The sequence below is a fragment of the Cnephaeus nilssonii genome (assembly GCF_951640355.1).
Source record: "Cnephaeus nilssonii genome assembly, chromosome: 18".
In the NCBI taxonomy this organism is placed as follows: Eukaryota; Metazoa; Chordata; class Mammalia; order Chiroptera; family Vespertilionidae; genus Cnephaeus; species Cnephaeus nilssonii.
Window position 1 is genome coordinate 43,641,552 of NC_137089.1, and position 72,089 is coordinate 43,713,640.

At 37.9% G+C, this 72,089-nt stretch overlaps 1 long non-coding RNA gene across 1 annotated transcript; it reads left to right on the forward strand.

The window, feature by feature from the left end:
• The first annotated feature begins 33,152 nt into the window (after positions 1 to 33,152).
• On the forward strand, positions 33,153 to 40,800 carry LOC307114249. The gene is made up of 3 exons (XR_013814962.1): positions 33,153 to 33,249; positions 39,718 to 39,808; positions 40,672 to 40,800. It is a non-coding gene; the product is annotated as an uncharacterized lncRNA (long non-coding RNA).
• Positions 40,801 to 72,089: the final 31,289 nt, after the last annotated feature.

A 72,089-nucleotide genomic window follows, 5' to 3' on the forward strand; every position in this document is an offset into this window, starting at 1 on the left:
CCTTTAATTTCTCAAACCAGGTGTCCCATGAATATAGGTTACTGGATTTGATTGGGCAGTAATTCAGCTCTCTAGTGAATGTCTTGCTCACCAAAATGGGTGAATTATCTCTTCCCGAAATACGAAGTTTCCAGTGCACTAATGTGCTGACAGTGATTATTTACCAAATGTCATTCTGATCCTTTGAAGTTAATCCTATTCACATGGTTAAAACGTGTATCTCTTGTGACTATTTACCTTGGCTAATACCATCTTTTCATGTTAAATTTATATTTAAAATATTTATGTTAGTGGATTTGTGTAGCTGCTGTTTTACAACCACTGGCTATATGCATAGTAAAAAATGAAAAATGTTAATTATCAGGTAGGCTTTTTCTCTTAATACTCCTGAAAATATATTTTACACAAGACTTTAAAAGTTAACAATTGATACACTGGCAGAAAGAAAAGAAATAAAAACAACTTAAAAAAAATGAAAACAGATCTTCCCCAGAAAATATCTGGTTACTTGTTCCCCTATAAACTTTGCTCCTTGGGAGTGTCGATCGTGTTAATGGAGGGAGCAATTTTAAGCTGTAATCAGAATTAAGCCTCTATAAGACTCTTCATTTTTCTTTTCCATTTGATGACAATTTTCTGTAATTAATATCAGGTTGTGGGTTGTTTTTTTTTTTTTTTTTACATCAGCCAACTGCCCTGATATTACAAATAGAACATTGTGCTCTAGCTTTAGGTAAGGAGTAAATTAAGAACAGGTGATTTCTTAATGCCAGTCTTCGCTCACAAAATGTTTGAGATTATGAAACAATATGAGCACAAAATTAATGAGGATGCGGAAACACATAGGAGAAAACCCATCTTAACAATGTTTGGTGATTTCTCTGAAATTCCAGTGATTTAAGTTTATGTGGGCCTATGCATTGGCATGAGCATGCCTAAGAAACTAAAAAATGCATTGCAATATATAAGAATCAAGTACATGCCCATTTTCAGATGAATATATATCTATTTTACTATTAAAATAAGATTTTATAAAGCACAGTAAAAATCAACCAAATTTTTAATTTTGAAATGAGGTTATTAGTCATGAACATGTATTATTACTTCTAGTTTATACAAGTACAATACATTACACAACACAAAGAAAATTTTGAATTTGGGGTTTTTGCTGCTATAGGAAACAAATAAATAAAAACTTTTATATCAAAATATTTTCAATGGTTACATTTCATCAGGAGATAAGAAAAACATGTATATTTACTCATATTTCTTGTTTTCACTTATCAATATGTCTATGTTATTGTTATATAACACAAATGTTTTTGTGATATGTAAAGACAATAAATGTATTCAAATAAAGGTTTTGTGATCATTCATATTTTGAGAACTTTGATTTGACAACTTTTAGAAACACAAAATAATAGAAATATGAATTTAAAATTAGATAATATTTTTACTTTTGTCTGAAATCAAATAGTTAAGTGTTTAAATGGATCTAAGTGAAAATGTAAGTCTAGCTTTTAATAAATAAATACAATTAATGGATTGACCAATGAAGTATAACTAAGCTAAAACAAAGCAATAGAAATCGAGGAATGTTGTGATACAAAGATAAAAAATGCCATTTATTTTTAATTAACAGCCAGAACATGATCATCCTGTGTCTGGGTTTTCTTTCAGTAAAATGGGGATAATAACCCTAATCATCCTCTCAGTCAATATCATACACATCACTAAAAAATCTTTATTGTGTGTTAATAGGAAATGAAGGTGTTTCTTTTAAACAGGAAGCAAAATCCATCACTTTTTCTTCTTAAAAGAAGCCTTCCTTTGAAAACAAACACTTTCTACTACTTAGAGAGAATAACGTCACCACTTAAAACTTAATAATCTCGAAACAGGAATTATTACAGTCATTAAATAAAAATGACCAATATAGAGACAAAGGTGTGAATGGGTTATTTTGTTATAATAGCCAAATAAACATTACTTTCTCCTATAACAACTTTTTAGAAAATGACATTCATAGAAGCACAAGTAAATCTTTTATTAACTTAATTTAGACAATCCTATTGGAAGTGACATTATGATTCATTAGCAAAAATATATATTTTTTTAAATTTGTTTTATGTTATGTTGTCATTTGGCCTTGAACAAAACTTGCTCAGACTGTATTATAAAATTTATTTTTACCAACATTTTGAAAACCTTGCCAAGCTTTTTGTTTAAAGCATAAAATGATTCTAAGTTTGGGGTTTTTAGAATTCCTGAGAGGCCACAAAAGGAAAAAAAAATCTGAACATTTTAGGCTTATAAAAAGTTGAAAGTTATGCAGTACTTAAATTCGGAGCAGACTCAGTTGAACAGGCTCAGGTTACTGCCTGAGTGTACTGGAAAAACAAAATATTGCTACTGCAGAAATAAGTTACTCAGTCACTAGGGAACGCCAGGAGAATTTACTTACATTTGAAAGAATATCAAAGAAATCAAACTCAAGAGTTGAAGCGAAACCCGAACAAAGAAATAAATTGCTTCGTGAAAAATAAATAAACAGGTGAGAGGAAATAACTATGTGTTTTATTTATTTTGTATAATAAATATATACACAATATAAAATATTTCTATAAAGTGAACAAAATGTTTTTGTGTTTCTTTTTTCCAGTTCAACTAAAGCCTATTTTAGGCAGAGAAACACATTGTGTGGAATGAGCTAAATATTGGAATTGAATTCCAACACCTCTTTTTATTTATTTAGGTGGTATTCAGTAAGCCTTTAAAAGCATCAGTGTAGTAATGATTATATGCAAAACTTTGTTGAATAACTGTTAAAGCTGCTGTTTAAATCAAGTATGAATAAAATGTCTGTCCATTCAGTTATACATTATCCTTTAAAAATAATTTCAAAGCCCAACATTTAAATTTTAAGGCTTTACATTTAAAGGTCTGAAGTAGAACTAAAGATCAAAATGGTCACATGGCTAATTTACCAATTTCTCCATTTTTAAGAATCAAAGTCATTTCCATTGACCATGAGCTTTATTACTGAGTATTCCAGTTTTGTATGTGGGATTACTCATGCTTATGAAAAAGAAGTTCACATTTCTATGTTCACATACTTATGGAGGAAGACTTCTGAGTTAAGGGCAGACATTTCAAAGGAAATTGACTTTGACAAAGGTATTTGACTTATCATTCACATGCGTGCCCATTGTGTCATACATTATTAACATTTGGACATTCGCATTCTGTCTTGTAACTATATTTGAAATAATCATTTAGAGATTATTGCCATGTTTAACTGGGTTCAATATTTTTAATTAGTCCTTTTATGTGATGGGCCTTCCATTCGTTAGTTCTTTACTTTTTTGCTATCCCAATAGAGGAAGTATTTTGGTTTGCTAGGGCTGCTGTAACGAGATACCACTTCCTGGGTGTCTTCAAGAGACATTTGTTGCCTTACGGGTCTAGAGACTAAGAGCTGGAGACCAAGGTGTTGGCAGGGCTGGCTCCTTCTGAGATGGATGACGGATCTGGTCCACGTCTCTCTCACCTTCTGGTTATTTGCTGGCAATCAGTTGTCTTCTTTAGCCTCTGGTGCATCACTCCAATCTCTGCCCCTTAATTTTCCATGGTGTTGTTCTTATGTTTGTGTCTGTGTTCAAATTTCCCTTTTATAAGAATACCAGTCATATCAGATTAGGGGCCCACACTACTCCTCTCAAATAACTATATATTTAATGATCCAATTTCCAAATAAAGTCACTTTCTGAGGTGCCAGAGGTTAGGACTTCCACGTATGAATTTGAGGGGTGACACAATTCATAGTCACATAACAGTAAGTATATATTTAATTTTTAAAAGCCTATTGGAGGAGTAATGTAGATAATGTATTTTCTAGTCCTATCCCAGCTGAGAATATTTTTTAGTTCCTTTCATATATAAAATAACAGTTTTGCTGGTTATAAAGTTTTTCAATCATCTTTTTGACAAAAGTAGTTGAAGAAGGTACACTCCGCAATCATTTGATTCTGAAGCCAGAGAGTTTGTACTTCCTTTGTGGACATTTTTTTTTTTCTTGCCTATCTATCTAAAGACTTTGTTTTCCTTATCATAGATAATTATTTTTAAATAATTTACCTGCTACATAGTAAACCAATTTCTGCAAAATCTGGTGGTAATAATTAGAATATTGGTTTGAGAAGAAGTAAAACTGTCATTATTTGCAGATGACATAATATTGTACATAGAAAACTCTAAAGAATCCATAAAAAAATCTAGACTTAATAAATGAATTCAGCAATGTAGCAGGATACAAAATTAACAACCAGAAATCTATGGCTTTTTTATACACCAATAATGAATTCACAGAAAGAGAAACAAACAAACAAACAAAAAAACAATCCCATATTCCATTGCAGCAAAAAAAATTAAGATACCTAGGAATAAACTTAACTAAGGAGGTAAAAGACCTGTACTCGGAAAAGTACAGGACATTGAAAAAAGAGATAGAGAAAGACATACTAGTAAACAAATGGAAGATTATACTGTGTTCATGGGTTGGTAGAATCATCATTATTAAAATGTCCATATACCCAAAGCAATCTATAGATTTAATACAATCCCTACTAAAATACCAATGGCATATTTCACAGACCTAGAAAAAACTCTCCAAAAATTCATATGGAACAAAAAAAGACCCTGAATAGCCGCAGCAATATTGAGAAAGAAGAACAAAGTTGGAGGGATTACAATACCAGATATCAAGCTATATTACAAAGCCACTGTTCTCAAAACTGCCTGGTACTGGCACAAGAACAGACATATAGACCCATGGAACAGAAGAGAGAACCCAGAAATCGACCCAAACCACTGTGCTCAATTAATATTTGACAAGGAGGCAAGAGCATACAATGGAGTCAAGACAGTCTCTTCAATAAATGGTGCTGGGAAAATTGGAGAGATACATGCAAAAGAATGAAACTAGACCACCAATTTATACCATACACTAAAATAAACTCAAAATGGATAAAAGACTTAAACATAAGACAGGAAACCAAAAAAATCTTAGAGAAATCCACAGGCAGCAAAATCTCAGGCATATGTTGTAGCAATATCTTCACTGATACAGCTCCTAGGGCAATGGAAACTAAAGAGAAAATAAACAAATGGAACTACATCAAAATAAAAAGCTTCTGCACAGCAAAAGAAACCATCAACAAAACAACAAGAAAGCCCACTGCATGGGAGAACATATTTGCCAATGCTATCTCAGATAAGGGTTTAATCTCCAAAATGTATAGGGAACTCATACAACTTAACAAAAGAAAGATAATAAAAAATGGGCAAAGGACCTAAATAGACAGTTTTTGAAAGAGGACATACAGAAGGCCAAGAGGCACATGAAAACATGCTCACAGTCACTAATCATCCGAGAGATGCAAATGAAAACGACAATGCGGTACCATCTCACACTTGTCAGAATGGCATCAACAAATCAACAAAGGACAAGATTGCGAGGATGCGGAGAAAAAGGAACCATGGTGCACTGCTGGTGGGGATGCAGACTGGTGCAGCCACTGTGGAGAACAGTATGGAATTTCCTCAGAAAGTTAAAAATGGAACTTCCATTCGACCCAGTAATCCCAATTCTAGGAATATATCCCAAGAAATCAGAAACATCAATCAGAAAGGACATATGCACCCCTATGTTCATAGCAGCACAATTTACAATAGGTAATTTTTGGGAACAGCCTAAGGGTCCATCAGCAGATGAGTGGATTAAAAAATGGTGGTACATCTGCACATCTATGCCGCTATAAAAAAGAAGGAACTTTTACCATTTGCAACAGCATGGATGGACCGGGAGAATATTATGCTAAGTGAAATAAGCCAGTCAGAGAAAGAGATAAATATCACATGATCTCACTCATTTGTGGAATATAATAAACAACATAAACTGATGAACATAAATAGATCCTGTGACAGAGAAGCATCGAACAGACCATCAAACCTCAGAGGGAAGGTGGCGTGGAGAGGTGGGTAAGAGATCAACCAAAGGACTTGTATGCATGCATGTAAGCATAACCAGTGGACACAGACACTTGCAGGGTGAGGATGTGTACTGGGGGTTGGGAGTGGCCGGGGAGAGGCCAATGGGGGAAAAAGAAGACATATGTAATACTCTATGTAATACTTTAAACAATAAAGAATTTTTTAAAATAGCCTTACTTTACAAGAGCTTAATCTTTATAAAAGTTCTTTATTTATTCCCTCTTATGCCTGAGTTCTTGTGTTATCAAGGCTTTGCTCCATGCAGGCATAGGGGCCCAGATACAACCACCTTGTTGCTAGTCACCCTTAATATCTACCTTCCATTTCCTGGTCTGAAACGTTTATTCCAGTTGCTGCCATTTCAGCCCCATTCCAGCTACAGATAGAAGAAAGAGGAATGTGGTTATTCAGGATAAGGCACTGCCTAGAAATTGTACACGTAACTTCCTTTCTTTGCAATGGAGCAGAAGTGAAGACATATGACCACATTTAGCTGCAGGTAATCTTGAGAAATGTAGTCTTTCACTGGGGAGCCATGTGTCCATCTAAAATTTGTATTGATATAAAAGAAAAATAATAGATATTAGGGGAGAAATAGCAGACTCAGCTACACTTTGCACTTTTCTTCTTTTAAATATTCTCTTGTAACCTTTTTCTCATGTATTGAGTATACTTCCCCTGCTCCTTCTCAGCTGTGGTGTGGATGGTTCAGAAGTAGGACATGATGGTCAGAAAATTCTCAAAGTTGACTGTAGGTCAGGCTGCTGGGCCCTTTGCACAGGTTCCTGTTGTGCAAGAAGGTAATCTTATAACAGCTTCAAGCAAACCCACAACAATTATAACCCAATGGCTGACATCAGTGGACATTGATTTGAGAAACTCCAAGACAGTTTGATCTGCATGAGCTTCTTGGACTACACAGAGAGAATTGGTCAAATTTCACAAGTTATTATCTACATTTTAAAAAACCACATTTTCTTCTCCTTGGCTATAGACACTTACATAAAATGGGTTCCTTTATTTTTTTTTTTAACTCATGTGTTCAACTACTACTCTTTGGCTGTCAGTCAAAAGTGTTTGCCATTTAAGACCATCTGCTGATCAAACTTACTTTAATTAATTCATTTATTAATTTTAGACTGCCATATATTTTAAGTTATCTTGATATACTCATTATTTCCTACACATTTTTAAAAGTGTGCTGATTTGATATTGATGTAAATAATGTGTATATGTTGAGGGGTGGTGTTTATTTTGATACATTTTCCCTTATTCTAAAACATGTTAATAAAAAACTTCACTCATTTATTTGTGAACTTTTACTAACCTTTGGGGTTTTACATATAACATTTATGGAGGGTTTGCTATTTGTTAGAAATGTTTTCAGCATTTTAACATGTTACTGCATTTTATTTTCATGAGACTTTTATCATGTAAAATATTATTACACTTTTTTACATAGAGTGTGGGAAGTGAGGCCCAAGGCCATACATTTGTAAAACAGAGACCATGCTCCCTCAGATATTTCAAAAGACAGTGAGGAATTTTATGACCTCTGACCTTGTAGAAATGCTATAAATCATAGAGATAAGACTAGAATGGGACAGTAGGTAAACAAGAGAATACATAGTCCAGTTTTATTATCCTATCTAATAAAAGAGCAATATGCAAATTGACCATCACTCCAACACACAAGATGGCTGCCCCCATGTGGACACAAGATGTCTGGCCACAAGATGGCCAGCAGGGGAGGGCAGTTGTGGGCGATCAGGCTGGCAAGGGAGGGAAGTTAGGGGTGAATGGGCCAACAGGGGAGGACAGTTGGGGGTGACCAAGCCTGCAGGGGAGGGCAATTGGGAGTGACCGGGCCAGCAAGGGAGGACAATTAGGGATGACCAGGTCGGCAGGAGAGGGCAGTTAGGGGCAATCGGGCCAACAGGGGAACAGTTAGGCATCAATCAGGTTGGCAGGGGAGTGGTTAGGTGGTGATCAGGCTGGCAGACATAAGTGGTTAGGGGCAATCAGGAAGGCAGGCAGGCAATCAGTTGGAGCCAGCAGTCCTGGATTGTGAGAGGGATGTCCGACTGCCCGTTTAGGCCCGATCCCACTGGGCAGTCGGACATCCCTCAAGGGGTCCCAGATTGAGGAGGGTGCAGGCTGGGCTGAGGGACACCCCTCCCCCCCCCCCCCGTGCATGAATTTCGTGCACTGGGCCTCTAGTATATATATATATAAAGGTAGACATCAAACAAAATAATATATTTGAAATCATGTATTAAGTATTATAAATACTACTCATATCTATCTCACTCACTTTTCATTCTTAGTGCCTACAAGGAATGCTTTCTCTTTCCTAGAACTTAGTTTATGGCAAAAGGGATGTCAACAGAAATGACTGCTGTCAATTCCGGACTGATGCACTGAGTTCCTGCAGCAGGAACTCGGCTCCCCTCCCTGCAGAGTGGCCCCCGAACCATTGTGTGGCGAGGAAGGTGCCACAAGGTCCAAGCAGCCTGGGATCTGAGCTGCCAGAGGAGCAGCTGCTGTGGGGAGAAGCCCAGGCTGCAGAGCACTCTGAGCTAGAAGTAAGCTTTGTTGTGACAAGTCACTGAAATGTTGTTCTTTTTTACTGCAGTGCAACCTAGTCTGTTCTGATTGACACAAAATAAGCAGTGGTTGGGACATAAGGAGAAGAGGAAGTCAATAGAGCCTGTCCAATGATTTGGATAACTAAGTACACTGCTAGAAATAATGGCTATAAAGAAAACTAGAAGAAGATGTATAAACATTCCAGATAATCAGGAGAGAACACAATCATACATAAAAGAAAACAAACATTGTTTATTGAATGAAAGATTAAAAGGAAGCAGTGGGGAAAAATAAATGACAACTAACCAAGCATATGTATTATTTAAATAAATGTAAATGGGCTTAACTCAACCATTTAAAGTAAAAGATTTTCTATTAGATTCCAGAACAAAACCTAATAATACATTGTATACAAAAATACAGGCAATACAAAATATCTCAGAAAAGCCAGATATAGAAAAAAATGGATAGAGACATCTTAGGAATAGGCAAATAAAAACAAAAGTGCATTTTAGCAATGGAAATCCAAAATAATAATAATAAAAATTATACAATTTATGATGAAGGTAAAGGGAATATATATTCATTAAATAATAGTCATAGAACTAAATCATCAGGAAAATCTAGGAGAAATGGACAGAAACACATTTTTAACAGACTTTATTTCTTCTTTTCTATTTTATGCTAAATTAAATTAAAACAAGAGTGAATATGTAAAATGTCTAATGCTATTAATATATAGTAGTGATTTTTCAAATTCTGAACACTTATGATAGGAAATATTCTTTTTTTAAATGCTATGAACTTTCCAAAAATTGGCACATGTACTGTCACAAAAATACTTTAATCAGTTTTGAAAAGTCAAGCTAATATAAACTACATCCTATGATTTGATATGAGACAGCACAAAATTATGTAGGGAAATATGAAAAACAATAGTGTATACATTTAAAAACTATATGTGTGTGAACATATTTATGTAATGATTTTATTGAGATATATTTTAAATATCTTAAAATTAACCTATTTCAACTGTGCAACTTTATCAACAGGTGCAACAACCACCATAAATTAGTTTTAGAACATTTTTATCTCCTAGAAGGATTTCTTATGCCCATTTACAGTTCAGCTCTATTTAATCTATCCCCACTTCCCACCTCCAGCCCCAGGCATCCATTAGTTTACTGTTACTATAAAATTGCCTTTGTTGGGAATTTTATTTTATTTTTTAATTATTTCCATGGTGTTTTTTAAAAATATTTTTATTGATTTCACAAAGAAAGGGAGAGAAAGAGAGAGATAGAAACATTAATGATGACAGAGAATCATTGATCAGCTGCCTCCTGCATGCCCCCTACTGGGGATTGAGCCTGCAACCTGGGCATGTGCCATTGACTAGAATCGAACCCAGGACCCTTCAGTCCCCAGGCCAATGCTCTTTCCATTGAGCCAAACCAGGTAGGGCTTTGTTGGGTATGTTATATGAATGGGACCATCTAACATGTGTAGTCTCCTGTGTCTAGCTTCTGATATTTAGTAAAATGTTTTCTAAAGTTAATTCATGTCTTAGCATGCCCAGAAATTCCTTGCTTTTTATTACTGAACTAGAGGCCTGGTGCATGAAATTCGTGCATGGGGGGGGAGGTGGAGACCCCTCAGCCTGGCCTGTGCCTTCACATACTCTGGGAGCACCATGATCCATTGCCCCGCAGCGGGAGGCCCAGCCCACCCACTTCAGTGCCACCTGCCAGGTAGCCTGGGCCTCCCTCTCCGGGGAAATCAATTGTGGGGCTCCGTGATCAATTGCCCCAAAGAGGTAGGCCCTGCCCACCTGGTCGGGGCTCCGTGATGGGTCACCTCCACAGAGGGAGGCCCCACCCACCAACTGCAGCCCGCTGGTCGGTGGCCTGGGCCTCCCTCTGCAGGGTGATCATGGGGCACATCGCACCCTCCTTGGCTGGCCTGGCGTCAGTGGGTATCACAGCATGGTAGTCCGATGGTTGTTCTACTGTTCGGCCATTTGGTCGATTTGCATATTATGCTTTTATTATTATGAATAGTATTCTAATTTGTGGATATACAACTCTTAGTCTATTCATTCATCACTTGATGATATTTTGGTTGTTTCCACTTTTTGATTATGTAAAGCAAAATTAATTTTACACCACAATAAAGAATAAAAAGCATTTACTTGAGAAAAAAAGACGCTGCAGCTCAGGACACAGGTTCAAGCAGCAATCCAAATGGTGTTCCACTGAGACCAAGGAGAGGCTGCCTTTTACAATGAAAGTTCCTACCTAGGTTCTCAACTAGGTTCATTTTATGTAAATGAGGTATCCAAATTGTGCGATTCGGATTGGACAAGGCAGGTCTTAGTCCTTTGGCAGAAAGATGGAAACCAGGGCTTTCCTGCAGTGGTTGACCCAGAAGGCGTAAACAAAGTGAGGCATAGTGCAGGAAGGTGGGAGTTCACTTTGAGGTTCTTCCTTGTACACAGAGCACCCAAGGAGCCATTCCTGCAAAATGGCCATTAGGCTCTTATTATTCATAAAATTTGGTTCCTTGGTTGACATGGGGAGTCATCTCAGCAGACAAAAATCTTCTCAGGGTTCACATCAAATGAATATTCTTGAGGTTCACAGCTATAATGAATAAGGCTGCATTGAGCATTCATGGGCAAGACTTTGAGTGGCCATATGTTTTCATACATCTTGGATATATATATACACCTTGGAGTTCTGTATCCTATGATAGTTTATGTCTAACTTTTTGAGAAACTGCCAAACTGTTTTCCAATGTGGTTGTATGAAATGTTCTATTTCTTCACGTTGTCACCAGTGTTTGTTGTTGTTGGTCTTATTTCCTATAGCTGATCTAGTAGTTATGCGATGGTCTCTCACTTTAGATTTAATTTGTATTTATCCAATGACCATGTCGTCATGTACTTACTAGCTCAGATATGTGTGTGTGTGTGTGTGTGTGTGTGTGTGTGTGTGTTTCCAACACCAGGAAGCAATTAACTCAGTTCTGACACTGCCTACCTATAGATAGCATCAGATGACACAATTTAAGGCTCAGTCATAGGAGACCTTTCCCCACCCCACCACCCCACTTCAGAGGCCAAATCAAGTCCAGGTTGTCATCCGTGCTTCTGACCAAGGGCTACACACAGAAATTTCTGGAAAACCTTTTCTTGAGTTCCTTTAACTTGCTAGAGCAGCTCACAATACTCAGAGAAACATTTTACTTACTATCTTACTGGTTTATTATAAAAAAACTATAACTCAGGAACAGCCATGTGAAAGAGGTGCATATGGCAAGGCATGTGGGAAGGGGTGTGGGGCTTATTCTCTGGTTGCACCAATCTCTCTACATCCCCAAACCGGAAGCTCTCAGTACCCCATTATTTTGACATTTTTTACATAGGTGTGATTGATTAAATCATTGCCCTTTGGTGATTGAACTCCAACTCAACTGAAGGTTCCAACCCACTAATCATGTGATGGGGACCCTTGGCAACCAATCCCCATTCTTAGGTGCCTGGCAGCTTTCCCAAAGTCACATAATTAACATAAAAGACACCTTTTGGTTCTGTTCACTTAGGAAATTCCAGAATGTGGAGGAAGACCAAATATATAGCTCATGAATCACAACATAGCCATTTTTATGTTTTTGTTAGTGAAATGTCTGTTAATATCTTTTGCTCATTTTAAGATTTTATATATATATATATATGTATGTATATATATATATATATATATATATATATATATATGTATGTATATATACACATGTATATATAGTATCCTATATAATAAAAGCCTAATATGCTAAGTGTCCAGTCAGCCAGTCGGCCATTCAACCAATCAAAACGTAATATGCTAATGATATGCTAAGGCCACTCAACCGCTCACTATGATGTACACGAACCACCAAGGTGCAGACATTCAACTGGTTGATCGGCTGCTATGACATGCACTGGCCACCAGGGGGCAGACACTCCGATCAGTAGATTAACTTGCTGCTGGGGTCCTGCAGATCAGGACTGAACAAGACAGGCCAGACAAGCCCTGAAGCCCTCCTGCAGTCCCTCCCCAGCTGGCCAACCTTCCACGTCCTTCCCGGCCCCAATCGTGCACCAGAGGGGTCCCTTGGCCTGGCCTGTGCCCTCTCACAATCCGGGCTGAGGGGACCCCCCTCCTGAGTGCATGAATTTCAGGCCTCTAGTATATTATAAAATATATATTTCATATACTGTATTATATATACAGTATATTATAATGTATAGTAATTATGTTTGTGTGTGTAATGAATACTTTGAAATTAAAATTCCTCTTTACATTTATTGAATGAAGTTAAAGCTTTTAAGGAAGAAAACTCATGGCCTAATATACATTAATGGAAATAAAAAGAGTGGAAATAGGTGGGTTAATTTTCCTACTAAATATATTGAAAATTACAAAATTAACATAAAAACTGAAACCGAACAATAAAATGTATAACTCATTTTTGAAACTAAACAAGGGGATAATTAATAGCACACAAACACATGACATACACACTGATAATAAAAATAATCACAGATACAGGAAATGTTAACTAAATCATGTGTGACTAATTTTCTCCATTCCAGGCCAACACATTTGAAAACCTGAAGGACATATCATTATATTTTAGGAAAATAAAAATTGCCACCACCAATCACAGAATAGACAGGTAATCTGAACTGAATCATGCCATCAAAGGAACAGATTTGTCAAAGACCTGTGCTCAAAAGATGAACTGTTTCCCAGAGCCATTCATTAAGAAAGAGTTAATTTCAAAGCTATTTGAAATTCTCTGGAGTATAGAACAAAGAGAGCTTCCGACTTTTTATGAACATGGAAAAATATTAATACCACACGGTGATAAAAGAAACACTCCATCTGCAACATAGCCCCTTGCCTCATCCTAATGAAAGAAAAATAAAAAAGACTCCAGACCAATCTCACCCATGAACCAATTTACAAAAACTTGAAATAAAATTTAGCAAAACATTACCCAGAGCATCTATATAGATAATAGAGAAATATGCTAATTAACCAGGACTCCGTAACAGGTCCACTGGACAGGAAGAGGTTGCACACGCAGTGTCAGGGGAGGGCGGCAGGGGCCTCCGTGCGCCTGTGCTGGGGGAGGGCCTGGTCAGCAGAGGCCAGGGCTGCTTCAAGGGCCAGAGAGGGAGGCAGGGCTGGACCGGCGACGCGAGGGTGGACGGTGCCGCGTGATTTCGAATCGCGTGCTGGGCTCCTAGTATTCAATAAGACTGAGTCTTACTCTGTGTATGCTCCTGTCTTGCCAGCTGCCTGAACCAACTGCTCTAGTCCCTCCATACAAGACAGTTGATCTTTTAAATGCTATTTGATACAAGACAGTTGAGCTTTTAAATGCTTATTCACCTGTGGTCATGCAGTGTCTAATATGCACAGGTAACTGTCACGTGTCCTGAATCTCAGTCCTGAGTAAATGACTTCATGGTGAGTAGTTGATTCCAGAGGTCTTCTTTCTAGAATTCTCAGGACTGTCCAATGCTATCTTCTCCTTTGAGTTCTATTTTACAATTCATCTCAGCTTTGGTTTTGTGAGAGGAGAGAAAAGTTTTCCTGGACCACAAAATAAGCGTTAGGTCCTTCAGTTCCACCCTAAGTACTTACTTTTGTATAAAACTTGTTTCACCAGTTAGCTGTATAGTGTAGTTTTGCATTAAATGCAATGTAAATACATTGGTAGTTTTGCATTAAAAGTAAACTCAAACAAAACACCTCTATACTATTTAAATGTAACAGATTTAAATTTTAAGAATTAAAGAAACAGAAAAAAAAGATTCAATTAATGATCAAATCCAGAGTGGGCTATGTTAAAAACTGGTCCACGTACAGCTGAGAGCTAACAACGTTCTGTCATCTCTCTCTTTTTCCCTCTCTTATCTTTATCTATTAGGGTTATCTATCTCTCTTTCTCTAGTGTTGTTATCTAGCCATTTCCTTGAATTTCCTTAAAATTCTACTCTCACAAAGGCTTTTAGGATAAGCTGTGCATTTAGATTCCTTTCTGAGGGCAAGAGACAGCATCTGATTAGCTTACTAATGGAGCTAAATGCCTGTCCTGATTGGGAGAAAAATACCAGGGCATTGCACCAATAGATCAAGATGTAATAAGAAAGGAGTATAATGCATTGCTTTCGCGCATTTTCTGTTCTTATTACAGGAAGGAATGAGAATAGGTGCCTTAGCGGGGCACTAAAGTCACGGCTGCTCTCTGGCCCGGCCTGGGTGAGCATAAAGAGGCCTGGATAGGACAGGAAAGGAGCCATGGTGTTGGGAAAAACCTCATTAGAGATAGGCGCCCAGAGAGAGCGGAAGGTACACTGTGGTTAGAGCATCAAAGGGGCAAGTCCAGACTTCCAGGAATTCATACACCTGAAGTCTGGACCAGTCAAAGCAGCTTGAGGCCATCTATCACCATAGCAGCTAGTGGCTACAGGCGCTGTTTGAACCCGGGATTCCTGGAGAGGGCACAATACCAGGCTGACTACCCCACAGAGCGGCGGACCCTGAGAGCCAGTAAGTAGATGTTCAGAAGGCAAGGATCAAGAGGTCTGGTTCTCCCTGGGCACCGAGCTCTGATGGTGAACAGGCATTCATTAGAGAGATACGGCTCAAGTGTGAGAGATAGGTCTGAAGTATTAGCCAGAGCCTATCTGGGGCCTTCGAAAGCAAAACAGCAGGCCACCACCACAGTGGAGAGGGCTCAGAGCAGGCACAGCTGTGGCCGTCAGAAGGCCATGGTCAGGAAGAATTCGATCATAAATGCTCGTGTCTCCAAGAAAAGCCAAATATACTGGGTGAGATGCTGCTAAACACTCATTCTTCCTATTCCTAAACATGTAATTTTGTTTGTGTTTGCCTGATTTGAATCATATTTCATTTCTAGTACCTCTAAAAATTAGTATACAACAGTTTATCTATTGAAAAACTTGAGAGCTGCAAAGGATTGTAGAGATAATATAGTCTATCAGAGACCCACGAATACCATTTCCAAATGAGAAGCGTGACCTTCGGGGAGATCTCCTCACTGCCGGGAGTCATGAGTGGTAATGAAAGAATTAACCACCACCTTGCTGCTTCCTAGCACCAGCTTAGTCCCATTACACAATGGAGAATCCTTCTGCTAATGAGAGTGAATTGGCTAAATACAATTTCAAATTTATTTCCATTTTTTAGAACATCAATAACTAATGGTTTGCTAAGTTAGGCTTGCAGGAACACTGTTCTTTAAAGAATAAAAAAGAGGCTGCTTATGGATATAACTCATAGGTACTGGCACATCCTATATGAGTACATAAAACATATATATAATGTCACTACATATGCATCGCATATATAGGGATATATATATATATATATATATATATATATATATATATATATCTTTATGTGTAAGTTAATGCATGTAGAGATATATCATACATACATATATGTGTATATATATGTTATGTCAATGTATGTAGGGATATAGAAGCATATATATGTACCTATTCCTTGAAGATACAATGCATGGCAATATGGTTAGCCACTATTTCCTTGGAACTGCTCAGCCATAGCCTCTTCACCTACAAGCTCAGCAGTTCTACTACCATCTGAAAAAAGGTGCTTTAAAACCAACCCAGGCTGCTGGCGATGGCAAAGCAGCTGAACTGCTTGGTATAAACCTTCTGAGACTAAGAGTCTCAGTATTTCTTTAATATCCACATGAAAATATTGGTCCCTGCCTGCCTTATGGGTGAATCCATTACCATTATCAATCTACTTTTACTATACCAAGAAGTAACTGTGGAGATAGATACATAGACAAAGACAGGGGTAAAGTCATTTCCTAGGAACAAGTACAAAAGTAAATTTTGGTACTTGTTAGGAGGGAAGAATTGTCATTGAGGGTGCAGAATTTACAATTTCTAAAGTTGACAAAGACAATATGGGTTAAAACAACTCACCCTACCCAGCATGATAGTTGAGAAAAAGGAACTCTATTCTAAACACTGCATTATTGACCAAGAAAATCCTATCTAATAAAAGAGTAATATGCAAATTGACCATCACTCCAACACAAGATGACTGCCCCATGTGGTCAAAGATGGCTGCCCCCATGTGGACACAAGATGGCCACCACAAGATGGCTGGAAGGGGAGGGCATTGTGGGCGATCAGGCCAGCAGGGGCGGGTACTTAGGGGTGACCAGGCTGGCAGAGGAGGGTAGTTGGGGGAGACCAGGCCTGCAGGGGAGGTCAGTTGGGAGGGACCAGGCCAGCAGGGGAGGGCAATTGTGGGCAATCAGGCCAGCAAGGGAGGGAAGTTAGGGGGGACCAGGCCTCCAGGGGAGGGCAGTTGGGGGTGACCAGGGCTGCAGGGTAAGACAATTAGGGGTGACCAGGCTGCCAGGGGAGGACAGTTAGGGGTGACCAGGTCGGCAGGGGAGGGCAGTTAGGGGCAATTGGGCCAGCAGGGGAGCAGTTAGGTGTTGATCAGGTTGACAGGAGAGTGGTTAGGGAGTGATCAGGCTGGCAGGCAGAAGTGGTTAGGGGCAATCAGGCAGGAAGGCGAGCAGTTGGGAGCCAGAAGTCCTGGATTGTGAGAGGGATATCTGACTGCCCACTTAGGCCCAAAACCGGTGGGGCAGTCAGACATCCCTCAAGGGGTCCCAGATTGGGGAGGGTGCAGGCTGGACTGAGGGACACACCCCTCCCCACTGTGCATGAATTTTGTGCACTGGGCCTCTAGTTTTATTATAATAGAAGAGAAAGAGAGAGAGAGAGAGAGAGAGAGAGAGAGAGAGAGAGAGAGAGAGAGAGACATTGATTTGTTGTTCCACTTATTTATGCAATCACTGGTTGATTATTGTATGTGCCCTGACCAGAAGTGAACCTGCAACCTTGGCCTATTAGGATGGTGCTCCTATCAACTGAGGTACAGGGCCAGGCCTGTCAACGCCTGCTCTACTCCATCTAAATGCCAATGGAGAAACTTTTCTCTCTCCACCCTGGTGTTAGGGGTGGAGCATGGAGCCAAATTTTTTACCCCCTCCTCACCCCCACTGGCAGTACTCTGATTACCCACCTCAGATTGTTCTTAGTTGGGCCAAAGAAAGAGATAAACTTTGACCCCAAAAGACAGCAATACAGTGGAATAAGGCAGTGAAAGTTAGTGCTATTCAGCACCCTCCTCCCTCATCCCCCAGTGTCAGGGCAGCCAGCATGGAAATGAACTTCACCCTACTGTCACCTGTCACCATGAGGCAGTAGGAGGAGGTGAGGAGGTGGGAGACAGTGCTAGTTGGCACTGCTTTTCTGGTAGTTTCAGTGGAGTCAGCAGGGAGCTGAGTTGCTATCCCCACCCAGCAACTGCAAGGAGGCACAGTACTGCAATCTGCCTTTGCAGACGCAGCGTCAGTGGGTTAGGGGGGAACCTGCACACCCATCTCTGCCCAGACCAGCATGCTCCAGCTGATCAGGGTGCCTGCCTGCAGGGAAAGAAGATGAAATAGGATCCAGGATCCCACCACATATCCCAGAAGTCCTGGATATAATCCACAATCACACATCATTCTTACAACCAGAATAATCACAATTTGACTGAAAAGACAAATAAAAGATGCCCACAATGATACAGCTCAGATATTGGAACTATTTGATAAGACTTTGAAAGTAGAAATCATTAATTTGCTTAAAGGAATAATTATAAACTCTTATAATAAATGAGAAACATTAAAAGTCTTAGCCAAAAAATGGTATGCATTTTTATAAACAAAAAGAAACTATAAAACCTGTAAAAATATAGATATAAAAAATAAAATCTCACTGGATCAGCTTACTAGTAGATTGATTATGACGAGGAACAAATCATGAACTTGATAGAACAATAGAGATTACTTGATCTGAACACTAAAGAAAAATAATTAACAGAGTTTTGGTGACCTGTAGAATGATTTAAACAGATTTAATATTCATGTTATTAACATCCCAGGCGAGGAAAAAAAGAGCACAGGGCTGAAAAACTATGCAAAGAAATAATGACTGAAAATTCCTCAAATTTGGTTAAATGCATAAATATAAGATTCAAGAAAGCTGAATAAACCCCAAAAAGTATAAACCCAAAGAAATCCACATTAAATATATCAGAATCAAACTTTTGAAAGCTGAAGACAAAGAATTTCCCATTTGAAAATAAGGACCAAATAATGATGACACTTCCACTCTGTTAAAGGTAATTTTTAATTGAATTATAATTTGTGTCTAGATAATTTCACAAAGCAGGTTTTTAAAAATTCCATAAACTTGTTTTGGAGTTGTTTTGTTATTATAAAAAACACTAGGGGCCTGGTGCATGAATATTCATGCATCGTGGGTGGGTCCCTCAGCCCAACCTACACCCTTTCCAATCTGGGAACCCTCAGGGGAGCCCTCTCCAATCTGGGAGTTTCTGTCTGTCTTTGCAACCATATGAGCTAATTGTCTGAGACCCCAACCCAGTTTGGTTTGGTGCTCACAGAATAATAGAGGTCTTTTTCTTTGCTTTGCTCCATTGGTGGAGATTTCCTAGAAGTTGCAGGATATCTTCCCTTTAATTTTTCCTCGACACTCTGACTTTACTTATGTCTCTTACCTTTGCTTTCCCTCCATCCCCCACCGCAAAAGTAACTTGCTCCAGGCTCACTTTGCTCTAGTGTCTAGGACAGTAGTCGGCAAACTCATTAGTTAACAGAGCCAAATATCAACAGTACAACGATTGAAGTTTCTTTTGAGAGCCAAATTTTTAAACTTAAACTTCTTCTAACGCCACTTCTTCAAAATAGACTCGCCCAGGCCGTGGTATTTTGTGGAAGAGCCACACTCAAGGGGCCAAAGAGCCGCATGTGGCTTGCGAGCCACAGTTTGCCGACCATGGGTCTAGGAGATCCTGCAAAGCGTCTGCCACCAGAACTATAATTCCCAGCATTCCTGGTGCTCCCTGCACTCTTGGTTTCCACTTCTGATCCAGGGGCTGCACAAACCAAAAGGACTGCAAACTCCAACTGCCCCCAGGCTGGGCTGTGGGTGTCCCACCCCGCCCCCAGCTGCTCGGTGCCTGCACGCGTGTGCGCTGTCCACAGGCCCGCTATCTTTGTCAGGTTAATTTGCATACTCACTCCTGATTGGCTGTGGGTGTAGGAGAGGTATTGTCAATTTACATATTTGTCTATTATTAGTATAGATATCAGAGAAAGTTAAACACATGATTGCAAAGAAAATCTTTGAAAGATTTTTTAATACAAGAGCATAAGGAGAAAGTCAACTTTCAGAAAAACAATGATATGTTTTTTAAAAATATATTTTTTATTGATTTCAGAGAGGAAGGGAGAGGGAAAGAGATAGAAACATCAGTGATGAATGAGAATCATTGATCAGCTGCCTCCTGCACACCCCACACTGGGAATCAAGCCCGCAACCCGGGCATGTGCCCTAATCAGGGATGGAACCCTGAGTTCCTGGTTGATAGGTCAATGCTCAACCACTGAGCCATGCTGGCCAGGCAAAACAATGATATTTTAAAATATAGTGATTTTTATACATGGTGGTTCTATAGTAATTTTCATTTCCTACACTTAAATAAACTTTTAAGGTAAAAAATAATTACCTAGTATAATAATATTAATAGCTTTTTTATTGAATGTATACCATGTCAAAAATGTACCAAATGTATTATTTATCTTTATTTTACAGTATTGTATGAAGTAGATATTATGTCCTCACTAGAGGCCCGGTGCACAAAATTCGTGCATGGGGGCGGTGGTGTCCCTCAGCCCGGCCTGCACCCTCTCCAATCTGGGACCCCTCAGGGGATGTCATCCTAAACCGGCAGTGGGACATTCCTCTCGCAATCCGGGACTTCTGACTCCTAACTGCTCCCCTGCCTGCCAGCCTGATCCCCCTAACTGCTCTCTCCTGCCAGCCTGCTTTCCCTAACTGCTCTCCCCTGCCAACCTGATCACTCCTAACTGCCTCTGCCTTGGCCCCACCACCATGGCTTTGTCAGGAAGGACATCCGGTCTAATTAGCATATTACCTTTTATTAGTATAGATTTTACAGGTGAACAAACTGACACTCAGGGAGGTTGAGGAGTTTAGCTTTACATAGCTAATGACTACTGAAGCTTTCATTGAAACTGAAGATGGCTTGGAAGCCCTGTTCTGGGTTCTAGTTCAACATGGCCATACGTTAGCTTTAAACATATATTATATTTTGATTAATTTATGTTACAAAAAAACCCACATTCCATTGGCACAGAATTTCTAGTGAGAATTATTACTGCTCAAGATACAGCCACAAACCCTGAATATAAATAACAATGAGTGTTTTCTGAAAACACATGAAGAATATCACTTTTGAACCTCAAACCTATTTATGAGGTTTTCATTTTGTTTTTAAAGGACTCAGATGTTCTTTGTGAAAAATATGCTCAATCATCATGTTTGTTCCTCAGAATTAAAGTAGCCATATATTCTCACAAAATTTATGGTACGTTTAAAAGAGAATATTATAGATCATAATTGTAATGACAATTGCTCATTTAACCTACCCACTTTCAGATTTTGGAAACTATGTTATTTATTGATTGATTTTTATTGCATAAAATTCCAAATTGGTGAATTTATCCATTTTTACAATGTACAGTCTTTTTATAAATATTGTTCTTTTACAAATTTAAGGTATTTTTACTGAATACTCTTTATTTTTTATTTATTTATTTATTTTTAAAATATATTTTATTGATTTTTTTACAGAGAGGAAGGGAGGGGGATAGAAAGCCAGAAACATTGATGAGAGAGAAACATCGACCAGCCGCCTCCTGCACATCCCCCACTGGGGACGTGCCCGCAACCAATGTACATGCCCTTGACCGGAATCGAACCTGGGACCCTTCAGTCCGCAGACCGACGCTCTATCCACTGAGCCAAACCGGTTTCGGCACTCTTTATTTTTAAAATTTCAATATCATTTAGTCTTGATTTCAGGTGTACAACATAGTGGTTAGACAATCATGTAGTTTATAAAGTGTTCCCCTCAATACTTCTAGTACCTGCCAGGCACCATAATAGTTACTGCAATATTATTGACTATATTCCCTAAGGTGCACTTTACATCCCCATGACAATTTTGTAACTACCACTTTGTACTTCTTAATTACAAGCTGAAGGTTTGTGGCAACTGTGTGTTGACCAAGTCTATCAGCGCCATTTTCCCAACAGTATTTGTTCCCTTTGTATCTCTGTGACACATTTTGGTATTTCTTGAATATTTCAAATTTTTCATTATTATTTTATGTGTTATGGTGATTAGTGATTAGTGATCTTTGATGTTACTATTGTGATTTTGGGGTGAAACAAACCACACCCATAATAAAATGGCAAACTTAGTGGATAGACATGGTGTGTGTTCTGACTGCTCTATTGACCAGCCATTCCTCAGTCTCTCTCCCACTCCTCTGGCCTCCCTATTCCCTGAGACACAAAATTGTTGAAAGTAGGCCAATTAATAACCCTACAATGGCCTCTAAGTGTTCAAGGGAAAAGAAGAATCACATGTCTTTCACTTTAAATCAAATCTAGAAATGATTAAGCTTAGTGAAGAAGGCATGTTGAAAGCCAAAGTAATTTTAAAGTTAGGTCTCTTGTGGCAAACTGTTAGCCAAGCTGTGAAAGCACATGAAAAGTTCTTTAAGGAAATGAAAAGTGCTACTCCAGTGAATACATGAACGATAAGAAGTGAAATAGCCTTATTGCTGATATAGAGAATGTTTGGGTGATCTGGATAGGATAAACCAGCCACAACATTCCCTTAAAGCTTAATCATGAGCAAGGCCTTACCTCTTCAGTTCTGTGAAGGCTGAGAAAGGTGAGGAGGCTGCCGAAGAAGTTTGAACCTAGCGGAGATTGGTTCATGAGGTTTAAGGAAAGAAGTCCTTTCCCTAACCTAACAGCACAAGGTGAAGCAGCAAGTGCTGATGTAGGAGCTGTAGCAAGTTATCCAGCAGATCAAGTTCAGATAATCAATGGAGGTGACTACACTAAGCATCAGATGTTCAATGTAGATAAAACAGCCTTACATTTGAAGAAGATGCTATTGAGGACTTTTACAGCTAGAGAGGACAAGTCAATGCCTGGCTTCAAAGCTTCAAAGAACAGGTTGACTCTTTTGTCAGGGGATAATGCAGCTGCTGACTTTAAGTTGAAGCCAATGTTCATTCATCACTTGAAAAATCCTAGAAAAATGAATCATTGGCAATGTACCTGGTCATGCAAGAGCTGTGATGGAGCTGCACAATGAGATTAATGCTGTTTTCATGTCTGCTAACACAACACAACAATGATTCTGCAGCCCATGGATCCAAGAGTGATTTTGACTTTCAAGTCTTATTACTTAAGAACATTTTGTAAGGCTTTAGCTGCCATAGATAGTGATTCCTCTGATGAGATCTGGGCAAAGTTAATTGAAAACCTTCTGAAAATGATTCACCATCTTAGATGCCATTAGGAACATTTGTGATTCATTTTCAAAGGTTAAAGTAGCAACAGTAATAGTAGTTGAGTAGTTGTTTCCAACCTTCATGGTTGACTTTGTGGGGTTCAAGACTTTAGTAGAGGAAGTAACTGCTGATGTGGAAACAGAAAAAGACTAGAATTAGAGCCTGAAGATGCCACTGAATTGCAGCAACCTCATGATAAAACTTTAATGGATGAGAAGTTGCTTCTGATGGATGAGCAAAGAAAGTAGTTTCTGGAGATGGAATCTATTCTTGGTGAAGACACTGTGAAAATTATTGAAATGACAGCAAAGGATTTATAATATTAGATTAATTTAGTTGATAAAGTAGTTGCAAAGTTTGAGAGGATATATTCCAATTTTGGAAGGAGTTCTGTGGGTAAAATGCTATCATCAGCATCACATGCCACAGAGATATTGTTCATGAAAGAATGAGTCTATCTTTAGTTCTATATTTTGCAAAAGAATGAAACTAGATTATAGTTTGTGCCCATGTATAAAAATTAATTCAAAATGGATCAAAGACCTAAATATAAGATCTGAAACAATAAGATACATAGAAGAAAACACAGGTAATAAACTTATGAACCTTGGTCTTAGAGAAGAATTTATGAATTTGACCCCAAAGGCAAGGGAAGTAAAGGCAAAAAAAAAAATCAATGGGACTATATCAAACTAAAAAGCTTCTGCACAGCAAAAGAAACCACCAAGAAAAAAAGCAACCAACTGAATGGGAGATGATATTTGCAAACAGCTCTGACAAGGATAAAATCCAAAAGATATAAAGAACTCATGCAATTGAATACCAAAACGAAAATTCCAATAAAAAAGGGCAGAGGATCTACACAGACACTTCTCCCATGAAGACATACTAATGGCTAACAAATATATGAAAATATGTTCAACTTCACTAGATACTAGGGAAACACAAATGAAAACTACAATGAGATACCACCTCAGACTTTTTACAATGATTATCATCAACAAAACATGTAATAACAAGTGTTGGAGAGGGTGTGGAGAAAAAGGAAACTCATTCACTGCTGGTGGGAATGTAACTTGGTACAGCCACTATGGAAAACAGTTTGGTGGTTCCTAAAAAAAATTAAGATTAGAGTATCCATATGACCCAGCAATCCCTCTCTTGGGTATCTACCCAAGAAACTCAAAAACATTTATTTGCAAAGATATATGCACCCCTATATTCATTGCAGCATTATTCACAGTGGCCAAGACATGGAGACAACCAAGGTGTCCTTTGATAGAAGACTGTGTAAAGAAGCTGTGGTACATACATACTATGAAATATTACTCAGCCATGAAGAAAGATGAAATACTGCCATGTGTGACGATATGGATGGTCCTTGAGAATATTATGTTAAGCGAAATAAGTCAGAAAAAGCCAAGAACCATATGATTTCACTCATATGTAGGATATAAAACTGAAACTCATAGACACTAACAACATTGTGCTGGTTACCAGAGGGAAGGGGTGGTAATAAAGGGTAAAGAGGACCAGATATATGGTTACAGAAGATGAGTTGGCTTTGAGTGGTGGGCACACAATGCAATAGACAGATCATGTATCATAGAAATATACACTTTAAACCTATATAATCTTATTAACGAATGTTACATCAATAAATTGAATTAAAAATAGTCTATCAAGGAGGTAAACTTCATTGTTGTCTTACTGTAAGAAATTGCCACATCACCCCAACCTTCAGTAACCACCACCCTGATCAGTCAGGAGCCGTCAACATCGAGGTAGGACCCTCCAAAAGCAAAAACATTAAGACTCACTGAAGGCTCAGATGATGGCTAGCATTTTTTAAACAATAGATTATTTTTTTAATTATGGTGCATACATTTTTTAGACATAATGCTATTGCACATTTAATAGACTATAGTGTAGTGTAAACATAAATTTTATATGCACTAGACAACCAGAAAACTTGAGTGACTAGCTTCATTATGATATCTGCTTTATTGCTGTGGTCTGAAACCTAAGTGGCAATATCTCTGATGTATGCCTATCTAGGAGTTTGGTGTGTGTTTAACATCCCACTATCACTATCATCATTTCTGTTGAAGGCATCAGTTCAACCCAGCATGAATTTGTGTGTACCTACTACATGCCAGAACAGTGCATCAAAAACAAATAACATTGTTCTTGGCCTCCATAAAGTAATGTCCTAATAACTGTAATACATTGTATAGAGTAACAGTTACAGAAGAAAACTTCTGAATCACAACAATCAATAATAATCACCTAATTCATGGTAATAGTACTAGCCAAATTACTAATTTTCTGATTTTCTGACACATTAAGCAGTAGCAAGCTTCAGCTAAGGCCCTTTGAAAACTGAGATTTAGAGAAACTATCATTTTACTCTGCACCTTGTAACACCTGGTATTCACTGCCCACATTCTGGTAACTCTGGATTTTAACTTAGAACCTTTAGTGTGTGTGACTGCAGTCCAGCATTCCATGATTCCATCTTATAATCTTTGTGCTAACTGCACAGATTCTAGCTTCCTTAATTCTACCTTAGGATACACAGGCTGACAGCTTACAGTGTGGTACCCCCAGTCCTTCAGGTCTCTTTGAATTATTCTCTGTTATTAAGCACATTTCCATCTCTCCTTATCTCCTATCCTACCACCCAATCCCAATATGGTCAAACTAAACATTAATAGCTACCAGTGTTATCTGGTTTTTGATAGTGATTGCATTTCTGGTTCTGGAAATCCTCCACTATGCACAATTGCCTTCTGCTGATGCAAATGGTAAAACGCAGCCTCACTGGGTGGAAAAATCAAAGGGATACGTATTTTCCATTGCTAAGCAAGCATTGCGATTATCACACAAAATGAGTGGATGACTTTTAGAGATGACTTTATTTAGAGGCAATGTACTGATTTGTGACTCAATTTGAGCAAAATATTATCACTATCACTAGGTATATCATAATTATTCTAACACAAACACAATTTTTCATTTAACAATCAATTTATTGACCAATTAATATATACTATAAAACCCAAAATCCCTCAAGAAAAAGAATAGCATGCTATAGGAGGAAGGGCAGAGGATTTGAAATTTTATTCTTTTGTATGGAGTGAAAATACTTTACAATAGGAATGGGAAATAAGAAAATACGTATGAAATGCTTTTGCAAAATGCAATAAAAGTTTCAACTTAATTATTTGGTAATTAACTGCGAAAATAAGAAATCAAATTGACTAAGCATATTAAAACAATTCTTAAGAGAAACATCTCCATTATATAAAACAAGTGTGTGGAAATCCTGCTTTTAGACTTGTTGCAGAAATATGACAGCTCCTTGATTCCCTAGGATGTCTAAACAGCCTATGTGACACTACCCGGGGCTGAGATCATTGGTCTCACTTTGATATTCCTCAGTTTCTACATTTACACTAGCTGTACTACAAGAGAGACGTGCTTTTTTTTTTTTCCTAAGTAGGTAAATCATAATGTTTAGAGAATATAATGAACAGAATAGACGTGGCATCATGCACATTAATTGCTTGTTATAGCCAGGATCTCAAATGCAATGCAAACATCGATGAAAGTTTAAGAATCTGCGTTGATCACAGAGAAAGAAAAAGCTGAAATAGCTAATACACTTGACCAATACGTGGGAGAAAGCTGTCCCGGCGATGGAAAAGCCAGCAAAGACCTTGCAGCCCTTGCATTCGGATGTAATAGCTACCTAACAGAAACACAGATGACGCAGCTTGAAAGCGACGGTACAGCTGCCAGGAAACTTTGTAGTTCGAGAGATCAGCTACACCCTTGAGATTGGGGGAACCGGGAAACAGATATCTGTTTAAAAAGCACATTGCTATTGAAAAGGAGAGGAACTCGAAACCCATTACTTTGTTCATTGATTCTCTGAATTATTGAGAAATACCTATTTTACCTTAAATTTTGTGAATCTCTCATTTTCTTGTTGTTTGTCTTTAAATTCAATATATACCTTAAGTGTTGGTGATAGACATGCCATCAAGTTTCATTTATATGGAGATTAAAAACTAAAGAAAGTTATAATATCTATTAACTTGGGAGATGGTTGGAGATAAATCTGCCCACACTGTATGTGTAAATCCTTCCATATTCACTTTGTGTTTCAGAAGCAAAAGCAAACGACACATTTTTTTCCCCCTGGAAAGTGACACCTCTGACAGGTGAAATTAACACCACCTCTCCCATTCAATTCACAAGCGCTTATTGTATAGAGAGCTAAGTATAGGCCCCTGTGCTGGATGCAGGTGACACACAGATGCATAAATAGGGCAGAGTCCCTGTGTCCATGGAGTGCATATCCGGGCGGGAGTTCCGCGTGGACCACGGTGAGGCACAGAGTGGGACCTCCTACGTAGTTCACTGGAGGGTATATTCACTTTACAAGGTATGCAATTTTTGTATATTCATCAAAAGTATGTTTCTGTTTACAAATTAACATAAAAGCCAATTATTTTGAAATTGGATCTAAAAGTATGTGTGGATACACCCTAAATGTTCCAATTCCTGATTCCTTAAACACATATTCATAAAACATGAATAGTGAATTCTACTACCTTCGGCTTTGTAAGCTTAGAAGATTTTATAAAGTACTGCTTTTCTTTTTAAAATTTGGATATTAATAGAGTCCGCTCAGAATGAGGAAATGAAAGAATTGGCTGTTGAGAATTCTAAAAATTTTAGGTTTTCCATAAACAAACAAACAAAACCATGTAATTGTAACGTTTTTAAGAACTTTGAAGTGCTGCATTGTCTTGAAATATTTAAAGGTTATTGGCAATAGTGATACCAAGACATTCTTGAGTCTGGTTTTAAATTTAACAGTTTGTTAGGGAAAAGCCATTTAGAATCAAATGGGCCTAAATCCATACCTTTTATTAATAATGATGGAAGTAATGAAATATTGAAATATATGCCCATAAGAAGATATTACATGGCATTTCCTCGGTTTTCCACACCTGAGAAAATACTTTAATATAAATAACTGTTTTGTTCAAATTAGAGCCAAACATATCTGCAGGTTTTAAGCTGCCTACAGTAATTCCACATTCTCAATGAATAATGTTTAACATTTGAACCAAAAACAGTGCGGCACGAGTAATTAAAGGCTTAAGTTAAATACATAGACAGTCATTTAAATTTAGATCTGCAATAACATTTACTATTATTCTCCAAGGCTTTGACTGCTTGACAGAAACAAAGTACTCTGGGATTAATTTCAAGAAATGGTGCCAACTGTGCCGCAATTTGCTGTAATTAAGACATGAAAGAACACTAAATATTCAGATGAAAAGAAGCATGATGGAGCATGCTAGAGAGTCAAGGTGTGGCAAGGAGCCAAAAAAACAAACAAACAAACAAAAAATGCAACAAAAACGAAAACAACTCAGGCGGGAATGCCTACCATATGGATGGATATGAAAACAGCACCAGGGATGCTTAGTGAGTTTTCTTCTGAAGAAGCACATTCATGTATTGTTTTAGTCTTCCATTCCATTCCGTGTCTTTCCTCACGCAAATTTAAAGCCCAGACACGGTGTGTTGGAGAGATAATAAGATTGAAAAAGAAAGTGACAAACATGGTGTCCCCCTGAAGCTAATTAGTTGAAGTTGTGCAGGGACGTCACCAGGGGATCATAATTACCTTTAGGGGGAGGGATTTCCCTGTATGTCACATGAGTGCAGTTTGCTTTGGAGCTAAATGAAAGAGTTCTACAGGTGGTACCTCAAAGAGATTAAATGCACTTTTTGTATTCATTAAATTCCTCTTTACATTTTAAAGAGAAAGAATTCATTGGGAGCCTACTCGGCTCCTTTTTTAATTCCCCAGGAATCATGGGAAATGTTTTCTTTAGCCTTTGAACTTTCATCTATTGATTAACGCTGCATTTAGGCTAATGGGGGATCTTCCTTCCAACTGACTTTTTTTTTTTTTTTAAAGAAAGTCCCTTTAAGGTTTTGATCCCAGAAAAGATGTGGATACTTGACCCAGTTGCTAATGAGGGGCTGTATAATCTCCAGGATCCTCTAGCCCAAAATAGCAGGACGCACTATAAAAAGTACATCATAAAAGGCACTGGTGGAATGCTTTTTGCCTTCACAGGCTCTCCGCGAAGGATGGGGCTTTCTAAGGAAGTCAGAAGCTGGTCTCCTGCAGGCACGTGCAGCCCTCAGAGCCAAAGTGGGGAAGGTGAGGGGCCTTGACAGTGAGGTCAAGAGACAGAGACAAATGTCTGGGGTGTGCAGGGAGGGCTGCGAGGGGAAGAGCAGGCCCAGCCCTCAGAGGGCCACCTGCAGACTCCGCAGAGACCGCCTCTGTGCCAGGGACCAGCTCACCCCAAAGTGTGTACTTCACCAGAATGGGGATCAGGCCCGCCTGACAAATGGGAATTTCACGTGACAGAGCTGAGATGAGAGGCTGAAAATAGGAAGCGTGGGTCTTTCCAGGCTGCTAGGTAGACACGGTGAGGAGTCAGCGTCTTAGGAGAGCCACAAAAGCAAACCTGAGTGGTTTCCACGCACAGAAATCTGCGGCAAATGTGTCATGTCTTTTGGATACAGGCGGTGCCACCTTAGCTCTTTCCCTGATGTTGCAAATCTTCATGTGGGGAAAAAAGGAAAGAAAAAGAAAAAGCTTGGGGAAAAGGGCTTATTGTGCAGTGCTCTATCAAAGAGTTCAAATTGATCATCACTCTAGAATTTGACCATTCCAGCTAAAAAAGTAGTTGAAGACACATCAAAGTATTTCAAGGACACTAGCATTTCCATAATTTAGCTATGATAGAAGTAAGATAACTTATTTCACTGAATCCATTCATAATCAGTATTGCTTACTAGTATAATCTGTGCTACCTGGTATTCAGGTGACACTGAATCCCTGTAAAGTCCACGTTTGTTAAGGTCTTCTTGCCCATATAAATAAACTCTCCGAGCCCTGGCCATTATTATTATTATTACTATTACCTTTGAGCTATTGTTTGACTAGACTTCGTGGTGTGGTAATACTTTTATGAGCTAAAACATTAGTGGTGTCAGTGGGTCCCTAATAGACAGCCTTTGTCAACCCCTTAATTTTTCCTCCCACTATTCACAACGTTGGTGGATACGTGTCTCTGGATAAAACCCCCAGAGGTCTCCTGCAAATTCTTTTTCAATACAACCAGATCATTGCAGATAATTGTATTACACAGTGTATCGATCCCAAATCGTTGTGCACCGGAAACATCTGAAAAAACATGATTATAGCTTTCTGTTTATTGTTCGTACATCATATAAGCAGGCTTTTGTGTGAATCACCTGTAAAAAAGGCAAGGTGGAAACATCAGAGAAATTACCTCTTTACAAGAATCTATTGATCACTTTAAATCAAAGAAGTATGTTTGACATAAGATTACCTGCCAGTTTGAACATTAGGTACACTATGTTATAGCCTGGGGCAGTTGTAAGTCTGACAAAGGGATTGTAAATAAAGCATGCAGCTGTGAGCGCCTCTGGCTTGGGATCAACTCAGGCTCAAGTCCAAGGCATAGGTAAACTCGAAATAATTTACCCCTTTTTAACCAGCATATAATGAATTAGAGTAGACTCTTAGGAGAACTGTGAGGCATAAATCTCTTAGGCGTTTTGAAATGGCAAACTTCACAGAAAATTCACTTCCTGTAGAGTTGATAAAAGGTATTTTCTGTGTGGTTGCCCAAGTTGACTAAAGTAGTCTTAAAGTCAGTCTATTGGTACAAGCAGATTCTTCAAAAAAGGAATTTGCTGACACATTCTCATATCTATAATTATCTGTATGTGGCCAGATTGCTCAAAGTCCTTTTAAACTTAACAACCACCAACCTCTCCATTTCAATGTCTGAAAATTCTCCTCAAAACTAATTTTAAAAGTTGTGGTGTAGTTTTACTTTTTTCAAAAGAAATCTATATTGTGAAAGGTTAAAAAAATCATATAAAGTAAAATATTGCACTTAAGCTATTCATGCAACTATATGAAAAATACTGAAAACATATCACTATAAAGATATTGTTTTCATTTCATTGCATTTTCTTATTGGTTGAGAGCAGGGACTGCTCTAGTGCCTTTACGTATCTTTTAAGCTTGAAGAATTTTTTTCCTTTAATTTTGAAAGCAAACTTGTAGTGAATTCTTGATTGGATTTCTCCCCCACACCCCTACAGTGTTGGACATGTATTGAAATTATTAAACATTTAACTCATTTGTTCAGAGAGAATTCCATGTCTTTGGAATTTAATAAAGATGAGCTCTGGGTGATGCATTCTTCCTTGTTAAATATTTAGCTGTTTGCATTAGTTCTGTGGTTTCCTAAGGCACAAATTTGAACTGTTAATATATAGCACATTTAAGCTATAAAAGTAGTAGGTGCTATAATTTCTTCTGGGGCAAAAGTGGTCATTTTGAACACTTGCAAGAAAACAAAGCAAAATGCATGCATATATTTAGAAAATATAAGCCCTCAGTTGCTCAAAATCTATAAATGAGAAACTGAGAATCAGGTTTTCTTAGATCTGACTTATGAGGGAGACATCATTCAACTTCAAAGATGAGTGATAGATGCAGAATATTTATATAGAGTATCTTTTTTTATGAGGTTGCTGGTAAAAGATACCTCTGATGTAAGATGTTAATACCTTAGTTTCCAACTTTATTGAAACTTAATATAAACACCATATTTTAGACATGAAATGAGAATCATTAACAGGGAAGATTATCTTTTTATAAAAATATAGCCTTCTCCATTTCTATTTATATGGGCTTGGGGATTCTAAAAGTATTTTTTCCCCTTCATTTAAGACTGCAAGATTAAAATGACAGATTTTCATAAAACACCATTATCTTCAATGCAATGGATTACACATCCAGTTAAATTTCAAATTATCTTAAAAAAAGCACTGTATACTATAATATGTATAAATATATATCCAAACATATGATTAAAAACTAAAATAAAAACCTGATAACACTTACATTTGATGGTCTGTATTTGAGGCAATACATAAAAACCCCATATAAACACTTTTATAAAAAGGAAATATTCGAACAAAATGTACAGATATATGACTCTAGAAATACGGTCAACAAAGAACAAAGGAAAAATGTCTTTGTCTTAAATCACTTATTTTTTGAGAGCTTGAAGCATACAGCCTAAGACTTCTTTGGTCTAATGAAAGAGTGCCACCTATTGGATGACCTTGAAAAAGTGCTTAAATTTCATACATATTACTCATGAAAGCAAATCAGTGGCAAGCCATCATTTTGACATAATTTATAACATATCAGTCTTTGTCTATGTGAATATATATGTATATATATATGTACACACACACACACACACACACATATATATATATATACATATACATAAATCTGAGATCTATGTTAAAGAGAAAACATGAATGCTATATACTAACATTATTCTTTTATTAATGTAGGAGCAGAAGTCTCCCAAATAAGCTCAGCCAACGTTGTCTGATTAGACATCTAATTGTTGAATTGAAATGCTTTATAAACTTGAGATTACCACCATGCATCTTGTATTCCTTCATACATACCTTTGTTTACTTGGGCTTTAAATGAAGGGAACTGAAAATTGAATGCATGAGCTTGTATTTTGACAAGAAGGATCTGTTTAAATCTTCGTCAAAGTTGCATTGCATACAATTTAAACCCAAAACAAAAGGGGAAAAATACATGCTCTTGGCTTTTTAAGCGGCAATGTTCTTGTTTTATCTTTCAGCCCAAGAACTTGCCAGTCAAGATGAAAAACTTCTTCTAATGGAATCCAGCTTGAAAGCTACTCAAGAGCAGCTAACTGAGCAAATAGCCGAAACAGTTCGCCAAGAACAGAACAGTAGAAAACCCCAGGCAGAGCCGAAGACAGTGACAGAAAGGATTATGGCCTCTGAAGAAGAAAAAAGTGATTGCAAGTGAGTTGTTTTTGAGTATTTCAGAAAGTTTTACTTTACGTACTGAAATCAAGTCAGTCCTTGCGACTTTAGTGGCTTAATATTTAACTCTCCGTGTCTTGCAAAAGGTTATGTGTAAATGTGCTAGCTTGTTCAAGGAATTGTTGGTTCCCAAACAGATAAACTTTAGATTTGCAATGTTTCTTAACTGAAATGGCACATGTTGAAACTTGTAACTGTCATATTCCAGATTCTAAATAACGATGTGGCAGTCAGCTTTCTTGTTAACTATCAAGAAAGGGTCAAGGTGGGAGCAAGAGGGAGAATGCAGTGTTTCCGCAGCATCTATCTGCCAATGGTCTTCTCTTTCTATTGCTGGAGTCCAAAGGTTACATATGGCTCTTGTTGCCTTTCTTTTTTGTTCAAGTAGCAGCTCTAAGCAAGGCACTATTAAACTGAGAGACGCTGAGAGCAGAATTTTGGGTCAGACGATTGAGGCACGTAAGGAACTATGAAGAAAAGTAATAAAGATCCGTGCTGTTTTGAAAGGTTCCTGAAAACTGTTCTTAGTGAGGCACCTTGTATTCAACCTGTTTTCATCTAAATCTTTATGTAATTATTATACCTGATCCGATGTTTTCAGATTTTATCACTTGCTTTTCAAATAAACATAATATGGTTTCATTTTTGAGTGCTCTGATAAAGTACTCTATCCTCTCTGATTTTTGCTTGATTTTTTAGTCTGTTTTTTTTTTTAAAATAATTATGAAAGTAGCATAGCCCAGATGAATCAATCCCCCTGCCTCCCCCCACCCCTCTCTCTCTCTCTCTCTCTCTCTCTCTCTCTCTATCACTTTATTAAAAATTACACTTTACTTACCGAACTTTGGTTACATTGAGTAATCATAGTTAAATAAAGCACACCATTTAAACTTTTTCACCCTGTCACTCATCTCTTTGAACACAATCCTGAGGCCAAAATTAAAATGTGCATTTGATATTAACTGATCTTTGGAAGCCAGCTTCTAAACTTACATTACTTACTGCATATTTTGATATATCTATCAATAGGATTTCAAAATATTACGTGTGATGAACGTAAGTAAAATTTTTTTTTGTGATTTATAGTTTGTAATGTTAAAAGTAAAATATTTGAAATTGTTCATGAGGATTTTATTTCTGTTTTAATCTAATGATTTAATATTATAAGGCACTAAAATAATTACACAATCTAGGGTGACATTTTACATGCTTCTAAATAAAATTAAACACTCAGATACACCCTGTTTGCAATTAATGTTCCTTTAGTCAGCTGCCAGAACTCAGACAACGAAAAAAGCCACATTTAACAAATATTAAAAGGTAGAAATTTGTACCAAGGATTAAAAGCATATTGGGCAAGTTTCTTTTGGAATGGCTACAGTAATGTAGTATTGTTAGAAGTACTATTGTCTTTTTAAAAAGCTTAATTATATTAGAAAATAATATGTTTAAGGTATATTTAGAGAACAAAAAATACATAAAAATGGTTTTGAACACTAATATAAAACTAATGATAGTGTGTGATATTAACTTAATGTTATTAAAATAAGGCCAACATTTTTCCTACAGTTAAACATCACTAGAAAGGTACATTATTCTGTATACGCACAAAAAATATCATCTTTAATCTAAAAACTGGCATGTAATGACCTGCTTTGAACCTCAAATTTTATCAGTAAATAAACCAGTGATTCATCCAGTTAGATTACAATGAAAGCTCAAACTCAATTTCTCTATGCTTGATCTAGATTCATCCATTTTATTTTCCGATAAAGCTTGATCGTGATAGTAAGTACAATATTCTCTCTTAATGTGAAACTGAGAGCAAGGCATATACCTATCATGCAAGAGAGTAGTTAAAATTGTATCAGACTTACAAAAATCTATTTACAATGGTTTTTATCAATTAAGTATCTTAAAGGTCATAAAATTTTAAGTACAGGGTAGGCATAAGTATGTGAACAGTTGTAATACAAATAAATAATATAATCATTAATAAATAATAATGTCGAAATAAACTGTGTTGCACACTTACAACTGTACAGCTACTCTTGCTCACCCCTGTATTATTATGACATGTTATAAGAAAATGTTATGGTTGAATTTTAAAGAGACTGATAAATGATTATCTTCAAAGCAATGATGGTGTCTTAGGAGAAACAGCTTCGCCTTTTAAAATACAGCCTCAACATACCTTGTCACAGGATAAGCTGGTACTAGGCACATGTGTCTTACCATGAAAAATATATAGCACTCTTTAAATGTGAAATGAAGTCAAAGCCTTATGGCCTAGCAAACAAAAAGGTTGGTTTATTTATTTACGTTTTCGCCTCCCTCAATCGACAGGTGACGTGAATTGATTAAATTTACCAATTGATTCAGTCCTGGGCAGTGCCAGGCCTCATGTTGTGCACCACTCAGAAGAAAGAAAAGGCCCTTCAGGTGTCACAGACAGGACAGGACAGCACTGCAGTGAGTCTAATTCTTTTCCCACCACACCCTCAATGGGAAAAGTCCTGGGGCTTTGGTGCAGGGATGCAGAGGGAAATGCATGGAGCATAAAGTTGAGGTCAAAGGCTTGAGGGGTTCTGAAGTTCAGAATCTAGAATTACAAATTTTTCTGCCAAGAACAGAGGACCGCACTAGAACAAAATATTCTGGGACTTGTTTTTTTCAAAAAAGAGAACCTTATTTCTGGAATTATATATTTTTTATTTTACAAAACAGGAAGTGAAAAAATCTGAAACCTGATTTTTAAAATGCAGGACTAAATCATAAAAATAATAACATGAATATATATTTTAAGGGACCTGATGCAATCTGAGATGTACACCAGGGCCCTGCATTTATCTTTGGGCCTAAGTGACTTTGTGATAAGTAATTATCTCAGGGTAATTTTCTTTATTCATTACTTTGGAATAGTCATTCAGAACTGGCCAGGTTCCTATGCCAGTAAAATCTAGGTTAAGTCATGTATTAACTAAATAAGAAACAGTTAAAAAAAGAAGCACACAAAAAAATTGGCAACCAAAAGCAAGATTGTTTTTAACATTAAAATATGACCCATAAGTTATTGGTTCCATAAAGTGGAATTTTTAAAGAACACGGAGGCTTTAGATTTTATTTTCCCCCTCCTCTTTTTGAACTAAATGTAGAGAACACACGCCATATACTCAGTATAAGCCTGTTACACTTGAAAGATTTGTTCTGAATGTCCAGTGGGAACCTGGAAATCGTAATAATTTGTAGTATCGATTGAGCGAAGCTATGCAGCTGCGGCCTCCGGTGAATAGACAGGAATAGACATTTTATTGATTAACTTTTACAGTCATATTTTCAAGACTCCGCTGCAACATAATTTTCACTTCCCAGCTTTGTGTTGCTGCATCATGAAACTTGAATTCTTCTCTCTTAACATTTACCCACTTGAGGAAAAAAGTATGGACATGTCTGGCCAGGGTTGTGATCTACAGAGATGCAAAACTTTCTGGAAAAGGATTTCTCTCAAATGCTATTCGGCCACAAACACTAGGAAGGAACTAACTGCTCATAACAGGTTTTGGAAATATCATTATGGCAACTATTAGGTAATTAAATGTCTTCATATTTTCCTAATTCTTTTCATGTTCAGGAACCTTAATTTTCCTACCCTCACTTCACACAGGTAACTATGAAAATGCATTATCTTGTGATGGACTGTTTTTATTCATGTATACTTTATAGCATTTAATGTGAGTAGCAGGAGAAAATTATTGTAATAATAATCTATAATATAGTCTGAAATGAAAGGTATTAAATACTAAATAATTTTGGCCAATAAGTTCAAAGTATGAAAATGTATATATGTATATATGTATATATATGTGTATATATACACACACATATATATATATATATATATATATATATATATATATATATGTCATATTTCTCTAGTCCTGTGAGAGTTTTAAACAATTGTCTAGGTAAAAAATGTACTTGCACAGGTGAGCATATTGCAAATATTCTGTGTATAATCATATGTTTATGTACCTCAAGTTTTTTACTGCTTGAATGGTTTGGTCACTGAAGCCAACTGTAGATCTTATATTCTAGTATACATATCTGGAAAATATTTCACTGTAATTTTATTCTCGAGCTGGTAATGGATATATTTAGAATTGGATTTGAAAATGGCAAGTTTTTAAAAAACAATGACATCAATTCCTTTTATTAAAATCACACCTGAATTTCTTTTATTTATGACTTTGAAAAATGTAATGTTAGAATCAACTGATTTAAAGATAAAATTCAGGAGCTTCATGTGACTACACCAGCCCAGAAGATATGATATATGATTAAACTAGATAAAAAATCTAGCAACAAGTTTTAATGGTTATATAATTCATAGTCCATAAAGTTTATGCCTTAGTGACTTTTAGAAGTGTATTTTTATTCTAAGATCATTGGTTCTGAAATTCATAGATTTGATTTTAAAAGTATTCAAAGCATTTTATATTTCTAATTTACTTCTCTTAATTCAAAATAAAAAATGGAGTAAAGCATTCAGTCTTAGTAATGAGGGTGAAACTGATAAACTTTTCTCATTATACACATTGAATATTAAATTTCTTATGATAGTCAACAGGTTTATAGTTTGTTTTTATTGATTTCTAAAGATACACAACACATATTTAGAATTTTACTTTATTTCATGGAGTGCTAATTTATTTTATAAAAAGTCTTACAAGCACATTTATGTGCAAAATATATGTGTAGCCAGCACTTGTTGAACTTCCACAGTTATCACAATCAATATAGCACATTAATGTGTGTCAAGATTTTTCAGTTATTAAAATATATGTAACTATGTTTTTCTTCTAATGGACTAGGTCTTTTATTTATAATGCAAAGGTGTTTGAATAAAATAACTAGTAATTAAGCCTTTCCTTTTTCATATTATAGGAATGAATAAAATAATGCATAAAAAATACAGGGCATTTTATAATATGTGTGGATCTTAGAAGATTCTCATCTGTATAATAAAGTATGTGTTTAAACTTATTTACTTAAATAAGGGATGCAATTAAGACAGATCAAGTAATAAACATAAAAAAGAAAAAAAAAAGTCTGAATTGAGATTGATTTCAACGTAATCCTGTAGAGGAATCCCCACGTATTGATCAATGTTAAAGCCCATGCATAGCACTTAGAAAGATAAAGTAAGCAAGGTCAGATAATCAAAGCATTTAAATAGTAAAAACAGCAACTGCCACTGTAGACTGCTAAAATAAATCCATAATACAAATTGCTTTGGCAAAAAGTGGATGAGCAGCTGATCTTCCTATTGAACTCGGATACTGTTCAGTGACCACACTGGGAAGAGGACTGGGAGGAAGGCCTTAGAGATCGATATTGAGTGAGATGTAGCACGGCTTCATCTTCAGCGGGAACGCATTACAGGTGTGAGAGTACAGACATCTTCAGGAGATGTCATCGAGTGGAGACTGTGTCACACGGTTGGAAAATGCTCTCTGTGACTGATAAGGCCACACAGTCACAGAAATGCTTCCTTAACAGTTTCAAGAAATTGTTTAAAAGGGGTTTCAAACAACTCTCAGATTTGGAATTACAGAAAGGTGATGCTATGCTAAAATGGTGGAACAACTACTTACCAAAGTAAATTCATATATCTATAAATATGTTCTACATAAACCCATGTCTCTAATGCATATTTGGGATATCACATAGTCATGTGATGGTCGTCCCTGGTCCTGTACAGAAGTATAAAATTTAATGCTAGTATAGGGGGTAGAAGAATGATTTTTGGATTTCATGGAAATGAAGTCCTCTTGCCCTGATCGGTTTGGCTTGGTGGATAGAGTGTTGGGCCGTTGACTGGAGGGTCCGGGGTTCGATTCCGGTTGAGGGCAAGTACCTTGGTTGTGGACTCGATCCCCAGTAGGGGGCATGCAGGAGGCAGCTGATCGATGCTTCTCTCTCATCGATGTTTCTAACTTTCTATCCCTCTCCCTTCCTCTCTGTAAAAAGTCAATAAAAATATATTTTTTTAAAAAAGAAATGAAGTCCTCTTGTTGTGAGTCCCTTTTTAAAACTGGTTGAAACTTGGGGAGTCCTATTTTTAATGAGTGTTTGAATTCTACTGGCTAATTATATTCTTGGCTCTAGTGAACTCCAATGGGAGTTTTCAGTATGTAGATATATGATCAGCAGAATTAGGTTTGACATAATTAACTACTTCTTTTATTTACTTCTTAACTACTTTTGTTATAAAATGTGAATTTAACTTTTACTTAATGAGACATCTTCATGGCTATGATGATGTTTTGTGGAAAGTAGAACAGGATGGAGTGTGAGGACATGCCATTATATTGTATTATGGAATAAAGTGGTTCTTCAGTCAAAATGGACAATAATGCAGTTGACATATTCTCTCCCTTGTCTCAGGTTCCCATACGTGTCATCCTTATGTCATTATCTCTTTGGAAAACTTCTAAATTCATCATCATGTTCATTACATGAGTAGCATTATGTCTTGGTAAGTACAACAATAGGATTTTCTATGCATATTTTTCCTCCAGGTATTTTTCATGGACTATAACAACAGTCTTCTAACACTTGAATGTAGTGTTCAGAACTTTGCAATAGTACTGATTGAGAAATCTTTATTTACTAAAACCTTTCAATATTGAAACTCTCAATTAAGTTACATAAAGAACTGAATGATTTTAATTGTGTGTTTTTTCCCCAAAAATAGAGAACTAAAATGAAGACTGGGTTACATTTAACACAGAATTTTCATATCAAAATGAAGTATTAAAATCAGACTCCAGGCTTAAAAGTTGCATAACGAAGACTTAGTGTTTTTCCATTCCTTTCTTACCATAATGAATAGTTATTTACAACTATTGTAGCTTCCTGTTTGCTGTATGAATTGCTGATAGCAGCGGTTTTAATGGTAAAATTGTGAAACAATATTCATAGTTGTCAGAAAAAGGTCATTCTATTTGCATTCATTAGGAACCTGGAGGACGGTGCAATGTGCATTTCCTTTGGGATGTTGTAGCTATTGATTTATACACAGCTGTAGGAAAAATTAATTAGGATTATATTTCACTTATTACTGCAGGCTGTGTAATAAGAAAGAAAAACATTTTTTTTTTTGGTTGGGAAGTTGAACAGAAAAACCTAAATGGAATCATTGTTTCTTAACTCACAACTACTTGATCATATGATTTTTCTTTTGTAATCTGGTTAGAGGCTTAGTGCATTCATAGAAATTTAATTAGCACTTTGAAAGAAAAGGAATGTTTTAGTACACATCCCATAATAATAATGATAATGCAAATTAAGCAAAAGACACATTTCCCCCTTGTTAATTGAAACTTTCCTTTTTCTCAGCTAAATCAAAGTGGATTTGTCTACTGTGAGTTTGAAGGTTTGGGGAAGCTTTTGCCAACAGAGTTAAATCAAAAAATCAAAGAGGGACCAAGATCAGGTGCATTCTCAAGGTGAAGAAACAGATTCCAGAATAAGAGTTTTAGGAGGAAAACAACGAGAGAAAAGTTTACCTAATTTAGCATTTTTGGTCTCAGAATCTTTATAATTAAGTTCTTCTGTGAATTTAATATTTCAAATAAACTGGAATGTGTTACACTGACAATATTCTCAGTTAGTGTGATAATACTAGCTTTTGGTTTATAAAAATATATTTGGCTTCTTTCAATGAACACTATGTATACTCTTAGTGGAAAAATATTGAATTCAGTTCTCCACGTAGTTCCTATGTGACACATGTTTGAGATTAATCAAATTGTAGTCACTTCTAATTAATAGCAGAGAATAATTTTTGAAATGGGGCAGAACCAGATGACAAAGGATAGTTTGTATGTGTTCATGACATACTTTATGAATGGAAACACATGTCTGTTGTGACATTTCTAACTTGAAAATGTTATTAACTCTCCTATTGTCTCTTAAATATGAAGCATTTTAAGGGAAACTTACTGCCTGGCTTGTGGTGGACATTCAGGCGTAGTGTCAGCATTTAAGGGAAAACAAAATCAAAGAGAAGTCTTTTGATGTCCCTATAAAATCTGTGACAAAAGTATTAAAATCCACTTCTGCTATTGCAAGTTCTTAGGTTTTATGAAAAGAGTTTATAAGAGGTCAATGGCAACACTAAGTATAAATACAGGCTTCTTCCTACATTTTACAGATTAAATATTGTCTAAGAAATTAATGACTAGGATTAAATATACATTACTTCCCTCTCCAAAACCTTTAACTTTCTTAGCTATGACCATAAGGATCTATTCCTCAATGTACCGAGTAGAATATAAATCAAGTCACGTTCTGTCCTTTGCTTCTCTGCTTTACATGCTGGGGCCCCTCAAAAGAAAGCAAAATTTCCCCAAGTATTATGGAACATTGCCTTCCAGAGTGATAAGTAATATTTTCCACCCTGGCACATTTTGTATTCTGTTGCAAAAACTATATGAGTTAATTATACTGAGATTCATTGCAAACCCTTGGCGTTTTGTAATGAGTCTAGATTTTCCCAGTTTGTTCTCAGGATAGTGCTATGTTAGATTAATAATGAGGTAACTAACTAAGAATTTTATAAAATCATGAATTCTAGGGCTCAGATTTTTGAATTGCTTTCTGAACTAAAACAGAAATGTATTTCTTAGGAACATTGTGGCTTGAGCTATACATTGGTCCACAATTCATTGAAAAGCTAAAGGCACTATTTCTTTAGGTTGTGAGGGACACACACATACACACACACAAAAAAACTAAGATGTGTTCCTTTACCACGAAATGCTAATAAGCTAGTGAGGTAAAAATTCATGGAAACAGATGTTCACAGAACTCAGTAATGTGTGATTTGTCCTTTAAAAATAAAGAACACTTACTGTAGTACAGAAATAATTACTCCAGAAGGGGTAATTAAAGAGGCAAGAATTGGTAACTATATTTTCAAAATGTGTTATATCTGAAAGGGTATTTTACGTGAACAAGAAGACCAGGAAGCAAAAAAAAAAACAAACAAAAAAAAACACACAACCACAATGAGAAAGGATATTTTTGGTCTAGAAAACGATGAGCAATTTATTTTGTAGAGACTGGGTGCCTATAAACACAGGTTGAAACCACATTGTCAGTGGTCTCTATGCTCATTTTAGGAATGTAATGTTGTTAGAAGTAACAGGGAGATAATGAAGAGTGTTGAACACTCCAGTGCCCATGCTTACAATCATGTTATAGAAGCAATCGCCTGAATCTCTCACTCTTTTCTCTTGACATTTCTCCTGGCTCATTTCTAACCATCCTGACATATTGACATCTTGCGCCCAGCTCCTCCTGGGGCCTGCCTGCCCCCACACTCAATCCAGATGGAGTTAATTGCTACCTACCCTGTGCCTCCACAGCACTCATCCAAACTCCACCACAGCCTGCATCTCTCCTTATTCTCCCTATGGTGTCACCGTAGAGGCCCATGCCCCCCACTGGATAGCTTTGTGTGGGCTGCTATCTTCCTGGACCATTGTTAGCACTCCCATATTTGAACTAATTTGGGTTAATAAGAGAATGAACTTCGCTATGTGCCTGGTCCAATGCTGCGTCGGTCACCTAGGGAGGGATGCGGAGTTGTTGGCCTGAGCTCTAGCATATACTGAGTATATCAAAGAAAAACTTAATTTTTATCAAAGTTCAGTACCAATCTTAAACCTCTCACTATGTATTGTGTCAAGAATGAGAGAAATGGGTTTGGAAATGGAAGCTTTAGTGAAATACAATGAAGTGTGTGTGTGTGTTGGGGGGATGCTAGATTGCGGGGGGGGGGGCGGGGAGAGAAATATATGTGTATTAAGCAAGAGGAGTTCACAGGTGGTGCTATGGTCTGACTGTTTGTTCCCATCCCAAATTCAGAGAAAAGACAACTGTGGGCAGAATGGTATAGGTGGGCCTCTTCCTCTTTGATTGCCCCGCCTCCAGAACTGTGAGAAATAAATTTATGTCACTGATAAGCCACCCAGTTTATGGTTTTTTGTTACAGCAGCCCTAACAGACTGAAACAGGTGGAGAAAAATGAGAGAGATACAGCAGAGTGGTAGATGGAAAGATGTGAGGAAGGACTATGTCCTTCTGCAGTAGAGACTTGAATTGGAGGACAGACAGAAGATATGAAGCAAGTGGACAGGGAGGATACAAGAATGAACGTAGGCAATTGATAGAGCAAGGAATCAGATAATTCAGCAATGATTATAACATGCAAAGGTGACTCTTAGCAGGGCCTCCTTTACATCTGAGAAACCATATGGGTGGGTAATATGCCAGGATGTAGGGAAAATTTGAGGGCATTTCAGGAGAATAAGAATGGTTTTGGAAATAAAATCATCTGACAAAATGAGTATAGAAGGGATTTAGAGAACAGTAAGCAGAGCTAGAGTTATCCCACCTGGTCAAGATATTTCTTACATGCACACATACATACTACATACAACCACATGGATAGAATATTAGTCAGGGGACTAATACAATTGTAGAAATAAGAGGAATATGAATTAACAGTGAAAATAGTTCCATGTATAATAACTTAATATTTAATAGAACTAAGACTCTATGATACTAAAAAAATTCTGGATATTCACCATTATAAATTTTCTCTAATTTTAAGGAGTGAAATGACATTCACAAATATGTTTGCAAATATCTATCTATCTATCTATCTATCTATCTATCTATCTATCTATCTATCTATAGCCAGGGACTGGAACACTGGAACGACCGGAACGACTGGTCACTATGACACCCACTGTGGCTGGCCAACCAGCCTGATCAGGGGCAGGGCCAGCCGACCAACCTCCTGTGGCCCCCTCCCCCTGCCAGCCCTTCCCTGATTGGCCCTCCCTCCATCAGGGGCAGGGCCCGCAGACCTCCCATTGTGCCTCTCCCCTGCCAGCTGGCCCTGATCAGCCCCCATCACAGCAGACCAGCCAAACCCCACCTGTGCACGAATTCATGCACCAGGCCTTTAGTGTGTGTGTGTGTGTGTGTGTGTGTGTGTGTGTGTGTATGTATATATACATATACATATATATATATATATATTTGCTAACTTCAAATAGAATTTGAAAAAACCTTAAATGAAAACACAATTAAAAAAAAAGATATAATAGCAAAAAAAGAATAAGGCAAAAGGCAAAATTAGGCAGAAAGACTATTCTAGGAGGCACCAGCTTGGACAATCACTGAGTTTGTGCACCTGACATCCGCAAATTCAAACTTGAGCTAAAATACGTGTTCCTGCTGATTCAATTAAGGATGCTGGGATTTTCCTTCAGAGAAGAGATCTGGTCAAACCAGGAGTGTTGAGGTGAGAAACACTGAGAGAAAAGAACGGAGACCCATCTCCCCCCATCCTGCTGGCAAAGGGGCTTCTTTTAAACTTGCTGTGGGGACCCATTGGGTTTTGGAAAAGAATAGTTATTTCCCCAGCAAAAAGGAGAATAGAGACGCATTTTCAAAGGCCAGAACAACTGTCAAATCATCAACTTTCCTTCTTGGGGAGAAAACGAGTAGGCGGGGCTTTTATTTCTCAAAGTTGCAAATAAAACTGTGCTACCTCCATGGCCTCACTAGGCTGGGTGAGTGCCATCCTCTAAAAGCTTTGTTGGGATGCTTGCTTTTATTCTCAAGTTAAGCACTGGAATAACTTTGCCTAGATTTATCATCCATTTGATAAATTAGCCAGGATGTCTGACCTAATACCTTATTAGGATAACTTTTTTTTTTTTTTTTTTTTTGTGAGAACCAGAAAGTTGTGAAATCCACTGTGTGGGGATGAGTGGATTCGTCATGACAGGTCCAGACACCACGTGAGCCTTTGTGGCAAAGGAAGACAATTTAGAAAGACAGTGCTTTCTACAGAAGAGATTTTACTTTTTCCCCTGATGGATCAGGAAGTCTAACTCAACTTTTAAATTCAACTGTACACTTCCAGGTGCTATAGAACTATGTCATAGTTAAGGGGCAACTTACACAAGCACTTAAGGAAGAAAGGAAGGAGCAAGGTTAAAAAAAATTTGCATTGGGCACTAAAGGAAGAAAAGGAGGGAGCAAGGTTGAAAAAAATTAAAGATACCCACTTGCATTTGTATTGTATGGTAGCCTCATATACACACTGAATTTCAATTGTATTATCCAACTAGAAAATTAATATATTTCAGCTTGAAGGAGGTTCCATCCACTTTTTTTAATTATGAAGAAATCAAAATAGATGAATTCTGTGACCTACCCCAGGCCTTGTGGTGCATGTGGGGTTATAACATTGATTTTTCTGGTGAAATTTCAATAATCTTCTATTTAGGAGTTATAGTAAATGAAATCTGAGTTTTATAAAAAAATATATTTATCAAAGGATTCCATATTTCACGGCATATGGTTTAATGTAAATCTGAGAGTTTAGGTTCAGTAGGTAAATAGCAAGAATGTAAAGTGGGACAAAATCTTACCCTTAGGTGAATATTTCAAATATGTTATTCTGTGCTTGAGGTTAAAGTAAATTTTTGCTCATGCAAGAAATAAATTCTGCTTAGGTAAAATGTAAGGTATGAGTTTCCTTCTTATAATTAATAAGTAGCCTTGAGGAATCAAAATCGCTGAGTAGTATGGTAAAGCATTTGTTAATGGAGACACATTTACCCTAAGAAATACGTCTTTTTTTCTGAAGTGAAAACCTCTTCAGCTAAATGGTATCACATAGTCAATCTCACCCCCGCCAGCCCACGTTAAGTATCAGACCATGAGCTTGACTCTGCTCCACAGAAACGCTGCTTTGCACAAAAGAAGCTTTTTAGATGTCTAGGCTCCTGTGTTCCAGCTGCATTTGACTAAAGCAGATAAAGGAACCAAGCACTCAGCTACTCAGATACGGAAGTAGACAAAAGATGAGCACACGCATTATTTTCAATAGCGATACAGACACTATTCTTAAAGGATTTCTACTGGATGTCATTGTAAGCAATATGTGTGGTTAACTCCACATAAAATTCAGAATGATGAAGACATTTAAAATTAATATCTATTGAATATATTACTTGTTTTTCCTTAAAAATAATAGAGCACACAAATCGTTGAGCCACATCGCATAATGCATAATGCACTGTAGAGTCAGACAGGATTGAGTTTGAATCCTTATAAGCTATCGCCACATTGAACAAATCACTTCACTTCCAAGACTCAGTATTGCCACCTGTAATTTGGAGAGAACCATGTCTTCCTCATGGGGATGTTCTGACAAAACAGACAGTTTTGCAGAAGGGGTGCTGGGCACAGTTGTGGTTCTCAACAATTGGTGAACATTATCAAACCAGAAGCAGGTTCTTTTTAGTCAGGTAAAAGATGCTACAGTTTTTTCAATGACAAAACTCCACCATTAGCTGTTGCATTGGGACAGAATGGATACAAGATTAAACAAGTCAATGTGCTTAAAAATAGTGCCCTTATTTATATCTTGGTAAACAGATATAAATTAGCCTCTGGCAATCGCCAAATGAAAATTTTCGGGGGCGGGGAGGGCTACTTTTAAGTGCACTTGGGTTACTGCCTGGAACCAGCTCTCAAGAAAAAAAAACAACACCAAAAACATTTTGCTTCAAGCCCAGCAGCATATTTGCAAAATAATTATTAGTCTCTTTAGAGGGAGAAAAAAAATCTGCTTCTCTTAGAATTGTCTAAAAGTATGCCATTTAAGCTCACAGGCTCTTCAAATTTAGCATTTGCCAACTAGGGTAGATACAATTTGAACATAACCCTTGTAAGAAGAAAGCGATTGATTCATTGGCTGCTGACAAGAGTTCACATTCTTTTTGTTTTTCTCCGAGGATGCATCTGCTTCCTATTCGGAACATGGTTCTACTTACAATCTAATTGTGCTACCCTACACTGCTCTATTATTTTCTGAGTCTGAGCCTACATTTCAGGCCAATCATCGAAGAGGACAGGAAGGCTTGGAAATTGAAGGCTACACGTAGGCATACTCGTCTGGTTTCATATATGTATGTCTGTGTAGCTGCTCCATATTGTGTAAGCATGCCGTCCTATTCTTTCGGCTTGTCCTCACAATTTCCTGGGATAGGTCAGAATTATTGTCTCCATATGAGGTGTGATATGTGTCATCTAATGATAAATGGTTGAATGATTTAAGTACTTATTTTGGCTTCAAACTGACTTTGCTCCTTTCACTGGGTCTTGGGCTATACAGTTAGAATATTTTGTCCAGATGTATAGATGGAGACTTTAAAGAAAACAAAAAATCATTCAGACTCTACTAAGTTTAACTACTAAAATATCACTGTGAGTAATGATTCAATGTGTATCCATGAAGTATTATAGTAAATGAGATAACAATTTAAAGCAACTATTACATATGGAAAAGCTAAATTCAAGTCCGGATCTCATCTTCTCCACATTAACTGACTATATTTAAGTTTTGTTGTAATGTCATCCCATCCCCTAGAAAACCATCCATTTAGCAACATACACATGTATATATGCCATCATCACTTGGAGTTAGAAGGTGTACCTGAACTCTGGGAAGCAGCTGTATATTTGAGTTTGGTGCATACAGCTGAAGTCTTTTGAGTGTCTTATTCTTCTCTCTAGAGATCAAATTGTTAATTAGGAACTCACCCAATCACTTCTGCTTAGCATAGGAAAACCTTACTGCAAAGGCTAGAACGAAAGATGAATCCTACCTCACAAACAAATTCATGCATATTCATCTTAAGGTGTAAATCATAAAATCCAAGATTATCAAAATTTAAAAAATATATTTTAAATATCCACTAGAAAATACTCAAGTTCAAGATAAACTTGTTGGCTTGTGGATCATAGAGAAACATGTAGAATCTGAAATGAAGCAAGCTACGGTTTTCTATGTCCTGCAAAGCAGGACCAAGAACATGTTATCAGGCTTATGTAATTTGCAACAACATTGGTTTTTGGAAGAACCAAAAACTTTATGCAGTAATGATTAATTACAAAAAATTATTCTTAATTGGGAGGACTATTAATGTAGAAGTAAAACAAAATTCTAAGTTGATATCAACAGAATAATTCGTACTATCTTTTCTATACATCTTTGAAATTACTGATACATTTGTAAGTCAGAGATGGACCTAATTCAGGGAATCTTACTAGTACATTAATTTCTGGGATCAAAGAGTATCTGAAGAATATTATGCCAATATCTTCTTCTAACACTGGTGGCTATCAAATTGAAGAATTGTTTTATATTGGTTTCTATTTATTTTATTTTGCTTATAATTCCTATATAAATGTAAACATACCAAAAATACATTTAAAGTCCTTCTATCTAAAACCAGTAACTTTTTCTGAATTTAAAAACGTAGGTATAACGATTAGTTATAAAAAATAATATTTATTGTCAACAATCACATACTAAGTAGTTCAGCAAATTCTTATTTCTAGAACAAAACAATCACTCACTACTTTTTCTTACATTGTCATGAGATTCTACTTTAAAGTGTCACACAAGCACCCAGGCTTAAAGAGCAACCAACGTCTGTAGGATTTTTTGATAGGCTATATAATTCCCTAAATCATAGATCTCATCTATGGAATAAAAGGGTTCAACTAGATCACTTCTAAACATTAGACCCCTGAGGCATGATCTGGCTCTATGTCCATTTAGGGTCTCTCTTTCCTGTGTTTAATGCATATATTCATACTCTGTTGTTATTTTTTATCCAGTAGAAAATTTTATTTGGTATCCAAACCCCGAATTTCATTTGGAAATGATAATGTGTATATGCATGTAAGTGTGTGCATATGATCAAACACAAAACCATATAAATGTCCACCCTGAAAGACCAAGATGGAAATGAATCTCATCTATTGCAAACTTCCACACAGAATCCAGTATTTCCTCACTCTTGCACTTCTACTTTGAATAGCAACACCTATGAAGGCCAGACAGATCTCATTTATTAATTGTTCATCTCCAACTCACATCTCAAACTTCATCCACATACCCTTTATCATTTCCCATAACACTTCCTAAAACCTACTATTAGTCTTTGAAATATCTATTAAAGGTCATCAGTTTCCAAAGTAATTGTGACTTAACCTCCACTATTTTAAAAAAAACATATTTTTTTATTGATTTCAGAGAGGAAGGGAGAGGGAGAGAGAGATGGAAATATCAATGATGAGAAAGAATCATTGATTGGCTGCCTCCTGCATGCTCCCTACTGAGGATCAAGCCGGCAACCAGGCATGTGCTCTGCCTGTGAATTGCACTGTGACCAGCTGGTTCAGAGGTTGATGCTCAACCACTGGGTCACATAGGCTTGGCTAACCCTCCCTATTAATAAACTCACCCTGGTGTATTAAAATAGATTTCTGGCACCATAATTGGGCAACTGTTTAATACCAAACATTGACCTCCATTTTATATTCCCTGTAATGATAATACTCTTGCATATTGACTTTTTATTCTGAATTTTCTATGCTAAAGTACGGCATTCCGAAGTGACTGAAAGCACCTCCTGCCACACGAGGGGAATGAGATATGAACTGCTGCATAATTGAGTCTGGTGTGATTTTCCTAGTCTGTCACACACTTCTGGAGTTATATTAAAGAAGAAGAATATGATTTTGATCCTGAGCAGGGTACCCCAGAATACCTGATTCTATCCTTGGTATATCCACTCCTACCTTCAGAATTATACAAAAGAAATAAACTAAGCCTTTAGTATTATCTAGGAAACCCAATCTGTGATGCGTACTTAAGGTGGATCTGTCGCCAGGGCATCACACTTTTCATTCCAAAGCTAGAAGTCTAAGTAATATCACTCCTCAGTGAACCCTGAACCCACAATGGGCCCCGTCAATGAGAGAACAGCCTACCTGCCGGTGTCATAGGGAATGGAAACCAAGAACAAAAATCAGGTTTGCTCTTAGGCCTCCGCCCGCCAGCACCTGCCACAAGGACTTTCAGGCTTGGATCATGGCTCCTCACACCCTGTTGGGTGAAGAAGTCGTGGTTCTGCACGTGGCAAGTAAGCGCAGACGGAGGGTCCTCTTGCCCTGCTGCCTGGGCTGTGGCAGACAAGAAAGGGGTTGGTGCTTCCCGGCACGGAGTTCTCCCTGACTCTGAAAACGCATCTCCCACCAACTACCATCAGTTTCCTCCAGCTTCCGTCATTCCTGTAATTCCTTTCATCCTTGGAAGGTGACAGTCCCTGCATAGTTGACTCTGATCAATTCCTGGACTTGGCTGCGGGGGTTTGTGGCAGGTGGAAGGAAAATAGGGGAATGTGAGAAATCTTGCACTTACCCAGGTGGTGAAAAGTATTGATTTATAATTTTAAAGTGAAAAAGTCTCAGTAGTTTTTGTTTTATTAAATGGCAGATTATGTACTTACGAAATATTGTATTAGTGGACTTAAAAGGCTATGACGTTGAATGGAATTTTCACTTGCTAGTTTTAAATAGGACTCTACCTAGTATACTAAAAATATAACTCATTCATAAATATAACAAAACTATCAATAAGTGTTATTAGTAAGTTAAGACCTACGTATAAAATCTAGAGAGATTTTTTACTTCCTAATTAGATATGAAAATGTTAAAGGCCATCTAATTAACTTTGAAACTTGTTTCTAGGATGTTAAGAATAATTGAAGATTACATGGAATAGTTTGACTATTTCTATCTTGTAAAAGTGAATGAATATTGATTTCCTTTAGAAATAAGTGGAAGAGGTTTTATTTGTGAGAAGAAAATGTAGATTTGCTTTTTTATTGTGGTAAAAATCACGAAACACAAAATGTACCCTCATAACAAATATTTAAGTGCATAATACAGTATAATTAACTATATGCACATTGAACACTGGATCTTAAATCTATTATATAAGCTCTTCGTTTCTAAATTCTTTTGTTGAAAGTTCATGTAGCCTTAGGATTCTTTCACATTCTTCACATTTGTTCTTTGTGCTCACCACCATAATGTGGTTAAGACCTGGTACCAGACCCTGTGCTTGCATTCCAAGGCTCTCATTACTGCTGGGTAACTTGGAGCAACTTGTTTTCTGAGCTTTAAAGCACTCCCGTGTTAAACGAAGATAGTGATGGTGTTGACTCCATAGGATTTTAATGAAGATCAAATAAGATAATGTGTGCAAAGTTAGAGACACAGTGCCAAGAGCTTATAAATAATAAATAGGAGATATCTTATCATTTCTATTGTTTTTAATAATACATTCCAATCTAATGCAATGATAACTGCTGAATTCAAGCTCTAGACCAACACGATTCAATATACTTTTCTATGAAGATGAAAATGCTATCCAACTACTCTCCAACATGGCAGCTATTATCTCCATGTGGCTAGTAAAGTGTTTGAAATGCAGCTATTGTGATGAAAGAGCTGGATTTTAAATTTTACTTAATATAAACTTAAATAGCCACATGAGGCCAGGGACTATTATATTGAATAGCACAGGATTGCATCTTTAGCTTTTCACTTTTTCCAAGACCTTAAGTTCTCAAAGTTAAAACATGTCTAACATGCTACTTTCCTGAATTCCCTCTTTCAGTTAATGGCATCGCCGTTCACCAAAGCAACAACATTCAAATGCTGTGTGATGTATTAGGATTCATTCTGAAATGAAAAGAGCATGACCTCTGAATCAAACACACCTGGCTCCAAATAGGGCATCTCCATTTCCTTGCCATTTGACCTTAGGCAAATTAAATAACCTGCAAGAGTCTCATTTTTTCCATTTTTAAAATAGAAATAAATATGTGTATCACACAAGGCTATTATCAGGATTAAATTGCATAGCGTATGTAAAACACCTGGCAGAGTGCTGGGCATATAAAACGTATATATTTCATACATATACATTACCTCTCTCCTTGCCTCCCATTTCAAATGGATTAACAGATCCTATTGATCTCCTGCTGAAATATTTTATTAGTCTTTCTTCTCTTTTTCTTCTCATTGAATATATTCTCATTAAACTCCTTCTCATCAAATGTTTCTAGTAGAACAGCCTTTTACTCAATACTTCTTCACCAGCTCTGTTTTAGTAATCTCTCTTATCTAATCCATCCTCTAAATTTCTACAATATATCTTTTTAAAACAGAGTCTGACTATCATTCACTATTTATTGCTTTATACATTTACTACACAAGTATGTACTTATGTATTGCATGGTTCTAACTTTTATAAAGTGGCACCACCAGTGTATCATAGCGCAAATATCCTTCTGTAACTTTGACACTTGTTTCTTTGGAGTTTGAGGTACACATATTCACCTTTATTAATTTTTATGTTTATAGCACATTTTAAAAATATATGATTGTAAGACCCTTTCTAAAACTGTCAAAAAGTTTTAAGGAAGTGTCTTATGGACACTTTCAGATAGAAAAATAAAAATTAAATATTATAAGGATATGCTCCACAGAATTTCTCTATTAAACACTGAAGCTCTAAAATTCTTAATGGCAAGAAGCTTTCCAGGGATTTAAATATAGAGAAGAGCTTATGAAGACCTTTGTGGGAGGGGCTTATCTCTAATGGAGATCATAATAAAGTGATGCATAGGCGGCCCCCAAGTTTTCAAAGGAATTGCACCTATTTTGATGGAAAGAGGTGTCAAGAACTGTGAATGGTCTGAGATATTACTAACTAACCCGCCAAAGTACCATAGGTACAGGTAGCAGTCATAAGACGACTGGATCAGAAACAAAGAGTAGTTTATCACAACTGAGGACAAGGGTATCAGTACCAGTTCCCCAAGTCTCAGTTCCCACCGTGCAAAGCAAAGAGGAGCACATGACATTGAACACACTGAGGATCATGTTATTGGAGAATGTGACTGAATTTAGAAGGCTGTATCTTTTCTCACGGTTGGTAAACCTGCCTGATATTTACTAGTAACATGAAGGGAGACAGTGTGTTTCTTATACTGACAAGTAAGCAAATCTTCCCTGTGGCTCCAAAGATAGAAACCTTTTTTCAAGGTAAGAAAACTTGATCTTTGACCCAAAGAGAGACACTCTATGTGTCTTCCTGGGCTATTTGCTATATCCTTGAAAAGATATTCCTGAACAAACTGTCATGCCTCACTCATAAGACATTCAGAAGCAAAAGAGACCCACGGAGAGTTATCTCCTGACCTACAATAGAGGCAATTAAAAAGGAATGAGTATAATCCATTCAAAAACCATCATTTTATACATTACATTTCCCAAAATTTTGTTGAGAATTTTTGCATTGATGTTTCTGGAGGATACAAGTTGTTAGTACTTGTAAGTGTCTTTGGTTTTGAGATCAGGATAAAGCTGGACTCATAAAATGAATTAGAAAGTACTCCTTCTTCTTTAATTTTTCTGAGTTCTCATAGAATTGATAGCATTTTATCCTTGACTGGTAGGTGTGTTTCCTTCAGAAATCACCTGGACCTTAAGTTGTGTTTGTTGGTTTGAAAAAGGGTTTTAATAATTAATTTAATGGATATAAGGCTGTACAGGTTATCTAATTCTTCTAGAATTAACTTTGGCAGTTCTTGTCTTTCAACATATTTTCCCTTTTATCTAAGTTTTAAAATTTATCAACATTAAAACATTTTTCATAATATTTCATTTTCCTCTAATATCTGAAGAATCTGTATAAATGTCACTGTTGTTAATCATGATATCAGTAATTTATGTCTTTTATCTTTTTGTTCTTATTGATCTAGCTAAGTGTTTATCAATTTATTGATCTCAAAGAACTATATTTTTATTGATTGTTCTCTCTTGTTTGGCTTTCTATTTCATTGATATCTTTTCTGATTTTATTATTGCCTGACTTTTGATTACTTACAGTTATATTTGTTCATCTTTTTCTCATTTCTTAAGGTGGAAACTGTAGTAAATGATTTAGTAAAGGTAATTAGCATTCTTTAATAGGGATTTAATACAGGTATTTAGTATATGCTTGCTCTCAGACACTCCAGTTTTCATTTCTAGAAACTTGGTTTAATTTTTTAATACTATGCATGTCTCTACTTAACTTTTTGATCATAAGGGATTCAGAAATTACTCTTAATGTATTTGCAAAGGCTAATATCTGTGTTAATTTTGATTCAATTTCAATGTATTGATTTTTCTCCTCATCATAAGTTTTATTGTTCTGCTTCTTTGTATTCCTTGGATCAAATGTTTGGCCCACCTGCCTGAGGTTTTCTTCTCTCTTGACTCTTAGTTCCTCAAATCCTTGCTATCTTTGATGATCTCCAATACCTTCAAATATAATCTTTTATCAACCTCACTTTTCTAACTGTTCTAACTGAAAATAACATTACATGCAAAATATGTTAAGAATTCATATAACTCAACACCAAACAATCAATGCAATTAAGAAATGGACAGAGAACCTGAACAGACACTTCTCCCAAGAAGAAAGACAAATGGCCAACAGATTTGTGAAAGGATGCTCAAGTTTACTAGCTATTAGGGAAATGCAAATCAAAACTGCAGTGAGATACCATCTCACTCCTATTAGAATAAGACCAGTAATAACAAGTGTTGGAGAACTTGTGGAGAAAAAGGCACCCTCATTCACTGCTGGTGGGAATGTAAACTGGTACAGCCACTATGAAAAAGTCTGGTGGTTTCTCAAAAAATTAAAAATAAAGTTACCATATGACACAGCAACCCATTTTCCAGGTATCTACCTGAAAAATTTGAAAACACTTATTTGCAAGAAAAGTGAACCCATGTTCACTGTCACATTATTCATGGTGGCCAAGACATAGAAACAACAAAGTTTCCCTCAATAAATGATTAGATTAAAAAAATGTGGTACCCATATACAGTGGAATACTACTCAGCCATAAGATAAAATACTTCCATTTGTGATAATTTGGATGGATCTTGAGAATATCATACTAAGCAGAATAAGTCAGAAAATGTCAAGAACCATATGATTTTACTCATGTGTAGGATATAAACCTGAAAGCGACAAATTAACAATCAAGAAAAACAAGCAAATGCTCATAGACACAGACCACAGTATGGTGGTTACCAGAGGGAAGGGGATAAGGGAGTAGTAATGGGTAAATGGGTTCAAGTATATGGTGATATAAGAAGATTTTATTTTGGGTGATGGGCACGTAATGCAATATACAGATGATATAGAAATGTACACTTGAAGCCTATATAATCTTATTAACCAATAAATTTAATTAAAGCATTTTTAAAACACTTAATATGTGCTGAGCATTGTGCTAAATCATCCTATATAATAAAAGGCTAATATGCAAATCAACTGAACAGCAGAACCACCGGTCACTATGACACACACTGACCACCAAAGGGCAGATGCTCAATGCAGGAGCTGCCCCCTGGTGGTCAGTGCACTCCCATGGGGGGGAGCGCCGCTCAGTCAGAAGCAGGGCTCATGGCTGGCGAGCGCAGTGGTGGTGGCAGGAGCCTCTCCTGCCTCTGTGGTAGCACTAAGGATGTCTGACTGCTGGCTTAGGCCCGCTTCCCATGGGGAGCGGGCCTAAGCCAGCAGTCAGACATCCCCCAAGGGCTCCTGGACTGTGAGAGGGCACAGGCTGGGCTGAGGGACCACCCCTAAGTGCACGAATTTCATGCACCATGCCTCTAGTTTAACTATATTATCTTATTTACTCTACACAACAACATTATGGGGTAGGTTTAAGACTGGGCAATTCAAATCTTGCCACAAAGACTGTGTTATACTCTCTTCCCCAAAGACAACATATCTGTTTTTTGTTTTGTTCATTGGAAATCATATCACAAATTATATGTTTTTGTATCCTAGGAGTTACCCTTGAAATGAGATGATTGGGTTTCTGACACTTTTATTTTCATTAGCAATTATGGAGGGAATGCATTTTAGAATTAGAGGGTACTTGCAGGTCCACCCTGGGTCCTTGCTATAATATTACACATCCTATTCTCTGCCCCAGCAGCAGTGAACACGTATGTCTTGGGAACGGCTATTACTTAGCCACCCCTCCTGCTGGCTGAATGCTTGCTTCATTCAGAGTGTACACCTCCTTCCCTTTACCTTCTTCTGTGCCTGCTCCCTCTCTGGGCCCCAGCTTGCCTACTCTGACAGCCCCAATCATAGTCCCTCATCACCCACTGCTTACCTTGACCATGAGTTCCATCACTGCCCAACACAATGCTTTGCCTGCCATGATTCCCTCAAAAATCACACTGATTCCTCCCCCTAAGGGAAAAAAAAAACTAGCCCCCAATCCTGCCACCTCCACTCTTTCAATTGATCTGAGAATAAGACTGGCATTGCACGGCTCCTTTAGGGCAGGCTACAGACTGGAAGTCAGAAGAGGCAAGTGACCCGCCAGGGAAGGTCACTCACTCAGACAGTGGCAGCCCAGAATCCAAGCCCGTATCTCTTGGTTTGACTTGAACAGAATAAGAGTAAATCAAAATTATACTGTTCACACCAGAAAAGAAGGAAAGTCTATTTATCTATGCAAATCTACAGCATTATATATGAGTCTTCTAAAAAGCAGAGACCCAAGTAAAAATATAAAGATGTACCATATTTCCACAATTCAAAGCTCACCACTTTTCAACATTTTAACACTCTTGTAGCTTACTGTGGTAAATATGTGCATAATCACAGCACTTTTTGCTTCTTTGTTTTTTCCTGAAAAAAATATTTAATTAAAAGTGTGTTTTGGAATCCAGGAAATTAGTATTTATCGATTTGTCAATGGATATTTGTCTCTGTAGACATCATAGATTTCAGGCTCATTATGCAATTTATGCTCTTAGTACATAATTAAACCAGTTTCTATTGACAAGCTTTGGTCATAGCAAAACACGAATAAGTTCAGGAAGATAAAAATCATTCTTTTTCTTTCCTCCATCTGCACACATCTCTGTTTTTAAAATGCCTTATTTACTATAGCACCATACACTATTAATTTTGTTAACAATTTTTTACCTTAACTAATTGTAATAATGGCATTTTGAGTAAAAAATGGTATATTTCATTGTAATCATTTAAACAATTTTGTATGAATTTATATTTTCTTGAGGAAAGTTCTTATGATTTTTAAAAGTCTGTTCAGACCCTTGAAAGAAAGGTAAAACAGTTTTGAAATGGGTATAAATTATTTGTAATACTTTTATTCAATTTTTCATTAAAGCAAAAAATCAAACATATTTTTCTTTAGCCTTTAGGATATTTGAACTCCTATGATCAGTAACACAGGCTGTCACAAGGCATTTGACTTATTCCCCCTCAAAGTCCATACAGAGCTCCTCTCCTAGGGCTGTGCTTCTTTCACAGGAAGAATTCCCGTACAGACTATGGAAATTATACTTAGGTTTAATTTTGTAACTATATAAGCCTATCCTGTTGTAGTAGGCACTAAATTATGGGTTCTTAAAGATGGTTTCATGTGATTTTATTTGCTTTGTTTTCAGTATTTGGTATGAAATTGGCAATAGAGAATCCATTATTATGCACTTATGGTCTCTCTTCTGGGTGCTAGTTTTCTGCTTATGTTAAAAGAAATTCCGTCTGATAAATTGACAGTAAAAAACCATATCTGTAGTTAAAAGTGTTCGAGTTACACTTTATATTCCTTTGAGTAAAAATAGAAACTTTAAGTGTTGAAAAATTGCCATGCACCAAATGTGGCAAATTTGCAGTTTTTTCATATAGTCAGGAACTCAATATACATGAACACTATTGCCTCAGTATCTATTCCAAAGAGTGAAGAATTCTCATACTGAAAAGTATGTTGATAAAGGCACTATCCATACATATAAAAGCCCAAGTGACCATTACAACTGAATGACCAGTTGACCAGTCCCTATGATGTGCACTGACCACAGGGGACAGATGCTCAATGCAGGAGCTGTCCCCTGATGGTCAGTGTGCTCCCACAGCCAACATCCCACGGCCCCTCCCACTGGCCAGCAGGCCCCCGTTGGCCCCTGGTGCTAAACCATTCATAGAGACCTGCTTCTGGTTGGGGTTTTGTACGTAGCAGAGCAGCTCCCTTGCTGCTATCTATTGAAAGTCAGCCCTTGACACAAGGGTTTGTCTTGCTCCCTTCCTCTCCCTTCCCGGGCCGCCTGCCCACCATGGTGGTGGCACAGGCAGCAGTTAGGGAAGGAGGAAGGGAGGAGGCGGGGAACTGCATGGTGTGCAGGGCAGTGGTGGCGGTGGCAGCGGTGGCATCTGGCGTCCATCCCTTCCACGCCCAGCCCGGCAACTCTTGCCTCCTCTCCTGACCCTGCCGGGGGCCCTCAGGCCTGGGCAGGGCTGGGGAACCAGGGGTTGGGTGATGGCAGACAAAGCCCTTTTCCCAGGGGGGCTGAGGCCCAGCTCCCTCGTTGGGGCCGGTGGCCAACCTCCTGTGGTCCCTCCCCCAGCCAGCCAACCTCCTGCAGTCCCTCTCCTCGCCTCCCACCCCCATGCACAAATCCGTGCTTCAGGCCTCTAGCGTATCCTATATAATAAAAGGCTAATGTGCAAATTGTCCCTTCGACTGGGAGTTTGACCAGGGGGCTGGGCCAGCAGGCCAACCACCCATGGCCCTTCCCTCCCCCACCAGGCCCACCCCCGATCAGCCCGCCCCTCCTGATTGGGGGCAGGGCCGGCCAGCCAACATCCTGCAACCCCTACCACTGGCTGACCCAGCCCAATAGGCCCTGATCTCAGGGCAGGTGGCCAGACCCCACCCGTGCACGAATTTGTGCACCAGGCCTCTAGTATTATATAATCTGACTCTAAATTTAAGATGTCCAGGAATTTGGAATGCTTCAACATTAAAGTTGTAGTATTTTCCATCACATTACTCTTTAAAAATCTAGTGTGCTAAATCCTTAACAGAGTAACTGAAACAGCATTGTTGCATGAGCTGATGTAATGTTACATATTAATGGCCTTTGTCATAATTTTAGTTATTCTCCTAATGACTTTTTAAGCACTTTAATGTCTAAGCAATGTTGCCCTTTTAAATTTTCTAATTTTAACCTTTTGCTAGATCATGGGAATAACATTTGACTTTTGTTGCATAGGAAACTTAACTTCAGTTACTTTTAACTAAGAATCTATAATAATAAAAGGGTAATATGCTAATTAGACTGGATGTCTTCCGGACGTCATTCTGGACGTCCTTCCTGACAAAGCTGGGGCCAGAGGGAAGCCATCTGGGGTCCTGCTGGTGGCTGGAGGAGAGAAGCCCGGGTTCCAGGTGCTGGAGGGAAGCCGGTGCCAGCAGCTGGGGAAAGGAAGGCCTACTCTTGCATGAATTTCCATGCATTTGGCCTCTTAGTATTAGATATTACACCAAACACAAACAATGAAAGAAAAGGTAGATATGACACTATTCTTATTTTTACAGAATATTATTAATGACTAGTGGCCCAGTGCATAAAATTCATGCATGTTAAAAGGGGATTAATTAGAGGAAATATTTTAATATTGCTATTTGCCCTTTCTCTGTAATAGAAGTGTCAAAGATGAAAGAAAAATTAGTAAAATGTATATGAAAATCTTCCTCCTGTCAGAGTCTGGGGCGCACCACGGGACCCAGAGTCAAGTCCCCGCCCACCTGCGGTGCCGGCCCCACCCCCATTGGGTGAGATCCAGACTGGCCGGCCCCACCCCCATCAAGCCCCACCAGGTGGGGGGCACAGCCTCAGGTCCCACAGCATACCCTCAGGTCCCCTGGCCCAGTGCTGGGGTGGGCAGTGTGGCCTGAGGTCCCCTGGCCCAGCTGGGATGGGGGCACACATTGAGGCCCCTGTCAAGCCCCGCTGGGTGGGGCACATCGCCAGAGATCTCCTGTCAAGCCCCGCTGGGAGGGGGCACAGACTCAGGGCCCCTGTCAAACCCCACCTGGTAGAGGGCACAGCCTCAGGTTCCCCGTCAAGCCCTGCTGGGTGGGGGGTGCAGCCTCAGGTCCACTGGCCCAGCACCGGGCGGGGGGGGGGGGGCGGGCAGCCTCAAGTCCCAAGGCGCCAGGGCGGGGGGAGCAGCCTGAGGTCTTCCATCCAATCCTGCTGGGCAGGGGGCATGCCCTGAGGTCCCCCATCAAGCCCTTCTGGGAGGGGGCAAGGCCTGAGGTCTCCCATCAAGACCTGCTGGGCGGGGGCATGGCCTGAGGTCCCCTGGCCTGGCACCAGGGACGGGGGAGGGAGCATGGCCTAAATTCCCCCGGCCTGACACTGGGGCGGGGGGCATGGCCTGAGGTCCCCTGGCCTGACACTGGGGTCGGGGGCGTGACCTGACATCTTCTGTCAAGCCCCACCGGGCAGGGGGCACAGGCTCTGGTCCCCTACCCCGGCCCAGCGCCACACAGCCTCAGGTCCCTGCTGATTTCTCTTTAAGACTTGTTAGGGGAGCTCGGCCTCTGCTGTGGAGTGCAGCCATCTTGTGTTACAGAAACCCCGCCTCCGCTGTGGGCACTGGCATATTTGTGATGGTGTGATGGTCAATTTGCATATTCCCTCTTTATTAGATAGGATGATAATATAACATAGTCTAATGTTCCAGGTACTGTCTTGGGGTCTTTAAATAGTAGATTAGGGACAGGTTATGCTCTCTTGGTGTCCGTAGTCCTTTTTTAAAAAAAACTTAAATTCTTTATTGTTTAAAATATTACATAAGTCTCCTTTTTCTCCCATTTACCACTTCCCGACCGCCCCCACCTCCCAGCACATGCCCTCCTCCCACGCCCCGGTCTGTGTCCATGGTTATGCTCATATGCATGCATACAAGTCCGTTGGTTGATCTCTTACCCCTTCACCCCCACCTTCCCTCAGAGGTTGGACAGTCTGTTCTATGCTTCTATGACTCTGGTTCTATTTTTGTTCATCAGTTTACGTTGTTCATTATATTCCACAAATGAGTGAGATCATGTGATACTTATCTTTCTCTGACTGCCTTATTGTCCATAGTCTTTCCAGTGTTTGATAAAAGGTCAGCACGTGGTAGGTGAGCTTTGTCAAAACCAATTTGTTTGTCTAGCCCATCAGAATAGATTTTATGATTGTATCTTCAACATGTTTTTTTATAATTTATTTAAATTCTATTAAATGCTATTGAACTTTTAAATTATATACATTGTGAAACAAGCACAAAAAGAGTGATGGGAAAAGGGAGATAAAATTAAACATCACTAGAACCAGGTTCTCTTACTTTGCTCTGTGGACCACGGAACTCGATTCCTGAGGCCGGCCCTTCCACCTGCAGAAGTGTGTTCAAATCTCTCCTCCGCGTAGTGAGAGACTTTTTGAAAAATTGTAAAGAAGTGGAATTCTCCGTGTTCATCAAGAGACAGTATAGTCTAGTCATCTTAGCTTATTTCTAACTTTCTGAGAATCTTATGACTTTTCTGATTTTTTTTTTTTTTTTTGGAATTCACAATATATGACTTTCATGCAACTGAACAGACTTCTCTAAATATTGGAACCCCTGCCACACAAAAAAGGGACCCTATAATTAAGCACCTATATGATATTATGTCCAAACCAAGGCACTGCTAATAGTTGCTGTTTCCCAGAATGGCAGGCAGAAACAGTACTGTCCTGGAAGATGGTGGCTTACCTTTACCCCATCAACAATGAGGTTACTATGAGGTGCAGGTGAAATAACCATTCTCCCATAGTATCTCCCCTGAAGCCCGGTGACTATGTGAAGGAACTTGTGCATGTTGGTTTACATTCTCACTAACCTGCCGAGTGCTGTCTTTTGTCTCCCTGTCAGTCTCCCATTAAACAGACTTGGTTTTTGACAGTTTATAAATATTTTCTTCCTCAACTTTTTTAAATCTTCATATAATACTACTAGTAAATTAAAAAATTGAATAAAATAGGTTGCTGTTTCCCACCCCACCCCCATCCTGTTTTAGACAGTGGCAAGGCTAACATGTATATGGGGAGAAAAGGACCAGACAAAAAAAAAGTATGTGTCTGAAGAGGAAGTTTGTAACATAGATACAAAAAGTACAGCCCCCAAATGTCCTTTGTTTTATGTACCAGTCAAGTTGCTACAAAGACCAGTTTGGTGAAGACTGGAATGGGAAATGATCCTCATTTTGAGAGAGGAGGAACGTTTTTCTCTATGTCAATCCAATGACACTACCTTAGAAAGAAAGGGGCGGCTTGTTTCTCCACCCATTTGTGCTTGGGTTATAACAGCACTGCTCCTAGCTTTATGAGGCCACGTTAATGGTATCTGACACTTGGGTGCATGATCCCTGAACTTCGTAATATTAACTGGGGTGAGACATATAGCAGATCAGAGCACAAGACTTGGCTGGATTGAACCAGCTACACTAAAATTAATGGGTTTTGATCTATCAGATTTTAGAATATATTTTAATTTAATTAATTTAAGTTTAAATTGAGTTCATTTCTCAGAAAAATTCTTAAGAGCACAGTTAATTAGCTCAGGTTCAAATTTGTCAGCTGATTCTAATTTGATGAGGGATTTCTTCTGGGTTGTTAATTGCTATATTTGCCTTTTTAAAATCACAAATTCAAAGTCCAAGGAAAAGCCGCTAGCCAATTGCATTAATGCATTACAGAGAAAGCATATATTACCCAGAAGTATTACTGGAACTGTGTGCATTATTTTGAAAAAAAATAAAATTAATGTGTGATAGCAGAACTGTAATTATGCTTTTCAGATACCACTGGAAGTTTGGAAGGAAGGTCTGTGTATTAAAATAAAATAATGCATTGTATTGAACAGAAGTGTTACAAAACAGTGAGCAGAATGCTTTTGGGGAATGGCAAATTTAAAGGACATTTTTTTCATTTCAATTTTAAAAATGCAACAACTATAAAAATATTTTGCCTATGTAAATGTTCTTTTTGAAAAATACATGGCAGAAAGTCATTTAAACAATCCATTTTCATTCTTAGTGAAGATGGTATTCTACAAAACAAAGCAGCACATTTAACTGTTTCAATGTATGATCTTAATTATCATTTAGAACTTAAAAAATTTCTGTAATTGTTTTTTAAAACTTCATTCTTGATAGTATTACAGATGTCTCGCTTTCCCCCCATTGACTTCTTCAAGCCCACCCCTGCCTCCCACCCCAGGCCTTCACCACCCTATTGACTGTGTCCAAGGGTTATGCATATATGCACACAAGTTCATTGGTTGATCTCTCCTAACCCACCAACCTACCTAACTTCCCTCTGAGGTTTGACAGTCTGTTCTATGCTTCCATGTCTCTGGATCTATTTTTGAACAAAATAAACTGATGAACAAAAATAGGCCTATAATTCTTTACATTTAAAGCAATATGTATCTTTACATTTACATTGAGTCAGAAATGCTATTCCTATTTCTATGGGAAAATTATGAAAGAAGAGCAATGTCTTTAGATAAGTTTGGGGTGACTATGATGAGCCTATCTATAGTAATAAAAGGGTAATATGCTAATTAGACCGGACATCATTCCAGACATCCTTCCTGATGAAGCTAGGGCTGGAGGGAAGCCAGCCTGGGGCCCTGGGTGCCTGCCAGCAGCCAGAGGGAAACCTGGGTCCTGGGTACCAGAGGGAAGCCGGTGCTGGCAGCTGGGGGAAGGAAGGCCTATTCTTGCACAAATTTTCATGCATTGGCCCTCCTTCGCCCTCTGGCCACCTGCAGGCACCCGGGACCCAGGCTTCCCTCGCAGCTCTGGCTTCGTCCGGGAGGTTGTCCAGAAGGACATCTGGAAGGACATCTGGTCTAATTAATATATTATGCTTTTATTATTATAGACTAGAAGCCCGATGCACAAAGATTCGTGCTAGAATGGGCTTTCCTTTCCCTGGCTACCGGCACCGCCTTTCCACTCCGGCCCAGCCCCTTTCCGCTCCAGCCCCGCCTTCCCATGCTTCCCAGAGGCCCTGAGAGACCAGGGGTGGGGCAGAACGCCTGCGTCCCACCCCCATCACTGGGCGCATGTGTATGCAAATTAACTGCCATCTTTGTTGGGTTAATTTGCATATCACTCCTGACTGGCTGGTGGTGTAGCGACAGTATGGTCAATTGACATGTTTGTCTATTATTAGGTAAGATGTCTCAAGAAAATAAATCTTAAAATTAGATATTGACTAGTTATATTTTTATAATGATTCTATCATAATGGAAACTGATGCCTATGGCATATAGGTTATTAACATTTTGAAAATATGAAATTATTGTTCAAATGTATTGCAATTTTATGAATTATTAGTTTCAGAGTTAAATTATTTTGTGTTTCAGTAGTATTATTTTATTTTTAGATTCTTTCATAACCCTAAAATATATATTATAGTGACTGTCCTTAGGTTTATTCTGAATGTTTAATGAATCTTCCACTGATAAGCAATTTGCAATAATAATTAAATTATAAATCAAATGGCTCTTTAGTTGCCTAATTTATAATATAAAAGGCACTATGTAATAATAGATAAGACTTAATTCTTAATTCAAACAACTCAAATCAAGCTCTAAACAATTAGTATATATATGAACTGAGACAAGTTGCTTCAAGTTTCTGAACTTAAGGCTTTTTTTATTTCTAAAATACAAGTAACATAACTCACATTCCTGCTGTGAGAATGTAAAGGAAGAAAATGTGCATTTATTAGCCTAGTGTCTAATATGAACAATTATCATCATTATTATTTTAAGTGTAAATTCCTAATACTAAAAATGGTGTTCTCAATTCTTTTCTCCTCCCTCCCTCCCTCCCTCCCTCCTTCCCTCCCTCCCTCCCTCCCTCCCTCCCTCCCTCCCTCCCTCCCTCCCTCCCTCCTTCTCTCCTTCCTTCCTTCCTTCCTTCCTTCCTTCCTTCCTTCCTTCCTTCCTTCCTTCCTTCCTTCCTTCCTTCCTTCCTTCCTTTCCTTCCTTCCTTCCTTCCCATACACCCATCTGGCAGGATTTCACCTGTTCTATAACCCAGTGATTTTCCATTTCTAAGCAGACAACTATCTTGTGTCAGCTTAAAGTTGCATTGAAAACAACCAGATTGTTGTTCATGTGTTCAAAGACCATGAGGGGATACATTTGGATTTGATGGCTGGGATATACCTCTCTCAGAGGTCCTGGCTTCTAGTAATATTCTAAAACCCCAGAATGATACTACACTTGTTATATGCCGAATGAGATTGTAAAACTCCAAATAAACCCCCTTCTTTATAACAGCATTAATAAAATAAAGCAATTAAGTTTGGAACATATGCAAAACCCTTAGAGTTCCCTGGTATCAGATACTATAGTATATACCAGCTTATATTAATTTGAAATTAAACTTTGGAATCTTCAACTTATCCTTTGAATAACTACCTTATTTTATTTTTGAGTTTAATTTTCTTGCTCAGAAAGTTTCTCTTTTGTTATTGGTACAGAATGACAGAAACCAGAAAGGTATTATTGTATCTATTAGAAATATTCCTTGAGTCAACTTAAACCCAATTCATCCCTGGGGTAGGGAGTCAAGTTTAAGGGAACTTTGCAGAATTCTCAATCAAGAGGTAGATGAAACACAGGAACCATGGTGCATCAGACTTGTTCAAAGCCCTAAATGTTGATTTTAAACAAATATAATTGAGTATTGCTTTGAATCTGCACCATCAACGCCTAGCATTGATCCTGAGCTCACAAATGAAACTTAGTTATGGGTAACAGTCTTCAGGGATATTGTATTAAACTACTGCTTCAGTGTTTACACAGAATTATAGGAAATAAAAATTATTTTCTCCCGAAGAGGGGAAAGACATTTCAAGGGACAAGATGGTAGGATACATTTTTTTTAAAAGTTTATCAGACCTTATACAATTAACCACAGAAGGACATGCCAGTTCATATCACTTTGAAAAATCATCTAGAAATATTCAAAACATTTACATACAAGGGCAGCTACCAGCGGAGCTATAGTTAAAATATAGTGTTGTGACCAATTGCCCTCTGTTCTTCTTCGGAGAACTGCCCTCCTCTGTGAATCACTTTCTCTCCACTCGCAGGGAACTGGAGGTGCCTGAGTCCACATCACTCCACAAGTTCAGTTGCCTCAGGAAGGGACAAAGCTGAGGAATCATTTGCACGTTATAGATCTCATGCAAGGCCAGCTGAAGCTAGCCTTTGAGGGAGGGACTTGGCCTGAAATCCCTTCCTTGCTTATTTGCCTCCCACCTTCTTTATGCTGTTCCTCCCAATTCCTACCTGGTCTCTCCTAGGAGCACTATTTAATTAACCACTTGCATACAAATCCTGTCCCAGATCCATTTCTGGGGAATCCAACCTAAGGGAGATACTATGCACAAACACTTCCGCACAATAATTAGTTTCTTTTAGACCAACCCTTGCAATGACTAATCTGCTTGGTGAGAGAAAATACATACACTCAGTAAATTCATTAACGATATATTTATTGAGAAGCTCCTGGGTGCTAGGCACTGAGTAGGCAAGTTGGACATAGAAGAGAACAAGACTTCTCCCTGCCTTCATTCTGCTGATAGACACAGCATGATATGGACAATATACTCAACTAGAGATGCAAGTATTTCTACAAAGGAAACTTGCATGTGTCTGTGAAAGCCAGCATGGAGGAGTGAACTAGACTGGGCTGTCAGAGAAAGCGTAACTGAAGAAGTCAAATTTAAACAGAATCCTGAAGATGAGTAAGGGGATGACAGGTGAATAGAATGGGGCACTTCCCCCAAAGAGGGTGCAGCCAACAAGAAAGGCCCAGAAGCAGAACAGAACAGCCACATGGCTGGATATAATGAGAGCTGGTGAATGACCTAGGCCAGTGGTCGGCAAACTCATTAGTCAACAGAGCCAAATATCAACAGTGCAACGATTGAAATTTCTTTTGAGAGCCAAATTTTTTAAACTTAAACTTCTCCTAACGTCACTTCTTCAAAATAGACTCACCCAGGCCGTGGTGTTTTGTGGAAGAGCCATAGTCAAGGGGTCAAAGAGCCGCATGTGGCTCGCGAGCCGCGGTTTGCTGACCACTGACCTAGGGAAAGACCGGGGAGGTGAACAGATGCCAAATCATCTGTCTCCTCATAGTCATTCATCACAAGGATGTCTGTTGTATCCCAAAAGCAATGGGTGCCTGAAGAGCTTCCGAAAGAGAAGGGACATGATGTTTGCATTGCAGAAGATTGCCCTGCAGGGAACGTCAGGTTCAGTCTGGATAAAAAGGGAGTACAGGAGGTCATTCAGCTGGTCTAGCTGCTAGCTACGTAGTAACGATGGTGGCTTTGGCTGATGTGTGGCAGAGGAGGTGGAGAGAAGTCAGTGGATGGCTTCAAAAGACAAGGAAAGAGACATGACTTGGAATGGTGAGTACACAATACAAGGTACAGGTGATGTGTTACAGAATTGTACACCTTAAACCTACATATTTTTATTAACCAGTGTCACCCCAATAAATTCAATAAAAGTAACATTTAAAAAGTAGCCCTGAGAAGAATTAGATATGGGGCCAGTGAAGGGGGTGGTGTCAAAGAACATGGTCCCATTTCTACCTGGGTAGAAATTCAAATTACCGAGAAGACATTGACCACAAGAAGGAAAGCAGATTTAAAGTCCTAATAGACACTCAAGGTATCAGTTGCATATTCCAATATATCCAATATATAAAGCAAGGAATGGCAGTGAGAAACACCTTTCATCTGTGTGTGTGTGTGTGTGTGTGTGTGGTCGCATCATATATATATATATATATATATATATATATATATATATATATATATATATATATAAACACATGTGGATATCTTTGAGTGTTTTATAAAGTCTTTAACTTAATCATGATTTTTTTTTAGATCTGAGACCATTTAGAATATAGAATTATTATATAGGTAGTATGTTAGTTGCCTAGGAAATCTCTCTATATAAAAGCCTAAGTGACCGAACAACCAAACAATTGAATAACCAAACAACCAAACAACCAAACAACCAAATGACTGGTCTACTGGTCGCTATGATGTGCACTGACTACCAGGGGGTAGATGCTCAACACAGGAGCTGCCCTGTGGTGGTCACTGTATTCCCACTGCCAACCTCCCGCAGCCCCTCCCCCTAGCTGGCCGGCCAACCTCCTGTGGTCCCTCAGCCCGGCCAACCTCCCACTGCCCCGATTGGCCCCAATCGCCAGCCAGGCCGAGGGACCCCCACCTGTGCACAAATTTGTGCACTGGGCCTCTAGTGTAAGGTATATAAAGCCTTTCTGCAAAATATTGTAGGAAGAAAGAGGGAAGAAAAGGAAGTAGGAGAAACAGGCAAAGAGAAAGAAGGGAAAAACAAAGTGAGAGGAATTGGTGGGAGGTAGGAAGAAAATAAAAATAGAAAGCAAGGAGCAAAGAAAGGAAGAAAACATGTTCACCTCTTCCCTAGTAATTGTCACAGTCAGATTCGGCCCCATAACAAGGTCATTCAGCTGTTATTAATGAGAACAAATGTATATACTGACTGGATCCTGCCTATATGATTAAAAATATCTATTTTTTTTCAATTGAGGGTTCAGACTTTTAATTTGGTGTTTCATCTTTTTAAAATAGATTGAATTGGATTTGGTGTGCTTGTAAATTTGGATTAAGGTTAGTCTGATCTATTCTATAAGCAAAATACCTTATTATTTTTACAAACCATAGGTGAGAGCAAAGCAATACATTTCCATTAACTAGACATTTTCCACTAAAGGTAAGTCATTTCTTGCTCCCAAGAGAGTGTCTCAGAATAACTGAGAGAATGCTCAAACGCCACCCTGTATGAACTAGAATAGCCACGTGCCTAGTGCAAGTACAATAGGCGATGTCTTCAGTGTTTCCCGGCCCGCACTGCACATTTTGTCCTGTGATATGGAGAACTCGCCACGTGGCATTGCAACGGAAACGTTGTTGTGTTACAAGATTCTGTTTTTCATCTTCCTTCCATAATAATCACTCTCTAATCTTTTTTCCCCTCTGTTGCCTCATTTTGCCTTCTCGGAATATTACACATGCTGAATACCATTATTACTTTTGGTTATTAACTAGGGATGGATTTGGAAAAAGTAATTTTGTGCCAGCTTGATGCAGCAGAATAAGCTGTCAAACATCCTAGCAGGTGACACGGTGCTGTCCTTCTGAGGGGTTACCGCACCGTGTGTGTTTAGTTGGAAGGTTAGAGGTAATCAGAGAGGATTATGGATGGCAGCTTTATTAAATATCTGCGGAGGTCTACTGTGGCTGCCACCAGATAATATGAGCTTCTGATATGAAAACAGGAAATTATTAATAAACTGCATTGGCTGTTCTGAATGCCCTTGCAAAAGTTTACCTAATTTTATTTTCCAGGGAGATGAATGTCAAGTATCAGATTTATTATTACTTAAGGTGTAGGCCTTTTATTCTTTGAAGTGATTCTCTTTTAATTTGTTATATTTCCCTGGATGTTTGATGATATTAACATTGTTTAAACCAGGATGTTTCCATTCTCATTTCCTAGTAAGTAAATTTTGACAGTTCAGAACTGAGCACATTGCATGTGTCCTTTCTGATAGTATGCGATGAAACATGGTTTACCTGGAGACTTCGATCAGCAGGTAAGTTGACTCCATGCTCTTCTCCATTCGAATAAATCCATTTAGTACGCACACATCAAATGCAATTCTTCAAACCTCCTTTGTGGAAATTTTCTAGAAGCGAAGAACTTTTATGTTGCTCATCTTTTAAAAGAATTCTTGCATGTATCGAGGAGGAAACTGTTGATTTATTTTCATTGAGTTGCAGCAGAAAATCACACAGTTTTCAGAACTTCTCCAACCACCTCCGATGCACCTTTATCTCTTCACAGAGATGAGCGAGGCAGCGCCTTGCGTGGAACACTGGGGAGTTTGACAGGCATTGAAACCAGAAAGGAAGTGTAAATTTTACTAATCAAAACATCTGTACTGTGCAGCCATGTACATTTTCCCATCAAGACATGAGAGAAATGTTAATTTTAGACGACTCTTTTTATGACCTATAATTACTGTCATTAAGAAAGCTCTGGAGACTTACAGGGAGCTTTGACTGAAATACAGTTTGACATGTTCTATAATTAATGCTGAATTAACATGCTACATTGAAGTGCCTTCGAAAAAAAGGTTTCTTTTTCTCAAAGAGAAGTTAAAGAAATTGTATTACAGGAATGCCCGCCAGCACAGCAGTGACTTCTCAGGTACTTTAAAATTGCGGTTAAAACTTTCTTTGGTTTCAGTTTGAGTAGGATATGTAGACATAAGTATAGATATTTGTTTTCAGGTTTTTTTTTATTTCACATTCTTGGTGAAAGTTAATCATCAAAAGTAGTTAGTTGCTTTTGACATTTTAAGAACACACTCAGAACTCTGAAACTAATAGAAAATTTGATAAAAAAAAATGCACAATGAATGGTTCTAGTGTAGTTCTTTTAATGTTTTACTTTAAAGGGTGTTACTGGAGCCCTGGCCGGTATGGCTCCATTGATTGGGTGTCGTCCTGTGCACCGAAAGGTTGCCAGTTTGATTCCCGGTCATGTCACATGCCTGGGTAGCGGGCTAGACACCCCCACCCCTTAGAGGGCATGCTGGAGGCAGCTGATCAATGTCTTTCTCTCTCTCCCTCTTCCTTCCTCACTCTCTCAAAGTCAATGAAAAAATTAAAAAGTGAAGTGTGTTACTGGAATATATTCCTTTCCTGAAATATGAATCCATGCAGTGGGTAATATTGTCTTTAAATCCCTTGAAATTAGAATTATGCGCAGTGCATACTGGGTGCTCAATAAATATTTGGTGACTGAATTAAGAGTATAAGTAATATATTGATAATATTTCAATGTTTCCCACAATCTCCTTCATACTACTGAAATATTCAAAAATTACTGAATTCACTGAAAAATGCTATAACATATTTTTAGCAATAAACTTCCAGTATGTAAAGTTTTGCATGCGTGTGATAAGAAAAAACAAACCATTTTTAAGAGTAATCTTTTAAACAAAAATGCTCAAATGAATCAAAGAGGAAAATATTATTATTGTATAACAAAACCCTAAAATACTTCTAGGTCAACTTCCTAATCTTTAATTTATTATTTATGGTTTGGAAATTTAGGCATCTCATATTATTTTGTTCAGAATTCCTAAGCAATCTCAACACCTGAACTAATTCCTCTTTGTAAGAGGAGTAACCCTGACATTGCAACTCACCTGCTGAATTAAAAACAAAACAAAACAAAAAAACCCTGAAAACTGAAACTATAAGGTACACAAATAGCCAATAGCCCAGGAAAACCAAAAGAGACTCTGGCATAAAAACCTATGATAAAAGGACACAGTTATGTCTCCTTCAACTTAGTGATATTGCTGTTATTGTTTCTGTGTGAACAAACACGTTTGTTGTTATTAACATTGGTTTAGAAAAGATGCCATTACAGATATTTGTAATTATATTGAAAAGAGAAGTATTATTAACAAGCTGCAAAGCAGGCCATCAGATGAGTTTCTAAAATAGCTGAATTCAAATTAGATAAATGCATTAATATTTGAAGGAAAAAATTTTCAAGCATGCTAAATTCCAAAAGAAAACAAAGATTTAAACAGTAAGGCAATCAAAATTAAGGACCAGGTCATATGCTTTTAGATCCAAATTTAGTTTATTACTGCATACCAAAGTGGTTTCACTCTTGGAATAAAAGTTTCTATAAAAGTTTACATTGTTGTTATTGTTATTATTAGGAATGTATTGTAATTCTACATTGTTTGGAG